Source organism: Oncorhynchus clarkii, chromosome 12 (genome assembly GCF_045791955.1).
Source record: "Oncorhynchus clarkii lewisi isolate Uvic-CL-2024 chromosome 12, UVic_Ocla_1.0, whole genome shotgun sequence".
In the NCBI taxonomy this organism is placed as follows: Eukaryota; Metazoa; Chordata; class Actinopteri; order Salmoniformes; family Salmonidae; genus Oncorhynchus; species Oncorhynchus clarkii.
Genome location: NC_092158.1, coordinates 27,768,763 through 27,824,125, shown reverse-complemented (window position 1 = coordinate 27,824,125; position 55,363 = coordinate 27,768,763). Strand labels below are relative to the sequence as shown.

Here is a 55,363-nt window from a genome sequence, read left to right as displayed (position 1 = left end):
AGCACCACGCATCAGGCCTACAGTGCGCCTCGCCTGTCCAGCGCTGCCGGAGCCTTCCTCCTCTCCAGCGCTGTCGGAGTCTCCCGCCTGTTTAGCGCTGTCAGAGCTTTCCGCCTCTACAGCGCTGCCGGAGTCTCCCGCCTGTTCAGAACTGCCAGTCTGCATGGAGCAGCCAGAGCCGCCAGTCTGCATGGAGCAGCCAGAGCCGCCAGTCTGCATGGAGCAGCCAGAGCCGCCAGTCTGCATGGAGCAGCCAGAGCCGCCAGTCTGCATGGAGCAGCCAGAGCCGCCAGTCTGCATGGAGCAGCCAGAGCCGCCAGTCTGCATGGAGCAGCCAGAGCCGCCAGTCTGCATGGAGCAGCCAGAGCCGCCAGTCTGCATGGAGCAGCCAGAGCCGCCAGTCTGCATGGAGCAGCCAGAGCCGCCAGTCAGCATGTAGCAGCCAGAGCTGCCAGTCAGCATGGAGCAGCCAGAGCAGCCAGTCAGCATGGAGCAGCCAGAATTGCCAGTCAGCCAGACTCTTCCAGATCTGCCAGACTCTTCCAGATCTGCCAGACTCTTCCAGATCTGCCAGTCAGCCAGACTCTTCCAGATCTGCCAGTCAGCCAGACACTTCCAGATCTGCCAGTCAACCAGGCTCTTCCAGATCTGCCAGTCAACCAGGCTCTTCCAGATCTGCCAGTCAACCAGGCTCTTCCAGATCTGCCAGTCAACCAGACTCTTCCAGATCTGCCAGTCAACCAGACTCTTCCAGATCTGCCAGTCAACCAGACTCTTCCAGATCTGCCAGTCAACCAGACTCTTCCAGATCTGCCAGTCAACCAGACTCTGCCAGATCTGCCAGTCAACCAGACTCTTCCAGATCTGCCAGTCAACCAGACTCTTCCAGATCTGCCAGTCAACCAGACTCTTCCAGATCCGCCAGTCAGCCAGGATCTGCCAGTCAGCCAGGATCTGCCAGCCAGCCAGGATCTGGTAGATTCATCAACCTGCCTGAGCTTCCTCTCACTCCCGAGCTTCCTCTCACTCCCGAGCTTCCTCTCACTCCCGAGCTTCCCCTCAGTCCCGAGCTGCCTCAGTCCCGATCTGCTCCTCAGTCCAGTGGGGTTCTGGGTGAGGACTACTAGGCCATGGTCGGCGGCGAGGGTGGACTATCCAGGGACGCGAGGGGACTAAGACATTGACTGAGTGGGGTCCACGTCCCGCGCCGGAGCCGCCACCATGGACGGGAGTCCGCACCTTAGGGGGGGGTTCTGTCACGCCCTGGTCTAAGTATTTTGTGTTTTTCTTCATGTATTGGGTCAGGCCAGGGTGTGGCATGGGTTTTTGTATGTGGTGTGTATGTATGGGGATTGTAGCTAGTGGGGTGTTCTAGCTAAGTCTATGGCTGTCTGAAGTGGTTCTCAGAGGCAGGTGTTTATTGTTGTCTCTGATTGGGAACCATATTTAGGCAGCCATATTCTTTGAGTTTGTCGTGGGTGATTGTCCTTAGTGTCTTGATGTCCTTATTCTGTGTTTGTTTACACAAGTATAGGCTGTTTTGGTTTTCGTTCATTACTTTCTTTTTGTTTTGTAGTGTTTGTGTTCATTCGTGTTTACGTTGTTCATTAAACATGGATCGCAATCTACACGCTGCATTTTGGTCCGACTCTCCTTCTCACCAAGAAAACCGTTACACTATGTATAGGTCCTCATTTCAACCCAATCTTATCTAAGTAAGACATTTCATGATTTTCATATTTAATATTCACATTGAAACACGTTTGACTGTCTAGTCTACTTGTATCAATAGGATATTTATATATACACTACCGTTCAAAATTTTGGGGTCACTTAGAAATGTCCTTGTTTTTGAAAGAAAAGCAAATTTTATGTCCATTAAAATAACATCAAATTTATCAGAAATACAGTGTAGACATTGTTAACGTTGTAAATGACATGACTATTGTAGCTGGAAACGGCTGATTTTTAATGGAATATCTACATAGGCATACAAAGGCAGCAACCATCACCCCTGTGTTCCAATGGCACGTTGTGTTAGCTAATCCAAGTTTATCACTTTAAAAGGCCAATTGATCATTAGAAAACCCTTTTGCAATTATGTTAGCAAAGCTGAAAACTGTTGTCCTGATTAAAGAAGCAATAAAACTGTCCTTTAGACTAGTTGAGTATCTGGAGCATCAGCATTTTTGGGTTCGGTTACAGGCTCAATGTCCAATAACAAAGAACTTTCTTCTGAAACTCGTCAGTCTATTCTTGAACTGAGAAATGACTGCAATTCCATGCGAGAAATTGCCAAGAAACTGAAGATCTCGTACATCGGTGTGTACTACTCCCTTCACAGAACAGCGCAAACTGGCCCTAACCAGAATAGAAAGAGTAGCGGGAGGCCTCAGTGCACAACTGAGCAAGAGGACAAGTACATTAGTGTCTAGTTTGAGAAACAGATGCCTCACAAGTCCTCAACTGGCAGCTTCATTAAATAGTACCCGCAAAACTACTTTGAAGAATCTAAAATATATTTTTATTTGTTTTAACAGTTTTTTGCTTACTACATGCTTCCATATGTGTTATTTCATAGTTTGATGTATTCAATATTACTATACAATGTAGAAAATAGTATAAAGAAAGAAAAACCCTGTAATGAGTAAGTGTGTCTAAACTTTTGACTGGTACTGTATATATACACATGTATTTTGAATTACGTTCTGTAGGCCAACTGGCCTTAATCCAAATATATTTATTTTGTCATTAAGGAATGCTGCCAAACTCACAGGCTGACGGCAAAAAGCGCTCAAGGACATTGGAAGATAACTTTGTCCCTGCGCAAACTTGCAGCAATCCAAACATTCTTAAAAAACAAGCATTAATTGCTGTTCTACCGGGGTGTGTTCAGTTGTCTGACGAGTTTTTTGGATGCATCACTCTTTTGTAGGCTTGCACCTTTATGGATATTAAACGTTAGCCTACTAGAGGAGTTTCATGATTGAAACAGGCACCGCTTCCCTCCGGTTACGCATTTGCCAGATTGGACACAGACAACAGGGAAAAATAGCCACGATTATAGTCCATCGACTTCAGAACATCACATTTCATTTTCGCCTTAATGGATGGTGAGAGCAAATCTGACAAGTAGGATACTTCTGTTGGCTTTATAATGTCAAAATGCATGCATAAACTTTTTTTTATATCTGAATCCGTAAGCGTTTTATGAAATAACGACATATTTGTTTTCAAAACATTTTTATATTAACTGGGCAAATCATTTTTGGTTTAGGCTAAATATTTCGGACCAAAAAAATCTATTAAATTACGCAATAAGCGTTTCCTCCTGTTTTTTTAAAGATAGGTCTAATTAGCTGACTCATTGTTTTGTTAAACGCCAATGGGCCGATGACTTTACATTCTTGTCAATGAACTTGGTCAATAAGCTTACGTTTTCACAAGCCTCATTTTTACAACTTTTACGACGTTTTTTTGGACTATGGAGATTCCGGTTGGATTAGGGGGAGTTTGTGACTCCACAAACCTAGTTTTTCGCGGACCTTTCCAAAACGTTTTCCACAACGTGCAAGCACTGCCGAGTAACACGACTGTCACTGAAAGCTTGGACTTTTGTAGTTCAAAGTTCAGTTTCTTGCAGAATAAACAACCCTGGGAGATGCGCCAAACGAGCCGGCAATCATCCCGAAAAGAAATATGGTCAGGAACGGCTCGCAATTCTGATATTGAAGTGAGGGAAGATGACAGCGTTTGTTTTTCCAGAACACTCGAATCAGTGGCATGTCGTATTCATTTTGCCAAAAGCTCAAAAGGGAACAAAGCCGGGTTTTCCTCTTTGAACGAATCAGACAATCCAAACGCGAATGAATATGGATCGTGTCGCTCTGGACAGCAAGTCTCCAACACGGAACAACAGTCCTGTCAACCCTCTGTGTCCCATCACGGAAATGAGTTAAATCATAACAGTGAGGCCTGTGTGGCTAGCAGTTGCTCCAGTTCTGCCTGCAGCACCATCTCAAAAACGGCGAGGGAGCTCTGCAACGCTGTCTCTGTGTCACTGGGATTGACCATGGACGCAAATGAGATGACTGACCTGGGACCTAATCACGCACCATCCAGCGTAAATCACCAAAGTCAAGGAAACTATTTGTTTGAGGTGCCTCTATTGAAATGTTCTGGAGCTGGAGAAAACGTCTCCATAACAGAATACACATGCCCCAGTGAGCGCAATGCCAAGCCACTACAAAGTGATAAACAACTAGTTGAGATGTTTCAACGTTCCCCTGCAAACAACCTTACAGAAAAAGTGGCGACCATACAGCACCTTAGCTCCGGACATCCATCCACAGATGAACAGGAGTTTAGACTGAATGAAAACAGGGATGACCCGACTTCAAAAGAAACAGATCATTTTCTGAATACAGGAGCTCGCTCAGCGTCTTATCATTTTGACCAACTGTTGCCAGCACACTTGGCACACTTCAGTCAAACCGAAACAGACAGAAACTCTTCTCATGTGTTCTACAAACCCCCAGCACATGTCGGTGAAACTGGAGAGACTATGGAGGACAAATATGCTGACTACTTACAACAACAGTACAGTGTCAAGATCAAATCTGAGGCCTTTAATAGGCATAATGAACCTGCCGGAACGTCATGGGACTTTCAGTACAGGTATAATGACAATGACAATACACAATATGGATTGAATTCATACATTGCGGGACCGGACACTGCGTTAATTTGTAACCCTCATGAATATGAGAGGGGTGGTGGACTCGTGCGCAGAGAGCGGCCAACTCCTGAGCAGTGGTACCCGGGCGAGATGCTAGGGAGGATGCCCTATCCCAACTCACCATGCATAAAGAATGAGGTTGGTGACAGTCTGGATGTCTCTTACACAGATGCCAGGTAAGAACTTTATTGACATGCACAAATGCACAAATACACAGAAACACTTTACATTACAGTGCCCTTATTATGGTGTAATTAACCTACATTTGTAAATTCAGTGTAACAAAGCAATCTGTCACCTGTCATATTTTACAATGTTATGGGCTGCATAATTCCAATTCTTAATTCCCTCTTCCTACTGTTATATTGATAATATGTATTTGATGAAAAAAATCAACTACCCCATTGCCAAATGGTAATATTGCAAATTATATAGTGTTGCGTTTATTTTATTATCTTTAATAAATGTAGCACTCTCAGTATTTCTCTATGCGGTGGTTACTGCAGTAGTAACATAGAATGAGAATGAATTCTGCATAGGTTAGGCCACTACTGATCCTGTAAAGGATAGCTGTGAATAGTGTTGAAGGAACAGAAAAAACATCAAATTTTAACAGTTCAGATTTGTACATCGTAGAGGAATTGCAAAGTTGCACCTCCATATCATTGTCATTACAGCAAATAAAGGTGTTATAAGCCTACTTTGTAGACTACTACTAGCATCTATAGTTCTAAGCTCTGAATAGTGTATATCCATAGTGCTTGTCTGTTTTTGCTTTTTTAAAGAAATGAGACCTTCTAGGCTTCATTAGAACTTATTTTATTATTATGTTGTCTGTATAACGTTTTCCTATAATTTGATTGGACACAGCCACATGCCGCATGATTTACATATCTGTTGTGTAGAGAGCCATGGAACATTTCTCGATCGCAAAATAAAAAATGTGTTGTTGAATTGATTAACAATGCTTTTCATAGGCTACTATGAATATGAACAGTTGTCCAACATAAATCCTGCTTGTGGAATGTGCAACTAATATCATATTTGTAGTGTCTGTATTACACTGAGTAGGTCTTTAATGTTTTACTCACAGTGATTTGGTGTTTGGTGTAGTAGGATGGATGGAATGACACAAAATAGAGCCCTTATTGGACCACACAGGGTATATGGTGTACATTATTTTCCTTCAAAGGTAGTCAAATCAATGTCTCAACCTTAAAGTGAACCTGTAATTTTTCAAGAGCTTGTCATGTAGCCTATATAATAAGAGAAATACATTATATATACAGACTACACTCTTAGAAAAAAAGAGTTCCAAAAGAGTTCTTCAGCTGTCCCCATAGGAGAACCCTTTTTGTTACAGGTATAATAACTATTTTGGGTTCCACGCAGAACCCTCTGTGGAAAGGGTTATACATGGAACCCAAAAGGATTTCAAAGGGTTCTCCTATGGGGACAACCAAAGAACCCTTTTTGGTTGTAGATAGCATCTTTTTTCCTAAGAGCAGGGTTCCCCAACTGGTAGACCGCCAGACACATTTTAGAACGTTTTCTTAGATTTTTTATAACCTAAAAAAATGCCAGCAAATCAGCTCCAAGTGCTATTAATTTAGAAAATCTGGTCCAAAGTATTTCCACACATAATAGAGAGACACGTGATTGTATACAAATGTAAGCAGGTGTGAAATGATTATGTTTTAGTCAAATGTATCTATTTGGGCTTCTTGCTGTCAATTTGCAGTCTACAAATTATTTGTAATTATTTTAAGGCCCCCTGAACAACCACTCAAGGAAAAATCAGCCCGCAGTCGACTCTAGTTGATGATCCCTGATGTACAGGCTCTGTGAAGGTAGGCGTTTGAGGGGCTGTAAGAATTCAATGAGCAGACTTTCTTATCTTACACACAAGACACTGCATACCCTAACACTGAGTGGAGGGAGAAGGTTGTTATCGGTCCAGTCACATTTTTTTTACTCCAAAAATGACTACTGAGTATCTCAATTCCCATATATTCAGAACAAGAAATGCTATAAAATCTTGTTTACAGTATAAACCATTTACTAACATGATCATATGAGACGTGGGCCCCTTCATTTAAATTTAGTTACAAGAGATTTATAAACAACATTCTTCCTTCCTGCCCATGAGAAAGCATTTTTGAATCTCAAACATGTTTGAATCTGTAGCTCAATTATTCCCAACCAGAAGACAAAGACTTAGACAATACGCATCTCCATAATATCTGTTACAGGGAGTAATATTTCTCCAACTCAAGATAATAGTGCATCATTGATGCCCTTACCTGTTGATTAATTTTGCCCTGTAGTTTTGAATTTTTGTATTTGCATTTACAAGATGTTTAAGATATTGAAGTGGTATGGCATTTATATCAAACAGTTGCATGTATTGTAATGGGTAGCAATAACGCTAGATTTGCATGCTTGTGTGTATGGTATTCCTCGTTTCCACATTGTCAGAAGTCTTTACATTTAGCACTACTTTGATTAATGTCATGAGATAGAGATCTAGTTTTACATGAGTTAACTGGTAATCTACTTTACTGCCCGTTTGACCGCAGCCCCACATTATTCATACACATGGCCATATTTTAGAATATCTTTCTCTGACTTGGAGAGCTCATCTATATACATTTTTAAATGGTCTGATAGGAACTCAAGCTAGGGCTCAGTTATAGTGGGCCTATGTGAATTTGATTGTTTATTCAATTACCCCGTAGACAAAGTAATATTGTCTTTGTCAGAAAATGTTTCACATTGTGGCATTAACACGTACATTGTTCTGATCTGCAATATAACAGCAGCAACTACAATTATACCAAACATAGACCTATTACATCACATTGAGTGCTTTTAAGATTTGTATTTTAGTCAACATAAACAGTAACCCCTCTGGTGTGTTCACAGTTCTAGAAGTATCCCAATAGCCAGTTTATAACTGCGAAGGGACATCCAGACCATGCCTTTTCAATTACACATGAGTGCTAATTGTTATAGCTTCCTTTATAGCCCTCAAACTCAACCCTGGACCTCGAAGCCAGTTCCACTGCATTCCCCTCTAATCGTAGACTGATTTAGACCAAGGACATTAATTTTTTTCCCTTTCAATTAAGACCTAGACAACCAGGTGAGGTTGAATACCCCTGCTCTATAGGATGCTTTTATAAGCAATGTATTATCCAATGGTGTATTTTTTTTACGAACTGGAACTATAACAAAGCATGTCTGATCAGGCTTCATCCAACTATGGAAGTAAATACAAACATCAGAGATAATTCACCAACCATGTGATGTTACGGTGTACTATGGATACATGTTACAATTGGTCAGTAATAATATATTATCTATAGAGAATATATACTGTGGCTCCAAAAAGCTCAGCACAGTGACTGAATGGAATATGGAAGTGTGGAAGAACAAGATAGGCCTATAAAAGGCTTGTTAGACAAAGGGTCAATTATGTTGTCAATTTCTGTTGCAGCAATTATGCTCTGTTTGGTGTGAAAATAGATTTTTGTCTTACTAAGCAGTCACTGGCACCTAACACTTCTTTTTGGACTGTTCCTTACCTTTAGCTGTCATCACCATGTCATGAGAGGCATATTTGCATATTTGTAACTATTAATGAAGATGATGTTCTATCGTTTCCACATTATAGCAGCCGGACGGATTTCCAACCAATATCACACAGGCAGTATAGTTCTTTACACTGTAAGTTTCAGTTAAAAAAAAACCAAAACTATTAGTTACCACCACATTGAGCATATTTACTTAACATTTCAGGGTGATGGTTTGAGTTTGTAGTTACATTGAAAAAAAAACAATAAAATGTATATTCCTGCATTCGCTATTCAAAACTATATAACATTTGCTTTAAAACTAACTCTATCCATGAAATGCTGGTGTTTTTAATGAGTTTTCTCTAGAGTATGTCAATTGCGATGCTGTTAGTGCATTCAGTGCATATTGTTTGCTCAGTACTGTTACTATATGTGTGTTTATTCCACCATCACTCCCAATAAGTGTAGGATTAATAATGCCTGTGGCATTTCATCAGAATTGTCTGGCTGTAAAGTTGAATCATCTTTGCCAGAGGTGGCTTCCACCACTCCCTCTCTCGGATCACTCTCACTCCCCACTGGACTAAGAGTGGGCTTCATGCCTCAGATCCCTCTCGTCCTATTTGATGTTGCTTCCTTGGCCCCATGGCTCATTATGGCATTGTTTTTATACACCCACAACACAAGCAGGTGGCAGCCTGCAATGCACTGGGCTTTATGACTGGGAAAGGTTGTTTTGAATTTGTTTCGTCATTTGAGGTGTATGTGTGTGGGGACGGGGGGGACGGGGGGGGGGGCAACGACACTTTTTGAGGACAAAGGGCTGGATGCACTAATGGTCAGCACTCCACTGCTGATTTTGTTGACCTAACCATCTGATCCACTCACTAAATGAGACAACGAATTTACCTGAGATTCTAAATTACTCTCCAAATTGCATTGCACCTCAAGCATGAAAGTGCTGTGCTAATGACAATTCGCATGTCAAAAAAATGTCAGTCTCTCGATGTGCAAAACTGATAGAGACATACCCCAAGCGACTTACAGCTGTAATCGCAGCAAAAAGTATTAACTTAAGGGGGCTGAATAATTTTGCACGCCCAATTTTTCAGTTTTTGATTTGTTAAAAAAGTTTGAAATATCCAATAAATGTCGTTCCACTTCATGATTGTGTCCCACTTGTTGTTGATTCTTCACAAAAAAATGCAGTTTTATATCTTTATGTTTGAAGCCTGAAATGTGGCAAAAGGTCGCAAAGTTCAAGGGGGCCGAATACTTTCGCAAGGCATTGTACATTAACCATAATTTTCTCATCTCACTTTAATGGGAATGTAGTAGGATATGTTTTTCACCATTTTCAATGACTGTTCATGCTTAGATCTACCAATCAGGTGCACTCCAGCTGTCCTTGTCATGCACACTCCTCGTGTCTTGATAGAATAAACATCTTAATTCTCTTTACAAACTGCAAACATATCATGCTTATCACATTTCCATGGCTTGACATAAGGTAATTGACCCCCAGATTCACAAAGATATATATTTTAACCACTAACCTGTCGATAAAAGCTTATGTGAGAAGCTGAGCCATCAAGTCAATTGATTAAGGCATAATTCTAATGATGTCATATACAATTTTCAAACATTCAGTCAGTCAGTCAGTTAATGTTTTACTAACATTATAAAAGCAATATGAACTAGAGGAGACAATGGCCTGTGCTTGAACGTTTATTTGATTTGATTAAAAGTCATTAGTTTACAGTGTGTTAGTGTCTTCCCAACCGTCTCCCCTGTAGCTTCTCCCAGGCTAACACCCAAGACTTGAAGCCTATGCTGTCATTTAGTCACTAGATGGGTTAAGAAAAGGACATATGTTTGGACCCTTAAATAACTCAACTCTACAACCAAAAAACACTTCCTGGTCCGTTTTTTACATACATCGCTCATAACCACTTTTTGTTGATAACTCTGCGAAACATGGTGGGACTAGGCTGTTTCTTTGCAGTGAGCTCATCCTCCACATTAGGAACGTGCTGACCCTTCTAGCTTCTGTGTTATCTGAGAAAATAGGCGTGTTACTTTCGCCACGTTGGTCCTGTCTCTCCCTGACAGAGGACATCATTCAGTGGTTACAAGTCTTTTTTGTGTGTTTTTTTAAAATATATATATATTTTTTATTTCTGTTGAATTTTTACCCCTTTTTCTCCCCAATTTCGTGGTATCCAATTGTTGTAGTAGCTACTATCTTGTCTCATTGCTACAACTCCCGTACGGGCTCGGGAGAGACGAAGGCTGAATGTCATGCGTTCTCCGATACACAACCCAACCAGAAGCTGTGCTTCTTAACACAGCGCGCATCCAACCCGGAAGCCAGCCGCACCAATGTGTCGGAGGCTACACCTTGGCTAGCGCGCACTGCGCCCGGCCCGCCACAGGAGTCGCTGGTGCGCGATGAGACAAAGAGATCCCTACCGACCAATCCCTCCCTAACCCGGACGACGCTAGGCCAATTATGCGTCGCCCCACGGACCTCCCGGTCGCAGCCGGTTACGACAGAGCCTGGGCGCAAACCCAGGGACTCTGATGGCACAGCCATCAGTACAGCGCCCTTAACCACTTCGCCACCCGGGAGGCCGCTTGGTTTGACAGTGAGGCTGAACGGTAATTTCAGAGGAGTAAGATTCTTTCCAATATAAAATTACGTACTTTTTTAATCCTTGATGATTTTAACAATACAATTTATAAGTGGAGATGTTTTGCCTAATAGAGTTTTATGAATAGTCAAAATGGTCAGAACCTGTCTGAAATACAATTATTCAGCTTTTCTGATCATTTCTGTTTACCCCTGCCTTGCCATGCATGCCTTCACATTAATACGCCATGTTGACATCCACAGGATATCTATTCCATCAACTTACACACTGTCCTGCAGTATTGCCACCTATCCTAAATGCACTTCTCATTTTGGAATTCCAAGAATTCTAACTATTTCCCTGAAATGTTTATTGCAAAAGTGGATAACGTCTACAATTTGTTTTCTGAGGTCTTTGCTGATTTCTTTTGATTTTCCCATGATGTCAAGCAAAGAGGCACTGAGTTTGAAGGTAGGCCTTGAAATACATCCACAGGTACACCTCCAATTAACTCAAATGATGTCAATTAGCCTATCAGAAGCTTCTAAAGCCATAATTTTCTGGAATTTTCCAAGCTGTTTAAAGGCACAGTCAACTTAGTGTATGTACACTTCTGACCCACTGGAATTGTGATACAGTGGAATATAAGTGAAATAATCTGTTTGTAAACAATTGTTGGAAAAATTACTTGTGCCATTCACAAAGTAGATGTCCTAACCGTCTTGCCAAAACTATAGTTTGTTAACAAGAAATTTGTGGAGTGGTTGAAAAGTGAGTTTTAATGACTCCAACCTAAGTGTATGTAAACTCCCGACTTCAACTGTATATAGTCATGTCAAATTAAATATTAAGCCACTGATAGCTGTTCAGAGGTAACTATTACAAAACTGAGCCTTGTGCTTTATTCCCTTACAGCTGACCTCTCTTACTCTAGATTCTGACCGAGTGGCCATTTAGCATTTAGCATACTGCAGATACTGTATAGATGACTGTTTTGGTGATTGGTTATAAGCTTTGTCCTTGCCTTTTTTATATAGAGCCTTGACATCTTACATTACGTGTCATTGAATTATAGTTATGTCTGTACACACTGTCCAATCTCTTCCTGTGCTCACGTCTGCAGTAGAGCACCCCTCTTGCCCCCCTGGCCCAGGCACTGCTGTTCTCACCTTTCCCACACTCTCATCACACCCTCTGTCCAGCTCTAATGGGAGATCAGACTAATTCTGATCTCACTTAGAAACTGTGAATTAGAGTGAGAAAAGTGAAAATGATTCAATAAATCTGGATCTGTTCATAAAATACAATTTTGTTTAAATGCATTTGATTTAAATCAGCATCCCTTTTGATTTAAACACAACTTTAATGTAAGAAGTGGTCAGAAAGGGAATGTTTGGACCTGAATGCCCAAACATTTAGGAGATAAAGTTGCTCAAAGTTGAGCCATTTTGATACTTTACCATACCATGAGACATCCATGTCTTCATCCCTGGAAAATAAGTTTGATATCATTTAAAAGCTCACACAGTGTTGTCAATCAATTGTATTATTTTAAAAATATATGTATATAAAGGAATACAAATTGTAATTTACAAACCTTTAACATAAATGATTGAAAACACGTAAACTCAGATTTGATTTTTCTCCATATTTGCATATGTTGTAGCTTACACTCTATTTCACATCAGCTGAGGTTTTGTGTTGTGCCCACCATCGGTTAAGACACGGCATGCTCTTGAATACAGATTGGGTGTCATTTCAATCATAGAAATATAATTCACATGTAACGGCTGTCGTTGGTGGAAGAAGGTGAGGACCAAGGTGCAGCGTGGTAAGTGTTCATGATGTTTAATAAAATAAACAGAACACTAAATGACCAAAAACAACAGCGCTTGAATGACACGAAACAGTTCTGTATGGTAAACACCGACACAGAAAACATCTACCCACAAAACATTGCGGCAAAACAGGCTACCTAAGTATGGTTCTCAATCAGAAACAAAGATCGACAGCTGCCTCTGATTGGGAACCATACCAGGCCAAACATAGAAATACAAAACATAGAACAAAAACATAGAATGCCCACCCCAACTCATGCCCTGACCACACTAAAACAGAGACATAAAAAAGGAACTAAGGTCAGGATGTGACATCATAGAATGGACCTATCTCTTCAGACCATTGCAATGTAGCTGGTACACTATTGACATTTAAATTTAATTGACATTGTAACAACTAATTAATTACTATACCACAGATCCACCCGTTGTATGTCAACTTAAATGGTCAAGTCTATTCTATTATCTATATTAGTATGATTTAAATAGGTTTCCTATGGAGGATTGACAATAACATTTAAAACAACAGATATATCCATTCAAGTCAATATTCTCTGATGTGTGGACCTCCAACCATCTTTGTGGTATCATTTGAAAGTTCACATTTTATTTGTATTCCCATTTTAGTACATTTATCAGCCAAAACATAGCACCCACCTTGTATTCAAGAGCATGTTATGTCAAAACCGATGGCAGGCACAACACAAAAACCTTAGATAATGTAAAGTAGGGTCTAAGCTACAACATGTGAATATGAATTTTATGTTTTTGTAGATAATTTAATTGTTAAAATGTAATTTAAAAAATAAATAAATACAATTCTCTAGAAATGATCTTATAGTTTGACAACCCTGTTTGTAAGCTTTTAAATTATATCAGTCTCAACCGTTTATCTTTTCCAGTGGTGAAGACATGGATGTTTCATGGTAGGGTGGGGTATGCTAAATGGGTCAACTTTGAGCACCTGAATCTCTTGAATGTTTTGGCATTCAGGTCCAAAAAGTCACTTTCTGGGCACTTCTACAATGGCAAGGTTTGTGGTCATATGCACATCCTTAAAAAACATAGGTGCTAATAAAGAATACTAGTAAATAACAAGGAGGTCTGCACACTCTTTAAGCTCCCAATTCACCACTGTATTGCCTATGTTTCCATTTGAAACTAATCTTCGCCAGGTCAAACAAGAAAAACTGAAGAAGATCGGTTTCCGATGGAAACGTAGTCAATAAAGCAGTGAATTGGGAGCTTAAAGAGTGTGCGGGCCTTCTTGTTCTTTACAACACCTCTACAATGGGCAAATATGTATGGAAGGTTTCGTTCAAGTCAAAAGGGGTGATTCAATTCAAATGGATTTACCCTTTTCACTATTTCTATAGAACCACACGACTAGGTGATGCACTTGATGGTAGTAGTATTGCACCTGAGGCCTCAATGTGAGGAGTCCTATAGAATGCCAGCCAGAGGCAATCACGTTTCATTTTGATCATGGACTATGGTCCAGATTGGCAGTCAGCTTCTGTGTGAGGTGTTGGTCATTTTTCCCCTTCTAAGTCAGTGGCTTATAGCTAACCATGTTTATTTTTAGCAGAAGATCAACTTGCTTATGTGACGTGCCTTGCATAATGTTAATTTCATCAGAGCAATTGCTCTGTGTTTGTCAATTATCATGTGGACAATGAAGCTCTGCAGTTATACTATGATAGTTTTGATGAATTTGAATATTTTAGACAAGTCCACTAGTCCTTTCTCAATGGTTTAACCCCTATAGAAAAAAATACAGGCCTCAAGCATTAGGTTCATAGTCACCTCATGGTCCTGTATGGCTCAGTTGGGAGAACATTGTGCTTGCACTGCCAGGGTTGTGGGTTTGATTCCCGTGCCCACCCACATGTAAAATGTATGCATGCATGACTGACTGACTGTAAGTCACTTTGGATGAAAGTGTTTGCTAAATAGCATATATTATATTACTTTTGTTAAAATGGCAGGAAACACCTTATCAGAGTGTATGTAGTGACAATAGAGAGAGGCAGAAGATAATAGGAACTCAGATACTTATTGAATGATGCTGTTGACTAATTCTGTACTGTTTGTGTATATGTTTTTGTTATTTTCTAAAAGCCTTTACTATATTCCTAAAGGTTTGAGGGTGGCAGAGACCACATGTACCCCATGGAGTTCTTCTTCCCGCCCCAGAGGACCTGTCTGATCTGTGCAGAAGAGGCATCCGGCTGCCACTATGGAGCACTCACCTGTGGCAGCTGCAAAGTGTTCTTCAAGAGAGCCGCAGAAGGTAAGACTTAATGAAGTAATATGCCATTGCACCTCTCCACACAGAAGACAGAGCAGAACATTAATGGTGGAAATGGGATCCATATGTCAGAGCCACCTCTCATGCTTTTTGGAAATAATGTCTTTATGTATTACACTGAACAAAAACATACAGTGCATTCAGAAAGTATTCAGATCCCTTTACTTTTTTCACATTTTGTTACGTTACAGTCTTATTCTAAAGTTGATTTTAAAAAATGTAAAAAATCATCAATCTACACACAATACCCCATAATGACAAAGCAAAAACAGGTTTAGAATATTTTGCAAATGTTTTATATATATATATGTAATTACGTTGTTTTTATATATATATATATAAAAAACGTAATTAAGTTTATTTTTTATAAAAGAGTATTTAGACTCTTTGATATGAGACTCAAAATTGAGCTCAGGTACATCCTGTTTCCATTGATCATCCTTGAGATTTTTCTACAACTTGATTGGAGTCCACCTGTGGTAAATGTAATTGATTGGACATGATTTGGAAAGGCACACACCTGTCTATATAAGGTCCCACATTTGACAGTGCATGTCAGAGCAAAAACAAAGTCATGAGGTCGAAAGAATTGTCCGTAGAGCTCAGAGACAGGATTTTTGTCAAGGCACAGATCTGAAGAAGGGTATCAAAACATTTCTGTGACATTGAAGGTCCCCAAGAACACAGTGGCCTCTGTCATTCTTAAAAGGAAGAAGTTTGGAACCGCCAAGACCCTTCCTAGAGCTGGCCGCCTGGCCAAACTGAGCAGTCAGGGGAGAAAGAACTTGGTCAGGTAGGTGACCAAGAACCCGATGGTCACACTGAAAGAGCTCCAGAGTTCCTCTGTGGAGATGGGAGAAACTTTCAGAAGGACAACCATCTCTGCAGCACTCCACCAATAAGGTCTCTATGGTAGGGTGGCCAGACAGAAGCCCCTCCTCAGTAAAAGGCACATGACAGCCCGCTTGGAGTTTGCCAAAAGGCACCTAAAGGACTCTCAGACCATGAGAAACAAGATTCTCTGGTCTGATGAAACCAAGATTGAACTCTTTGGCCTAGCGTCACGTCTGGAAGAAACCTGGCACCATCCCTACAGTGAAGCATGGTGGTGGCAGCATCATGCTGTGGGGATGTTTATCAGCGGCAGGGACTTTGAGACTAGTCAGGATCGAGGGAAAGATGAACAGAGCAAAGTGCAGAGAGATCCCTGATGAAAACCTGCTCCAGAGCGCTCAGGACCTCAGACTGGGGTTCCAACAGGACAACGACCTTAAGCACACAGCCAATACAATGCAGGAGTGGCTTCGGGACAAGTCCCTGAATGTCCTTCAGTGGCCTAGCCAGAGCCCAGACTTGAACCTGATCGGAGAGACCTGAAAATAGCTGTGCATCGACGCTCCTCACCCAACCTGACAGAGCTTGAGAGGATCTGCAGAGAAGAATTGGAGAAACTTTCCAAATACAGGTGTGCCAAGCTTGCAGCGTCATATCCAAGAAAACTTGAGGATGTAATCGCTGCCAAAGGTGTTTCAATTAAGTACTGAGTAAAGGGTCTGAATACTTAAGGTAAATGTAATATTTCAGTTAATTCCTTTTTTAAATACAAATAATGTCTAAAAACCAGTTTTTGCTTCTTCATTATGGGGTATTGTGTGTAGATTGATGAGGGAAAAAAATATTTAATCAATTTTAGAAAAAGGCTATAACGTAACAAAATGTGGAAAATGTCCAGGTGTCTGAATACTGTAAATGCAATATGAAACAATTTCAGCGATTTTACTGAGTTACAGTTCATATAAGGAAATCAATCAATTGAAATAAATAATTTGGCGCTAATCTATGGATTTCACATTACTGGGAAGGGGTGCAGCCATGAGTGGCCCTGGGTGGTCATAGGCCCACCCACTTGGGAGCCAGGCCCAGCCCATTAGAATCCGTTTTTCTCCACAAGGGCTTTATTATAGCCAGAAATAATCCTCAGTTTCATCAGCTATCCAGGTGGCTGGTTTTAGACGATCCGGCAAGTGAAGAAGCTGGATGTTGCAGTCCTGGGCTGGTGTGGTTACATGTGGTCGTTGGACGTACTGCCAAATTCTCTAAAACAACATTGGAGGCGGCTTATGGTAGAGAAATTAACATTCAATTCTCTAACAGCTCTGGTGGACATTCCTGCAGTCAGTATGCCAATTGTATGCTCCCCCAAAACTTGAGACGTCTGTGGCATTGTGTTGAGTGACAAAACTGCACATTTTAGAATTATCTTTTATTGTCCCCAGGACAAGGTCCACCTCTGTAATGATCATGCTGTTTAATCAGATTATTGATATGCCACATCTGTCAGGTGGATAGATTTACTTGGCAAAGGAGAAATGCTCACTAACAGGAATGTAAACAAATTTGTGCACCAAATTTGAGAGGAATAAGCTTTTTGTGCATGTGGAACATTTCTGGGATCTTTTCTTTCAGCTCATGAAATTTGAGACCAACACTTTTACATGTTGCGTTTATATTTTTGTTCAGTATAGATGTAAATTATGTCATAAGGAAAATTGTTAAATGTATTTCAAAGGAAAATTCCCATGGTCCATAGTATGGTTGATTTGGAATATGTCAACAGAAATCTATGTCATTTTTTTTACAAAATTACCTAAAGTTACATTCATCCTAGCCTACTCCTCTGGGAAATCATTTAAACACAAACATTCTGAGCTACCAAGGCAAGTTAATCAGGCTTTGACTGACAATTATATCTAATCCATTACTATTTCAGTATAATGGCAGTTTTGGATGCAAAATATTTTTGGATGCAATATAGTTTCTCTTTAATTGACCATGCTCTGCCATAAAAATAACAGAAAACACCAGCTAAAATGCTGCCTTCCAGCTCCTAGGTATTCATTTGTTTTGTTCAGTATTTTCCTTTCTTAATTGAACTGTGAGTGGAAGCCGCATAACTGCCATCAAACCATGCCTTGTAAAATTATAGATTTGATTATTTCAATGTGCTACTTATAGAGCATGTCAATGTACTCTTCAATAAAAGTGTGTACACTGAGGAGATTTTATTGTCTAAGCTCCTTCTTTTTATGATCATCACACTGGACATGATAAGCAAGAGAGCAAAATGTATAACTGTTCCTGCTGTAATCATTCATGATGTAACTAACAACCATGTTACAACTTACAACCATGACATACCTTTCTTAATCATTCAAAGTAGAATTTCGTATTCTAAATCTTATCTTTGTTTGCATCTTTGTTAGGGAAACAGAAATACCTGTGTGCCAGCAGAAATGACTGCACCATCGATAAGCTGAGAAGGAAGAACTGCCCATCATGTCGACTGCGGAGGTGTTTTGAAGCTGGGATGACCCTCGGAAGTAAATACAACTATTATGTCAATTTCTTAAGTCAATGAGAAATAATCAAAGTACTTAGCCATCCATCCATCCACCCACTGATCGATAATCATGGACAAAAGTTTGTGATATGTACAGTTACATACATTCACCAGCCAGTTTATTAGGTACACCACCCCGTTCACGAAAACATATCGCTCCTACAGACAGTGAGTCACATGGCTGTGGGTTGCTATATAAAGCAGGCAGACAGGCATTGAAGCATTCAGTTACTGTTCAATTGAACGTTAGAATGGGCATGTTGCGTGGTATCATTGTCGGTGCCGGGGGCGCCGGATCCAGTATATTAGAAACAGCCACCCTCCTAGGCTTTTAATGCCCGATAGTGTCTAGGGTTTACCGAGAACGGTGCGACAAACAAAAACATTCAGTCAATGAAAACAGCTTGTTGAGGTCAAAGGAGAATAGCAAGAATTGTGCAAGATAACAGGCGGGCTACAGACAGACAAATAATGGCGCAGTACAACACTGGTGTGCAGAACAGCATCTCAGAACACACAACTCGTCGATCCTTGTCACGGATGGGCTATTGCAGTAGACAACCACACCGGGTTCCTCTCCTATCAGCTAAAACCAAGAAGAAGCGGCTCCAATGCTAGACAATTGAGGAGTGGAAAAACATCGACTTGAACATTACAGCGAGTTCAGTTTACTTGTGTGGCCTGCACAGTCCACAGACCTCAACCCAATAGCATAGCTGCGGGAAGTAGGGGTGCTGAGGGAACTGAAAAAATACAATAAAAATAGTGCACTTGGCCTTTATTATTCCCCACTGCACCCCCACCCAGCGGCCATGCCCAATAGAGTATCTTTGGGATGAGATGGAACGGGCTGTTCGCAGCATGAATGTACCACTGTCCAATTAACAGCAACTGCGTGATGCCATCGCATCAGCATGGAACAACACACCTTGTAAAATGTCTCCAATTTTTCAAGCGGTTTTGGAGGCAAAGGGTGTCCGACCCGGTACTAGATGGCCCTACCTAATAAACTGGCCAGTGAGTGAATATGGGCCATTCTACAGAAGTGGTGCAAATTGGGGGTTGAAAAAAAGCTCATTTGTATCCTATTTTCCCCAAACTTTCAGCACATGTCTTCCAACATACAGTGCCTTCAGAAAGTATTCACACCCCTGCCTTTTTCCACATTTTGTTATAGCCTGAATTTAAAATTGATTAAATTGAGATGTTTGCCTCTGGCTTACACACAATACCCCATAATGTCAAAGTGGAATAACTTATTATTATTATTATTATTTTTAACAAATTCATTAAAAAAAGAAAAGCTGAAATGTCTTGAGTCAATAAGTATCCGAGTATTCCTTTGTTATGGCAAGCCTAAATAAGTTCAGGAGTAAAAATGTGCTTAAACCCTCTTGGTGTTAGGGGGCACTATTTTCATTTTTGGAAAAAAAACGTTCCCGTTTTAAACAGGATATTTTGTCAGGAAAAGATGCTAGAATATGCATATAATTGACAGCTTTGGATAGAAAACACTCTAACGTTTCCAAAACTGTAAAGATATTGTCTGTGAGTATAACAGAACTGATGTTGCAGGCGAAAGCCTGAGAAAAATCCAATCCGTAAGTGCCCCAGGTTTTGAAAGCGCTGCGTTCCAATGAGTCCCTATTCAGCTGTGAATGTACCATCAACGAGCTTACACTTTCTGTCTACAGCATTGTGACGTAGTTTTACGCATTTCTGTTGAAGAATAGCCGTAGGCGGCCACATTGCGTAAGTGGTCACATGGTGGCTCCGAGAGAGATTCTCGCGTAAAATACAGAGGTAGCCATTACTCCAATCGGTCCTAGTGAAAAACGAATTGTCCCGACGGATATATTATCGAATAGATATTAGAAAAACACCTTGAGGATGGATTCTAAACAACGTTTGCCATGTTTCTGTCGATATTATGGAGCTAATTTGGAATATTTTTCGGCGTTGTGGTGACCGCAATTTCCGGGCGATTTCTCAGCCAAACGTGAAGAACAAACGGAGCTATTTCGCCTACAAAAATAATATTTTGGGAAAAAATGAACTTTGGCTGTCTACCTGGGAGTCTCATGAGTGAAAACATCTGAAGTTCATCAAAGGTAAACGATTTAATTTGATTGCTTTTCGGATTTCCGTGACAAGGTTGCCTGCTGCTAGCAAGGCATAATGCTATGCTAGACTATGATAAACTTACACAAATGCTTGTCTAGCGTTGGCTGTAAAGCATATTTTGAAAATCTGAGATGACAGGGTGATTAACAAAAGGCTAAGCTGTGTTCCAATATATTTCACTTGTGATTTTCATGAATAGGAAGATTTTCTAGGAAGATTTATGTCCGTTGCGTTATGCTAATTAGTGTCAGATGAGATTGTGGATGAATCTGTGTTTGAAATATACTGCTCGACTGAGGGACCTTACAGATAATTGTATTTGTGGGGTACAGAGATGAGGTACTCATTAAAAAAATCATGTTAAAATGTACTATTGCACACAAAGTGAGTCCGTACCACTTATTATGTGACTTGTTAACCTGTAGTGACACCCCATCCCGTGAACGGGACCGTTGTCATCACTATGGATGGTGTATCAATACACCCAGTCACTACAAAGGTACAGGCATCCTTCTTAAGGTGTACAGAATACAAATATCGCAAAACATGCATCCTGTTTGCAACAAGGCACTAAAGTAATACTGCAAAAAAAATGTGGCAAAGCAATTAACATTTTGTCCTGAATACAAAGTGTTATGTTTGGGGCAAATCCAACACAACACCTTACTGAGTACCACTCTCCATATTATCAAGCATAGTGGTGGTTGCATCATCTTATGAGTATGCTTGTAATCGTTAAGGACTGGGGAGTTTTTCATGATAACAAATAAACGGATTGGAGCTAAGCACAGGCAAAAAAGCAGAGGAAAACCTGGTTCAGTCTACTTTCCACCAGACACTGGGAGATGACTCTACCTTTCTGCATATTTTAAATATTTACCTGAATTCCTTACCACTCCACTAAATTTGTTCCATACTGGAACATAGTAAAAAAGTTGCAATAAAGGGAGAACCAGTAGGGATCATTGTGATTAACCTTTTATTACAGATACTTTGAATTTTCATACAAAATTGACAAAATAGTAAAAACATTTTTTTTAACCGATTTTCAAAACCTAGAGAAATATAATCTCTATTGTTCTCTGTAAAATGTTTAATGTTGATTGTATGAATCTGAAACTTGTTTATCGATTGAATTAGTTATGCATCTAATTAATTATATTATTAGACATTTAATTATTCCTTTACCTATGTTTATTTTGGCAAAATAAGAGGTGTTTCGGTATGAAGTGTCAATCACATAAATAAATACATCTAGGACTCTAGATGGATGTAACTTGTTTTAGTATAGACATTGCCAAGACCAAGACCACTAGATCAAGAGTCCGTGGGCCCTTTCTTCAATTGTAAGATACTCAAGTAGAGTAAACTCGAGTACAGTACAGTAGAGTAGAGCACAGAGTGCAGGAGAGCACAGCACATTAGAGTGCAGTAGAGTATGGTACAGTACAGTAGAGTAGGGTACAGTACAATATAGTACAGCACAATACAATACAGTAGAGTACAGTGAATTACAGTACAGTATAACACATTATAGACATCCACATTTTGGCCGGGCCTCCAGCCCGGAGCCTCCAGAGACGGCCTCCAGCCCAGAGCCTCCAGAGACGGCCTCCAGCCCGGAGCCTCCAGGGACGGCCTCCAGCCCGGAGCCTCCAGAGACGGCCTCCAGCCCGGAGCTTCCAGCGACGCCCTCTAGCCCGGACCTTCCAGCGACGCCCTCCAGCCCGGAGCCTCCAGCGTCGCCCTCCAGCCCGGAGCCTCCAGCGTCGGCCTCCTTCAGTCCGGAGCCACCAGCGACGCTCTCCAGTCCGGAGCCTCCAGCGTCGGCGGCCTCCAGTCCGGAGCCTCCAGAGACGGCGGCCTCCAGTCCGGAGCCCTCAGCGGCGACGGGTGCCAGTCCGGAGCCCGCAGCGACGACGGTCGCCAGTCCGGGGCCCTCAGCGACGACGGTCACCAGTCCGGGGTCCGCAGCTACGACGGTCGCCAGTCTGGGGCCCGCTACGAGGGTCCCCAGTCCGGGGCCTGCTACGAGGGTCCCTGCACCAGAAGTGCCACCAAAGTGGGGTGAGCCAGCGGTGTAGCGGGGTCTGTGTTCCGCACCTGAGCCGCCGCCGCGGATAGATGCCCACCCAGACCCTTCCCTATAGGTTTAGGTTTTGCGGCCGGATACCGCACCTTTGGGGGGGGGGGGGGGGGGGGGTCTTTTTTTGTGTCTCTATTTTGGTTTGGTCAGGGCGTGAGTTGGGTGGGCATTCTATGTTTTGTGTTTCTATGATTTTCTGTTTTGGCCGGGTATGGTTCTCAATCAGGGACAGCTGTCGTTGATCGTTGTCCCTGATTGGGAACCATACTTAGGTACCCTTTTTCCCACCTGTGTTTGTGGGAAGTTAACTTTGTTTGATGGCACATAGCCTTAAGCTTCACGGTTTGTTTTGTATGGTTTATGGTTTTGTCGGCGTCATTTAAAAAAATAAAGATAATGTACGCTCACCACGCTGCGCCTTGGTCCTCATCCTTCAACAGCCGTGACAACGGGAAAAATGTGGCCTTTTTATAAACAAATGTTATGCAATTCTACTACACTTTATATGACTGGAGACATTAACAGAATCTTGTTTAATATGACAAGTTGCAAGGGAGCCTACTCTACTCACTGACAAACAGATAGATGAAAACAACGTTGTCCATATAATAGGCCTACGAGAAGGGGAGACACAAATAGAATATGACGTCCAAAAATTTGGCACTGACCCAATGATAAAATGTGAATATGCGCAGTGCGCACTCACCAGGGATATGGCCAATGCTCTTCACTGGTGCCAATAAGATAGGCTATAGTGTTGTTCACACAATTAAATTGAGAATTTTGATAACTAAAAGCCGGATTAGAGTATTTTCATTGTATTCTCTTTACAGCAATAGCCATTTGCTTTCCAAACTATGTCATCCCGTGATTGTATTTTTAAATATTGCGTTATGCCTGGCTGGGCCTCTACTTTTCACTGACAGTCGCAACTCAACAATAATCTAGTTGTTATTTGCCGTGTAAACTGCACAAATTGGTTACGCTGCCCTTCCTTCCAACTGTAGGCAATGCAATTTAATGCAATTTCTTTTAAAGAAGCTAATGAACCTCCGAGGCCAAATCATGCTTTAGTAGCCTATTTTGATAGGTTTTATTTCTGTATAGACAGGAGTAGGCTAATTAGGCTATATATTTTTTTGTCAATTTAATTCAATTACTTTAGGGAAAGCTTTCCCTAGCCTTATGGATGAGCCGCCTATGTGTAGGGAGGTAACTTGATATCATGAGGGAATTGCTCAGACCACACTTACCGGTAGGACTAGTTATCTCACGAGCTCTGACAGAGAAGTAGCCTATATGACCTCTTTAAAAGTATCCTAAACGTTCAGTTAAACTATCCATCACCAATAAATGAAGGAACTTCAGAGATACTAGGCTGGTTTATGCTGAGATCAACATGCTTTTATTAGCCTACTAGAATCTCCTACAAAAATTGTTTTGTGATAGGCCTTCAATTAAAACCCTAGACCCATTCCAATTCTCACACCGCCCCAACAGATCCACAGATGACACGATCTCAATTGCACTCCACACTGCCCTTTTCCACTTGGAAAAAAGGAACACTCCACAAATTTCTTGTTAACAAACTATAGTTTTGGCAAGTCGGTTAGGACATCTACTTTGTGCATGACACAAGGCGTTTTTCCAACAATTGTTTACAGAGATTATTTAACTTATAATTCACTGTATCACAATTCCAGTGGATCAGAAGTTTACATACATTAAGCTGACTGTGCCTTTAAACAGCTTGGAAAATTCCAGAAAATGATGTCATGGCTTTAGAAGCTTCTGATAGGCTAATTGACATAATTTGAGTCAATTGGAGGTGTACCTGTGGATGTATTTCAAGGCCTACCTTCAAACTCAGTGCCTCTTTGCTTGACATCATGGGAACATCAAAATAAATCAGCCAAGACCTCAGCAATTCTTTCTTAGATCTCCACAAGTCTGGTTCATCCTTGGGAGCAATTTCCAAACGCCTAAAGTTACCACGTTACTAACAATAGTACGCAAGTATAAACACTATGGGACAATTGCAGCTGTCTCCTAGAGATGAACGTACTTTGGTACGAAAAGTGCAAATCAATCCCAGAACAACAGCAAAGGACCTTGTGAAGATGCTGGAGGAAACAGGTACAAAAGTATCTATATCCACAGTAAAACGAGTCCTATATTGACATAACCTGAAAGGCCACTCAGCAAGGAAGAAGCCACTGCTCCAAAACCACCATAAAAAAGCCAGACTACGGTTTGCAACTGCACATGGGGACAAAGATGGTACTTTTTGGAGAAATGTCCTCTGGTCTGATGAAACAAAAATAAGAACTGTTTGGTCATAATGACCATTGTTATGTTTGGAGGAAAAGGGGGAGGCTTGCAAGCCGAAGAACACCATCCCAACCGTAAAGCATGGGGGTGGCTGCATCATGTCGTTGGGGTGCTTTGCTGCAGGAGGGACTGGTACACTTCACAAAATAGATGGCATAATGAGGTAGGAAAATTATGTGGATATATTAAAGAAACATCTCAAGACATCAGTCAGGAAGTTAATGCTTGGTCGCAAATGGGTCTTCCAAATGGACAATTACCCCAAGCAGACTTCCAAAGTTGTGTGGCAAAATGGCTTAAGGACAACAAAGTCAAGGTATTAGACTGCATCCAGTTTGTTGAGTAGAGTGTTGGAGGCTATTTTATAGATGACATCACCGAAGTCGAGGATTGGTAGGATGGTCAGTTTTACGAGGGTATGTTTGGCAGCATGAGTGAAGGATGTGCTCTTCACAGATGAAAGCAGGTTCACACTGAGCACGTGACAGACGTGACAGTCTGGAGACGCCGTGGAGAACGTTCTGCTGCCTGCAACATCCTCCAGCATGACCAGTTTGGCGGTGGGTCAGTCATGGTGTGGGGTGGCATCTCTTTAGGGGGCCGCACAGCCCTCCATGTGCTCGCCAGAGGTAGCCTGACTGCCATTAGGTACCGAGAGGAGATCCTCAGAGCCCTTGTGAGACCATATGCTGGTGCAGTTGGCCCTGGGTTCCTCCTAATGCAAGACAATGCTAGACCTCATGTGGCTGGAGTGTGTCAGCAGTTCCTGCAAGAGTAAGGCATTGATGCTATGGACTGGCCCGCCCGTTCCCCAGACCTGAATCCAATTGAGCACATCTGGGACATCATGTCTCCCTCCATCCACCAACGCCACGTTGCACCACAGACTGTCCAGGAGTTGGCGGATGCTTTAGTCCAGGTCTGGGAGGAGATCCCTCAGGAGACCATCCGCCACCTCATCAGGAGCATGCCCAGGCGTTGTAGGGAGGTCATACAGGCACGTGGAGGCCACACACACTACTGAGCCTCATTTTGACTTGTTTTAAGGACATTACATCAAAGTTGGATCAGCCTGTAGTGTGGTTTTCCACTTTAATTTTGAGTGTGACTCCAAATCCAGACCTCCATGGGTTGATAAATTTGATTTTCATTGAAAATTTTTGTGTGATTTTGTTGTCAGAACATTCAACTATGTAAAGAAAAAAGTATTTAATAAGAATATTTCATTCATTCAGATCTAGGATGTGTTATTTTAGTGTTCCCTTTATTTTTTTGAGCAGTGTATATCAATAGCCACTTTAAACAATGCTACTTAATATAATGTTTACATACCCTACATTACTCATCTCATATATTACTAGCCTGTTCAACCTCTCTTTCGTAACGTCTGAGATTCCCAAAGATTGGAAAGCTGCCGCGGTCATCCCCTTCTTCAAAGGGGGTGACACTCTAGACCCAAACTGCTACAGACCCATATTTATCCTACCCTGTCTTTCTAAGGTCTTCGAAAGCCAAGTTAACAAACAGATTACTGACCATTTCAAATCCCACCATACCTTCTCCGCTATGCAATCTGGTTTCAGAGCTGGTCATGGGTGCACCTCAGCCACGCTCAAGGTTATAAACAACCACATAACCGCCATCGATAAGAGACATTACTGTGCAGCCGTATTCATCGACCTGGCCAAGGCTTTCGACTCTGTCAATCACAACATTCTTATTGGCAGACTCGACAGCCCTGGTTTCTCAAATGATTGCCTCGCCTGGTTTACCAACTACTTCTCTGATAGAGTTCAGTGTGTCAAATCGGAGGGACTGTTGTCCAGTCCTCTGACAGTCTCTATGGGTGTGCCACAGGGTTCAATTCTCGGACCGACTCTCTTTCCTGTATACATCAATGATGTTGCTCTTGCTGCTGGTGATTCTCTGATCCACCTCTACGCAGATGACACCATTCTGTATACTTCTGGCCCCTCCTTGGACACTGTGTTAACTAACCTTCAGACGAGCTTCAATGCCATACAACTCTCCTTCCGTGGCCTCCAACTGCTATCAAACGCAAATGAAACTAAATGCATACTATTCAATCGATCACTGCCCGCACCTGCCTGCCCGTCCCGCAACACTACTCTGGACGGCTCTAACTTAGAATACGTGGACAACTACAAATACTGTACCTAGGTGTCTGGTTAGACTGTAAACTCTCCTTCCAGACTCACATTAAGCATCTCCAATCCAAAATTAAATCTAGAATCGGCTTCCTATATCGCAAAAAAGTATCCTTCACTCATGCTGCCAAACATACCCTCGTAAAACTGACCATCCTACCGATCCTCGACTTCGGTGATGTCATCTATAAAATAGCCTCCAACACTCTACTCAACAAACTGGATGCAGTCTATCACAGTGCCATCCGTTTTGTCACCAAAGCCCCATACACTACCCACCATTGCGACCTGTATGCTCTCGTTGGTTGGCCCTCGCTTCATACTCGTCGCCAAATCCACTGGCTACAGGTTATCTACAAGTCTTTGTTAGGTAAAGCCCCGCCTTATCTGAGCTCACTGGTCACCATAGCAGCACCCACTCGTAGAACGCGCTCCAGCAGATATATATCACTGGTCACCCCCAAAGCCAATTCCTCATTTGGTTGTCTTTCCTTCCAGTTCTCTGCTGCCCATGGCTGGAACAAATTGCAAAAATCTCTGAAGCTGGAGACTCACATCTCCCTCACTAGCTTTAAGCACCAGCTGTCAGAGCAGTTTACAGATCACTGCACCTGTACATAGCCCATCTGTAAACAGCCCATCTATCTATCTACCTCATCCCCATACTGGTATTTATTTATTTATTTTGCTCCTTTGCACCCCAGTATCTCTACCTGCACATTCATCTTCTGCCAATCAACCTTTAAGTGTTTGATTGCTATATTGAAATTACTTCGCCACCATAGCCTATTTATTTCCTTAATTTACCTAATTTGCACTCACTGTATATAGACTTTTTGTTTTATTTTGTTCTACTGTATTATTGACTGTATGTTTTGTTTATTCCATGTGTAACTCTGTGTTGTTGTATGTGTCGAATTGCTACGCTTTATCTTGGCCAGGTCGCAGTTGCAAATGAGAACGTTCTCAACTAGCCTACCTGGTTAAATAAAGGTGAAATAATTTTTTAAAAATAAAATAAATATGTATATACTGTACTCTATATCATCTACTGCATCTTTATGCAAAACATGTATCACTAGCCACTTTAAACTATGCCACTTTGTTTACATACCCTACATTACTCATCTCATATTTATATACTGTACTCGATACCATCTACTGCATCTTGCCTATGCCGTTCTGTACCATCACTCATTCATATATCTTTATGTACATATTCGTTATCCCTTTACACTTGTGTGTATAAGGTAGTAGTTTTGGAATTGTTAGGTTAGTTTACTCGTTGGTTATTACTGCATTGTCGGAACTAGAAGCACAAGCATTTCGCTACACTCACATTAACATCTGCTAACCATGTGTATGTGACAAATAAATTTGATTTGATTTGAAAAAATGTAAACAACAGCTGGTGCACAATATCTAAGGAAGTCTAAGTTTTTCTCGCCAGAGGCAGATTATCTCATGATAAACTGTAGACCACACTATCTACCTACAGAGTTTTCATCTGTATTTTTCGTAGCTGTCTTCATACCACCACAGACCGATGCTCGCACTAAGACCACACTCAATGAGCTCTATTCCGCCATAAGCAAACAGGAAACATTCATCCAGAGGCGGTGCTCCTAGTTGCCGGGGACTTTAATGCATGGAAACTTAAATCTGTTTTACCAGATTTCTATCAGCATGTTAAATTTGCAACCAGAGGGAGAAAAAAAACTCTAGACCACCTTTACTCCACACTCGGAGACGAGTATAAAGCTCTCCCTCGCCCTCCATTTGGTAAATTTGACCATAATTCTATCCTCCTGATTCCTGCTTACAAGCAAAAATGTAAGCATGAAGCACCAGTGACTTGGTGAATAAAAAGTGGTCAGATGAAGCAGATGCTAAGCTACAGGACTGTTTTGCTAGCACAGACTGGAATATGTTCCGGGATTCTACCTATGGCATTGAGTAGTACACCACATCAGTCATTGGCTTCATCAATAAGTGCATCGATGACTTTGTCCCCACAGTGACCGTACGTACATACCCCAACCAGAAGCCATGGATTACAGGCAACACCCGCACTGAGCTAAAGGGTAGAGCTGCCACTTTCAAGGAGCGGGACTCTAACCCGGAAACGTATAATAAATCCTGCTATGCCCTCCGATGAACCATCAAATAGGAAAAGTGTTTCGACTAAGATCGAATCGTACTAGACCGGCTCCGACGCTCGTCGGATGTGACAGGGCTTGCAAACCATTACAGACTACAAAGTGAAGCACAGCCGAAATCTGCCCAGTGACACGAGCCTACCAGACGAGCTAAACTACTTCTACAGTGGCTTGCGAAAGTATTCACCCCTCCTATTTTGTTGCCTTACAACCTAGAATTAAAATATTTTTTTTGGGGGGGGTTGTATAGTTTGATTTACACAACATGCCTACCAATTTGAAGATGCAAAATATTTTTTCTTATGAAACAAACAAGAAATAAGACAGAAAAACAGAACTTGAGCGTGCATAACTATTCAGCCCCCCAAAGTCAATACCTTGTAGAGCCACCTTTTGCAGCAATTACAGCTACAAGTCTCTTGGGGTATGTCTCTATAAGCTTGGCACACCACTGGAATTTTTGCCCGTTCTTCAAGGCAAAACTGCTCCAGCTCCTTCAAGTTGGATGGGTTCCGCTGGTGTACAGCAATCTTTAAGTCATTCCACAGATTCTCAATAAGATTGAGGTCTGGACATTGACTAGGCCATTTCAAGACATTTAAATGTTTCCCCTTAAACCAGTCAAGTGTTGCTTTAACAGTATGCTTAGGGTAATTTTCCTGCTGGAAGGTGAACCTCCATCCCAGTCTCAAATCTCTGGAAGACTGAAACAGGTTTCCCTCAAGAATTTCCCTGTATTTAGCGCCATACATCATTCTTTCAATTCTGACCAGTTTCCCAGTCCCTACCGATGAAAAACATCGGCAAGGACTGGGGATGTTGTTCTCGGGGTGATGAGAGGTGTTGGGTTTGCGTCAGACATAGTGTTTTTCTTAATGTCCAATTTGACAATTGTTACTCATCAGATTATTGTTAATTTAATCTTGTCTATAGGCTTTCAATGGGCCGGCTGTGCAGGCTGACTGACATTGTTCGTTTCCCGCTCATCAAGTTGCAGCTGTTTCTCAATCTAGACACTCTAATGTACTTGTCCTCTTGCTCAGTTGTGCACCGGGGCCTCTCACTCCTTTTTCTATTCTGGTTAGAGCCAGTTTGCGCTGTTCTGTGAAGGTAGTAGTACACAGCGTTGTACGAGATCTTCAGTTTCTTGGCAATTTCTCGCATGGAATAGCCTTCATTTCTCAGAACAAGAATAGACTGATGAGTTTCAGAAGGAAGTACTTTGTTTCTGTCCATTTTGAGCTTGTAATCAAACCTACAAATGCTGACGCTCCAGATACTCAACTATTCTGAAGGAAGTGTTATTGGTTCTTTAAGCAGAACAACAGTTTTCAGCTGTGCTAACATAATTGCAAAAGGGTTTTCTAATGATCAATTTAAAATGATAAACTTGAATTAGCCAACACAACGTGCCATTGGAACACAGGAGTGATGGTTGCTGATAATGGGCCTCTGTATGTAATGGTCTTCTTCCTCCTCTAACGAGGAGTAGTAGGAAGGATCAGAGGACCAAAATGCAGCGTGGTATGTATCCATAATGTGATTTAATGGAAAATTTATACAAAATACAAAAGAACAAGAGAATCAAAATGAAAACCGAAACAGTCCCGAATGGTGCAAATCACCCACAACTCAAGGGTGAAAACAGGCTACCTAAGTATGGTTCTCAATCAGGGACAATGATTGACAGCTGCCTCTGATTGAGAACCATATCAGGCCAAACACAGAAATCCCACATCATAGAAAAAAGAACATAGACTGCCCAGCCCAACTCACGCCCTAACCATACTAAAACTAAGACAAAATAAAGGAACTAAGGTCAGAACGTGACACTGTACGCCTATGTAGATATTCCATTAAAAAATCTGCCGTTTCCACCTACAATAGTAATTTACAACATTAACAATTTCTACACTGTATTTCTGATCAATTTGAAGTTATTTTAATGTAGAAAAAATAGCTTTTCTTTCAAAAACAAGGACATTTCTAAGTGATCCCAACATTTTGAACAGTAGTGTTCTAACAAAATACACAAGTGACATCATTTAGGAGATTAAGGTTGTGAGCATACTGTTTCTAATCAGATCGACAAATATCTTCTAATGTATGTGTGTCTACGATGCCATCTTTAGAGCACAGCATTTTCTGCTCGGTTTCCAGTGCTTTGAAAGAGAGAAATGGAATAGTCTACTACAGAGGTCTGATGATGCTTCTGTTAGTAAAAGGCGTATTGTGGTGGGTCGGGTGATGTGCCATCACCTGGTGATATTGGTTGACTTATGACGCATTCATTCTACACTCTTTTAGTGTGTGTATTTCGGTAGTGACATCAAAAGGTGGGACAGCATTTAAAAAAAAAGATGTTTAACAATAAACAAAACTACTAATTAGATCAGTATATTTCAGTGTAATAATATAACAATTCAAGATGTTCTACTTAAATAGCAGTGTTTAAGTGTTAAGTGTTAAGGAGTGTAGGAGTGTTAAGGAGTTTAGGAGTTTGGGACAGCCACCTTTCAATACAAATAGGTGTATAAACAATTACTTTTGACTATATTAATTTAAAAATATGGTTGTTATTTCCTTGGATTAAATTTGAACATATCATGATGTAAATAAATGCCCTGTTTGGAGACTTAACAGTTTTTAAAAAATAGTTTTTTGGGGGATGGGACTGCAATTTGCCTCAGTTCTGTAGAATCCCCCATATACAGCATAAGACCCTCAGCACATTTCCAATTTTAGGGAATAGAACTGAACTTTAGAGTTAAACTCAGCATGGATTATTTTTCAGAAATGGTCTCCTTTAGAATAAGTACCTGATTTTTTGTGAATGTTGCAACCCGTACTACACATCTTAGCCAGCTTTGTTGAATCGCTGCATCACAAAGGAGAATACTACTGCTAATCAAGCCGCTGGCTGTGCCACCAGGCAATTTAGACCTATTTCATTCACTTTTCCTTAGCTGTTTGTCGTATGAGGTCTCAAAGATGGACATGTTCTGGACTAATTTTAGTTCTTGTGTTAAATTTTCACTCCCTTCCATTTTCTCATTCTGTTAATGGTGACAACTGCACAGAGAAGCACAAAGTAGACATGAGACACGTGAATTAAAGGAGCAGAAATGCTGGTAATTTAGCCACCAGATGCTGACAAGCCCATGGGGGGAAAATGTGATGTGATGCTGTGATTGTCAGGGAAAAGGTACCTCCATTCCGGATGTAGTTAGAAAGAGCCTTCCTTCCCCTCAGATGCTTCTCTCATGGATTTTTATTGTGCACTGTGTACTTTCTCACAGGTAAGTTTGGGACTGTAATTTGAAAGCTCAGACGAGAGCTTCAAATGTGAAAGATTCTTCTTTCATTACGGAATAATGCATTGTTGAATTTGCTACTACTGAAAAATGGAAGAGACCAGTCAAGTATCATTGCTTGGAGGTTTTCATTTGGAATGCTGAATTCCATATTACGTTATTACTCTCAGAACTGTAATTACTTTCCATAATAGAACATTTGATATGGCAGTTCATTTTACAGATCCACTTAAGCTATTTCATTTAGCAGAGGTTCATTGAAAGAGAAAAAACCTTGAAAATATAATCTAATAACCTGGGCGACCTTTTCTTGCTCCTAACCTTCTCATTAGCATATAAAAAGAGACATGTCATATGGTTACAGGATAGACTTTCTTTGTTGGCTGAGGCCTAGTAATCAACCCTGGGATTAAATATGTTGTGTCTAGAAGGGTATAGTAACAGTTGAAGGTAATTACACCAACTGCCAATACCCACCCTACCTCTTCATGCTTAAAAAAATAATTATGACTTGAATTTGAGACTTGGACCTTTTCCCATTATACAACGGATCATTAAATGTTCCTCTCTGCATTTGCCTTGGTGAAGAGCAATTTAAATACCATGATGAATTCAATGTTTTTTAAGAGTATGTAAAAAAAAAGCCAGACTACGGTTTGCAACTGCACATGGGGACAAAGATCGTACCTTTTGGAGAAATGTCCTCTGGTCTGATAAAACAAAAATAGAACTCTTTGGCCATAATGACCATCGTTATGTTTGGAGGAAAAATGGGGAGGCTTGCAAGCCGAAAAACACCCTTCCAACCGTGAAGCACGGGGGTGGCAGCATCATGTTGTGGGGGGTGCACTTCACAAAATAGCTGGCATCAAGAGTAAGGAAAATGATGTGGATATAATGAAGGAACATCTCAAGACATCAGTCAAGAAGTTAAAGCTGGGTTGCAAATGGGTCTTCCAAATGGACAATGACCCCAAGCATACTTCCAAAGTTGTGGCAAAAAAAGGTATTGGAGTGGCCATCACAAAGCCCTGACCTCAATCCCATAGAAAATGTGTGGGCAGAACTGAAAAAGCGTGTGCGAGCATGGAGGCTCACAAACCTGACTCAGTTACCCCAGCTCTGTCAGGAGGAATGGGACAAAATTCACCCAACTTATTGTGGGAAGCTTGTGGAAGTTTACCCAAAATGTTTGACCCAAGTTAAACCATTTAAAGGCAATGCTACCAAATACTAATCGAGTGTATGTAAACTTCTGACCCACTGGGAATGTGATGAAAGAAATAAAAGCTGAAATAAGTCATTCTCTCTACTATTGTTCTGACATTTCACATTCTTAAAATAAAGTGGTGATCCTAACTGACCTAAAACAGGGACTTTTTACTAGGATTAAATGTCCGGAATTGTGAAACTGAGTATTTAAATGTTTTTGGCTAAAGTGTATATAAACTTCTGACATCAACTGTAGACTAACCAGGTGAATCAAGGTAAAAGCTATGATCCCTTATTGATGTCACTTATTAAATCAGTGTAGATGAAGGGGAGGAGACCGGTTAAAGAAGGATTTTTAAGCCGTGAGACAATTGAGACATGAATTGTGTATGTGTGCCATTCAAAGGGTGAATGGGCAAGACAAAATATTTAAACGGGGTATGATAGTTGGTGCTGTGCGCACAGGTTTGAGTGTGTCAAGAACTGCAATGTACGGTGAACAGTTTCCCATGTGTATCAAGCATGTTCCACCACCCAAAGGACATCCAGCCAACTTGACACAACTGTGGGAAGCATTGTAGTCAACATGGGCCAGCATCCTTCTGGAATGCTTTCGACACCTTGTATAGTCCATGTAGAGTGCAACTCAATATTAGGAAGTGTAATGCTTTGTACACTCAGTGGCGCTCAAGTATTAATTCATTTTCAGCTTGACATTGTTTAGCTATACCTACAAATCTGAAATAATACCAAATGCCATGTGTACCTCTTAATTAATAGATCTCCTCTACTCGTCTGAGCCATTCCGTAAAGAATGTGGAAATCTGTATATTGCATATGTTTAGATTTCCTCTAAATTGGGTGAGTTACAGAGAAAACTCATGTCTTGGCTGCCTTTGTTTGGGTTGGCATCAGTTTGATGGAGGCGTAAATCTTAACCTGACCTATATACTATGTGTTATGCAAAGATCAGTGCCAAGATAAGATACTAAAATTGTTAATATATTTGGGAATCCTTGGAGGAATGTTTTAATTATTTTCTTTCTCTAAATTACATGAAGGGTTATTTATTACATCTGAAATAGAAATGTCATGATTTACCAGCTTATTACTGATTCAGCTACTGAGGCACTTTTCATTACGCAGATTGAAAAAATAAATGAACAATAATACTGGGATCCAAGGGTGCACCGATGGTTCACTCTACATTTCCTTAAAGGGGCAATCTGCAGTTGCTTCATCCATTTTTGGACAGTGTTTGGTTTTTGACAGACATAAAGGGAATCATGTCGTCCAACAAGTTTGGGGCATCTACCCATATAACATTATTCCAAAAGACTTGCCCAGTCTTGACAGGTGCGTTTTGGCAAACTCGAGCCGACTTTTTAACGACATGAGTCTCGTTATGTTTGGCAAAAACCAAACACTGCATTCCATGGTAAGAACCTCATACCAATGGTCAAGCATGGTGATGGTTTGGGGATACTTTGCTGCCTCAGGACCTGGATGACTTGCTATCATTGAAAGAACCATGAAATCTGGTCTGTATCAGAGAGTTCTAAAGGAGAATGTCAGGCCATCCCTCCATGAGCTGAAGCTTAAGTGCAGCTGGGACATGCAGCAAGACAATGATCCAAAACACACAAGCAAATCTACATCAGCATGGCTGAAAAGCAAGAAATATAACATTTTGGAATGGCCTAACCAAAGTCCAGACCTAAACCCAATGTTATAGCAGGACCTGAAACGAGCAGTTCATGCTCAAAACCCCACAAATGTTGCTTAGTTAAAGCAGTTCTGCATGGAAGAGTGGGCCAAAATTCCCCCACAGCCATGTGAGAGACTGATCAACAACCACAATAAAGTGTTTTGTTGCAGTCATTGCAGCTAAAGGTGGCACAACCAGTTATTGAGTTTAAGTAGGCAATAATCTTTTCCCACAGGGGCATTGGGTGTTGTATAACTTTGCTAATTAAATAAATTAAATAAGTATACAAATGTGTTATTTGTTCACTCAGGTTTCCTTTATCTAATATTAGGTTTTGGTTGAAGATCTGATAGCATTCAGTGTAAAAAACATGTAAATATAGAAAAAACAGAAAGTGGGCAAATACTTTTTCACGGCACTGTACCCCTGGTAGACACTTATAGAAAAACAGCATAACACATTACAAAGTACACTAATCCCAACGTTAAAATATGGAAATTCAATTCTCAAACATGTGTGACACTAAATGCATGACCATGTGTCATCCCTTGCCCTGGTGTATTTATATTTTATGCATTTGGAACAATTATGGTAATATTCAAGATAATATTTTTCCTTTCCTGTGGCTGGGTTTCTATGGATGGCTTAGCTCAATAAAGTTTTGGTAGTACATGATACGTTTTGGGGATTAATATGCAATGATTTCGCCACCATTATCTTTACAATTGCTTACAAACATGTATTTCACATGAATAGGCTCGGAGAGGGTTAAAACAGGTGTTCACGTGTACAGTATACTGTATAAGAACTGGACAGGTCTATTCTGGGCCTGTGCTCATAAAGCGATATGCCAAGCTAGAATTGAAATAGTTCTCAGAGCCATGACCTAGTGCCTTTGAGGATGGTAGTGGTAGTGGGGGCCAAGCCTGTTGAGGCCAAGCCTGTTGAGGCACACACTGAGCAAATTCATAATGATTATATTAATAATTTGTTTAATAATACAATATTACAAAGCATGTTTTAAGCATAACTCCCTTCCTTAATGGCACAAACACAAAGACTGAGAAGATGAAGTCTCAAGTTCCCATGATTGCATCCAGGTTAGAGCTACTATGCATGCACCACATGTTGAGGGACATCAACAGTCAATGATTCAGGGGCTTCTTAAGCCTGGGATAAACAGGCAAGCAGACTGAAGATCCCATATAAGCAAATCCCTTATCCTCTAGATTCCATTTCGTGTCCCACTGTGATGAACTAAACTACTGACTTGAGAAATAACTATGCACAGGAAAACCTTAGACTTCAACAAAACTTTGTAAAAGCAGTGAGGATGTCTCTTATCAATTTTAGCCATACCATTTAGTTAGAGTATTTGAAATGCCTATTAGGTTATTGATCCGATAGTTGGGAAGCGACAATTAGTATTTCTCTGTCACTCACACTCCCACGCAAGTGCCAAGCATGGGGCGGCAGGTAGCCTAGTGGTTAGAGCATTGGACTAGTAACCGAAAGGTTGCAAGATCGAATCCCCAAGCTGACAAGTTAAAAATCAGTCATCCTGCCCTTGAACAAGGCAGTTATAACCCACTGTTCCTAGGCTGTCATTGAAAATAAGAATTTGTTCTTAACTGACCTGCCTAATTCAATAAATAAAATAAATATAGAGGCAGCTGAAATATCAGTGTAAACCTAGAGCTCAGCAACTCCACAGTGTTATCTGGCAGAAATAATTATATTGAGTGAATGGTGGGATATATACAGTTGAAGTTGGAAGTTTACATACTACATAAAGTAGATGTCCTAACCGACTTGACAAAATTATAGGTTGTTGACAAGAAATTTGTTGAGTGGTTGAAAAACGAGTTGTAATGACTCCAACCTACTCTGGAGTCATTACAACTCGTTTTTCAACCACTCCACAAATTTATTGTCAATGACTCCAACCTACTCTGGAGTCATTACAACTTGTTTTTCAACCACTCCACAAATGTCTTGTCAACAAACTATAATTTTGTTAAGTCGGTTAGGACATGTACTTTGTGCAGTACACAAGTAATATTTCCAACAACTGTTTACAGACAGACTATTTAATTATAATTCACTGTATCACAATTCCAGTGGGTCAGAAGTTTACATACACTAAGTTGACTGTGCCTTTAAACAGCTTGGAAAATTCCAGAAAATTATGTCATGGCTTTAGAAGCTTCTGATAAGCTACTTGACAGTCATTTTAGTCAATTGGTGGTGTACCTGTGGATGTATTTCAAGGCCTACCTTCAAATTCAGTGCCTCTAAGCTTGACGTCATGGGAAAATCAAAAGAAATCAGACAAAATGTTGTAGACCTCCACAAGTCTAGTACATCCTTGGGAACAATTTCCAAACGCTTGAAAGTACCACGTTCATCTATACAAACAATAGTACGCAATGGGACACCATGGGACCACGCCGCCGTCATAATGCTCGCGTCATAATAGATGCGTTCTGTCTCCTAGAGAGGAAAGTACTTTGGTGCGAAAAATGCAAATCAATCACAGAACAACAGCAAAGGACCTTGTGAAGATGCTGGAGGAAACAGGTACAAAAGTATCTATATCCACAGTAAAACGCGTCCTATATCAACATAACCTGAAAGGCCGCACATGGGGACAAAGATCGTACTTTTTGGAGAAATGTCCTCTGGTCTGATGAAACAAAAATAGAACTGTTTGGCCATATTGACCATCATTATCTTAGGAGGAAAAAGGCGGAACCTTGCAAGCCAAAGAACACCATCCCAACCGTGAAGCACGGGGGTGGCAGCATCATGTTGTTGGGGTGCTTTGCTGCAGGAGGGACTGGTGCACTTCACAAAATAGATGGCATAATGAGGTAGGAAAATTATGTGGAGATATTGAAGAAACATCTCAAGGCATCAGTCAGGAAGTTAAAGCTTGGTCGCAAATGGGTCTTCCAAATGGACAATGACCCCAAGCATACTGGCTTAAGGACAACAAAGTCAGGGTATTGGAGTGGCCATCACAGAGCCCTGACCTCAAACCTATAGATCATGTGTGGGCAGAACTGAAATAGCGTCTGCGAGCAAGGAGGCCTACAAACCTGACTCAGTTACACCAGCTCTGTCAGGAGGAAGGGGCCAAAATGTACCTAACTTACAGGCTTGGGAATTTTAACTAGGATTAAATGTCAGGAATTGTGAAAAACTGAGTTTAAATGTATTTGACTAAGGTGTATGTAAACTTACGACTTCAACTGTATCCGTCTACCACACTTAGATGGTGTGGGTAGGCCACAGGTGTGTTTTATTTCTAAAATTTCCTCGAGTTCCGGTAATTTAGTGCTAGCAAAGAAGAATGCCGAATGGGTTGACGGTGAGACGTCATTAGTAGAACCTCTTACCGTAGTGTAAATTATCCTATATTATGCTTGAAAGAGTACAAAGTAGGATTAGCTTGCACGAGATGCTAAAGGTAACAAAGGGAGAGTAGCCATTTTTGTTTTTCCTGTGTTACGTTGAAATTCCTCCGTCTTGGGCGACGGAAGTCCCACCCATCTGTACTTCCTTTTGATTTCAGCTTTCTGCGATCGTGACCCCTGGGGGAGTTGAATCGGCAGTAAAAAAAATAAAAATAAGATTCATTATTTTTTGTGTCACCAAACGTGTATCACATTTATGTCAAGTGGTTACTTATGATATCCAGCCAATCGTAACTGATTTGGATATCATTGTCTCATTCAATTTAACTAAGAGGTAAAATTGCCAGACTACCTTTTCCAAATGGACATTTTAAATAATATCCAAATTGATTGGTTTCTACAAATGAGACAATTTAAACTTGTCCACATTAATCTTGGTACAGCTATGCTTTCAGGTTAATTAAAGTTTAATTCCCAAATAGCCTGTACAGGTTTGAATTATCATTAACATTGATTAATCAGTCAAATTTGCTTTTGCAAAGGTCATTGATTATAACTACCCAGTACTGACAGAAGTCTCGCTTTTGCGGGAATCCCATGTGGCTTCGACCTTAGGTTATGTGAACCTGGTGGTGAATGCACCCTAACATTTAAACTACTGGTTACACTTATGATAATCCAGCCAATCTCAATTGATTGGATTTAAAAAATATATTTTAAAAAATGATTTTTTTTAAAGTTTTTTTTTTGGATTGGATTTCATCATCTCATTTAATAAATGAAATTGTTGAACATACCTTTTCAGGTTCTTCCAATCAAATGAGACATTTTAAACTTTTCCATATTAACCTAGATGAAGAAAAGCTCTCAGGTTAATTACATTTTAATTCCCAAATAGCCAATACCGTTTGATTTATCATTAACATTGATTAATCAATTCAATTTGTTTTTGCAAATTCATTCACATCCACCTCCAACATTACTGATACAGTACTGATGGTTCATTAACGTCTATAAATAGATTAAAATCGTCTTTGTCACCTCCAACGAATTCCAAATCCAAACTTTGGAAAAATAGGGGAAAAAAATTCAACCCTCTCAACTGTTTTAATAATGTGCAAGCTATCAGACGGGGTGGTCCCCACTCCCCCGCCAATTAGTGAACACCTCACACATAAAATTATTGATCTCTGACCTCAGCAGCGATACCAATCCTAACTATGCCATTAGCAGATAAACAGTAGAAATCGCGACAAACACTCTCCAAAATCCACCATCGGGCGCAGGCCTTGTAAAGGTTCTCTCCAGTTTAGCCCTGATGTCTTGCCATCTTAGATTGGCATTGGTCCAATACTGCAGTGCTCAGCTGAAGCACGGGCAGGAAACGGTAGACATAAAGGGACAGGCGGAGAGAACCGGGAAACTAATGACAAACGCAGAAAAGTGAAAAATACTACTAGCTATGGAACCGCGTTTGAAAATTGAATAATTAAAAGTTATCGCAAAAACTTATGACGACGAACGAGCACAAACTCTTCAACAAAATCGTCTTCTGCAGGAACAACATTGTCTTCTACAGGAACAACTCGATTTAGCCAAAACTAGATATGACGATGTCCACGCCAAACTAGATAAATCTGATGAGTTGTCTACAAACAAGAGCGCGCAACTTGATAACATGCATGAAGTTTTGTTGAACGTTACTCAAAGTAACAATGTTCTACTCCAAATGCTGCAGACCAATGACAATCAGTTAATGAACACAATGACTAAGTTGGATGACAAATCAGCAGAACTCATTGAAGTTGCTGCCCTAATGAATGAACTCAGATGATGAAGATGGAAATATTGATTTCTAAGCAAGTGGAGGAAATCCCATCACTGAATATTCACTCAAGTACTCAAGACCTCTATCTGCAAACCATGACAGATAAGTTTGAGCCCGAATGGAGCAAGTGCGACACTCAGGTGTGCAAAATCAGTCTGTCACGCCGCTATAGCCCCGCGGCTACACCCTCGGATCCCGAGACCGTAATTCCCACCTCGTGTCTGGCGACGGCACTCAGGTGGGGAATAGGGAAGCATGTCCGTGAGGTGCAGCATCATTTGTGCCTGACGCTTTCCGCTCCTCGTTTCTGGAGTGGGCCCACTCCTTCAGGCTTTCCTGCCACCCAGGCTCCCGTCGGACCCTGGCCTTTGTGTGGCAACACTTTTGGTGGCCTACCAACGGTCCCGGACGTCTCCGCCTGCACGGTGTGCAGAACATGTGTCCTCTGCAAGCTCCGGCTGGTCTCCTTGTATTAGCTATGCCTGTCTCTCACTGTCCCTGGTCTCACATATCCCTTTACTTTGTCACAGGTCTTCCCCCGTCTGATGGCAACACCGCCATCCTGACAGTAGTGGACTGGTTTTCCAAAGCCGCTCACTTTATTCCTCTCCCCAAGCTACCCTCTGCCATAGAGACGGCCCAGCAAGTCTTCCGGATCCATGGACTCTCGGTGGACATGGTTTCCGACCAGGGTCCTCAGTTCTCGTCCCTGTTCTGGAAGGCATTCTGCACGTTCATTGGGTCGTCGGCCAGCCTATTCTCCGGGTTCCACCCCCAGTCCAACAGCCAGTCGGAGCGAGCCAATCAAGACCTGGAGATGACTCTTCGCAACCTTGTCTCCGTCAACCTCACCACCTGGAGCTAGCAACTCGTGTGGGTTTAATATGCCCACAACAACCTCCCCTGCTCTGCCTTTGGGCTCTCGCCTTTCGAGTGTTCCCTGAGGTATCAGTACCTGCTCTTCCTGGAGCAAGAGGAAGAGGTCGGCATACCCTCAGCCCAAATGTTTGCCCGCCGCTGTCGCCGTACCTGGAAGAGAGCCCAGTCGGCTCTTCTCAAGATCACCTCCAGGTATCGACGACAAGCCGAACAACACCGGACCTCGGCTCCCCGGTATCATCTCAGGCAGAGGGCATGGCTGTACACTCGTGACCTGCCCCTCAGGTAGGAATACCGCAAACATTCCCCACAGCTTTATCGGCCCTTTCCCCATCTCCAAGATTATTAGTCCCTCTGCTGTTCATCTTGTGTTGCCCCGTACCCTCCGTATACATCCCACTTTTCATGTGACTAGGATTAAACCTATGTCTCACAGCCCTTTGTCTCCTGTGCCTCTAGCTGTCTGCATCTGGGTCTTATCCTGAGTTCTGATATGAGATGTTTCTAAAACTTGATTGCAGTCCATCTGTGGTAAATTAAATTGACTGGACATGATTTTGAAAGGCACACACCTGTCTATATAAGGTCCACAGTTGACAGTGCATGTCAGAACAAAAATCAAGCCATTAGGTTGAAGGAATTGTCCGTTGCGCTCCGAGACATGATTGTGTCAAGGCACAGATCTGGGGAAGGGTACCAAATATTTCTGCAGCATTGAAGGTCCCCAAGAACACAGTGGCGCCATCATTCATAAATGGAATAAGTTCTGTCATCACTAAGACTTTTCCTAGAGCTGGTCACCCGGTCAAACTGATCAATACGGGGAGAAGGGTCTTGGTCAGGGACGTGACCAAAAACCCAATGGTCACTCTGACAGAGCTCTAAAGTTCCTCTGTGGAGATGGCAGACCCTGATCGAACATTTCTGGAGAGACCTGAAAAGCTGTGCAGCAACGCTCCCCATCCAACCTGACAGCAGTAGATATATTGCAGTGGGCTATGTTAAGAATCCAGTTTATAAATACATGTGGTTTATATAAACATTGTAACAAAAATGCAATGTACAGTAGTGGATATATTAGAATGAGCTATGTGAACAATACAGTATATAAATACACAGTTTGAAAAACAGTATAAAGGAAACGTGTCCAGTCTCAATATACAGTACATGGGACAGCATCGTTGGCTGTGTGTGTTTGAGTGTATGTGTACAGTGCCTTCGGAAAGTATTCAGACCCCTTGACTTTTTCCACATTTTTGTTATGTTACAGCCTTATTCTAAAATGGATTAAATTGTTTTTTTCCCCTTATCAATTGATAAGGGGAATAATGACAAATTAAAAACAGGTTTTTAGAATTGTTTGCTAATTTATATAAAAAATAAATAAAAAATATCACATTTACATAAGTATTTAGACCCTTTAACCTTTGGCAGCAATCACAGCATCAAGTCTTCTTGGGTATGACGCTACAAGTTTGGCAGATCCTCTCGAGCTCTGTCAGGTTGGATGGGGAGTGTCACTGCACAGTTATTTTCAGGTCTCTCCAGAGATGTTAGATCGGGTTCAAGTCCGGGCTCTGGCGGGGCCACTCAAGGACGTTCAGAGACTTGCCCCAAAGCCACTCCTGCGTTGTCTTGGCTGGGTGTTTAGGGTCGTTGTCCTGTTGGAAGGTGAATCTTGACCAGAGAGTCTTTAGCTGCCCTTTGGCAGCGGAATGTCATGTGCCTTTTACTGAGGAGAGGCTTCCATCTGGCCACTCTACCATAAAGGTTTGATTGGTGGGCTGCTGCAGAGATGGTTATCCTTCTGGAAGGTTCTCCCATCTCCACAGAGGAACTCTCAAGCTCTGTCAGAGTGACCATCGGGTTCTTGGTCACCTCTCTGACCAAGGCTCTTCTCCCCCGATTGCTCAGTTTGGCCGGGTGGCCAGCTCTAGGAAGAGCCTTGTTGGTTCCTAACTTATTCCATTTATAAATAATGGAGGCCACTGTGTTCTTGGGGACCTTCAATGCTGCCAACATTTTTTGATACCCTTCCCCAGATATGTGCCTTGACACAATCCTGTCTCGGAGCTCTACGGACAATTCCTTCAACCTCATGGCTTGGTTTTTGCTCTGACATGCACTGTCAACTGTGGGACCTTTCCAAACAAATCATGTCCAATCAATTACATTTACCACAGGTGGACTCCAATCAAGTTGTAGAAACATCAAGGATGCTCAAAAGAAACAGGATTCACCTGAACTCAATTTTGAGTCTCATAGCAAAGGGTCTGAATATTTATGTAAATAAGGTATGTTTTCTTATACATTTGCAAACATTTACAAAAACTGTTTTTGCTTTGTCATTATGGGGTATTGTGTGTAGATGGCTGAAAAAATATATATCTTTAATCCATTTTAGAATAAGGCTGTAACATAACTAAATGTGGAAAAAGTCAAGGGGCCTGAATACTTTCTGAAGGCACTGTATCGGCCCCCTTGAACCCCTTGAACCCCTTGAATAATTTTGCACGCCCAATTTTTCAGTTTTTGATTTGTTAAAAAAGTTTGAAATATCCAATAAATGTCGTTCCACTTCATGATTGTGTCCCACTTGTTGTTGATTCTTCACAAAAAAATGCAGTTTTATATCTTTATGTTTGAAGCCTGAAATGTGGCAAAAGGTCGCAAAGTTCAAGGGGGCCGAATACTTTCGCAAGGCACTGTAAGTGTGTTTGTGAGTATGGGCGTATGCATGTGTGTGAGTGTATATGTGAGTACAAGAGTCTGCTTGTGTATGACGTGTGTCTGTGTGTTTGTGTGTGTGTGTGTGTGTGTGTTAAGAACACTTTTTTCTGTTGATTATTCCATATATACAATGGGTGGGTCTAACCCTGAATACTGATTTGTTAAAATTGCATTCCAGCCGGTGTCTATTGCACAAGTTGCCACCGGGTAAATCTATGACATTATAATGCCTATTTACTCTGTTCCTTCTGACTGCGCAATCCACTATCTCATCAGCCCAGCCAGGCAACTTATAAACTTGATATCCACTATAAAAAGCATCTATCTAGACCTTATCTCACATTTCTTTTAGACTAACATTTTGTTTTCAACAGCGGAGATTTGTATAAACTTTGCTGTCTGTCTCTCCGACATTTGCAACATTATATATAATTGATCATTAGAAAACCCTTTTGCTATTATGTTAGCACACCTGAAAACGGTTGTCCTGATTACAGAAGCAATAAAACTAGCCTTCTTTAGAATAGTTGAGTATCTGGAGCATCAGCATTTGTGGGTTTGATTACAGGCTCAAAATGTCCAGAAACAAATAACTTTCTTCTGAAAGTTGTCAGTATATTAGCTATTCCATGCGAGAAATTGCCAAGAAACTGAAGATCTCGACTCCTCACAAGTCCTCAACTGGCAGCTTCATTAAATAGTACCCGCAAAACAGCAGTCTCAACGTCAACAGTGAAGAGGCGACTCCGGGATGCTGGCCTTCTAGGCAGAGTTGCAAAGAATAAGACATATCTCAGACTGGCCAATAAAAAGAAAAGATTAAGAACACAGACACTGGACAGAGGAACTCTGCCTAGAAGGCCAGCATTCTGGAGTCGCCTATTCACTGTTGATGTTGAGACTGGTGTTTTGCGGGTGCTGTTTAATGAGGCTTCCAGTTGAGGACTCTGTGAAGCATTTATTTGGGCTCCAATTTCTGAGGCTGGTAACTCAAATAAACGTGTCCTCTGCAGCAGAGGTAACTCTGGGTCTTCCTTTACTGTGGCGGTCCTCATGAGAGCCAGTTTGATCAAAGCTCCTGATAGTTTTTGCGACTGCACTTTTCCAGATTGACTGACCTTCATGTCCTAAAGTAATGATGGACTGTCGTTTCTCTTTGCTTATTTGAGCTGTTCTTAACATAATATGGACTTGGTCTTTTACCAAATAGGGCTAGCTTCTGTGTCACAACACAACTGATTGGCTCAAACACATTAAGAAGGAAAGAAATCCCATAAATTAACAAGGCACACATGTTCATTGAAATGCATTCCAGGTGACTACCTCATGAAGCTGGTTGAGAGACTTCCAAGAGTGTTCAAAGCTATCATTAAGGCGTGGCTGCTTTGAAGAATCTCAAATATACAGGTGAAGTCGGAAGTTTACATACACATTAGCCAAGTACATTTAAACTTAGTTTTTCACAATTCCTGACATTTAATCCTAGTAAGAATTCCCTGTTTTAGGTCAGTTAGGATCACCACTTTATTTTAAGAATGTGAAATGTCAGAATAATAGTCGAGAGTGACTTATTTCAGCTTATATTTCTTTCAACACATTCCCTGTGGGTCAGAAGTTTACATACACTCAATTAGTATTTGGCAAACTCCAAGCGGGCTGTCATGCGCTTTTTACTGAGGAGTGGCTTCCGTCTGACCACTACCATAAACGCCTGATTCGTGGAGTGCTGCAGAGATGGTTGTCCTTCTGGAAGGTTCTCCCATCTCCACAGAGGAAGGATTGCTCAGTTTGGTCGGGAGGCCAGCTCTAGGAAGAGTCTTGGTGGTTCCAAACTTCTTCCATTTAAGAATGATGGAGGCCACTGTGTTCTTAGGGACATTCAATGCTGCCGAAATGTTTTGGTACTCTTCCCCAGATCTGTGCCTCAACACAATCCTGTCTTGGAGCTCTACGGACAATTCCTTCAACCTCATGGCTTGATTTCTGCTCCAACATGCGCTGTCAACTGTGGAACCTTATATAGGTGTGTGCCTTTCCAAATCATGTCCAATCAATTGAATTTACCACAGGTGGAATGAAACCAAGTTGTAGAAACAGCTTAAGGATTTGTAATGGAAACAGGATGCACCTGAGCTCAATTTCTAGTCTTTAAGCAAAGGGTCTGAATACTTATGTAAATAAGATATTTCAGTTTTTTTAAATAATTTAAAAAATACATTCCTCAAATACAAGTGTGCCAAGCTTGTAGCGTCATTCCCAATAAGACTTGGTGCTGTAATTGTTGCCAAAGGTGCTTCAACAAAGTACTGAGTTAAAGGGTCTGCATACTTATGTAAATGTAATCAATCAATTCATTTATTTTTATATAAAAATGAGCAAACAATTCTAAAAACCTGTTTTTACTTTGTCATTATGGCGTATTGTGTGTAGATTTATGTGGAAACATTTTATTTAATCAATTTTAGAATAAGGCTGTAACGTAACAAAATGTGGAAAAAGTAAAGGAGTCTGAATACTTTCCGAATGCACTGTATATAATAATTTAACTTTGAATGTGATATTATTTGAAACAAGTTGGCTTTTCACTATAGCTTACAGTGTGACATATCTTCTTACAGTCTCACCTGTAAAGAGTATGCGCTCCCTTGGTACGTCCTTCTCTGTTGTTCTTTTGTTATATTTAAACGTTCATTCCTCTCACGTTTTCCTTTCCTCTGATTTGGCAATTGTTAACAGTGTTGTGGAAATTCATGAAAACTGAGAGAGACTTTGTAATTTCTTCAAACAATCATCTATATTTAATATTGATTAATTATTGCAATAATGAAGCTGGTCTACCGCACACTCTCAGGTGTGATGCTGAGAGTTTAACCTTTAATGAAAAAACAGAGATCTTCTATAGGAGACCTAAAAATGCTTAGTCAGGGCTGGTTCCACCTCTCCAATGCTGATCGGGGGGCATCATAAGCCACCTTGGGTTAATCTCCTGTGGTCATCTGCACCCGGTGCCATTTCCCAGATGCAATAATGATTAGAAGCAATAAGGGATTGTTCTACTCCTCCAGGCTGTCTCTATCTCGGGTCACACACACCACATCTTATCTATGGAATGCCAGCTGTAGGTTATTATCACCAAGTCAGCTCAAGCTCCAGAGGCCCAACTCAGTCCCATAGACACAGATGAGAGAATACTCATCAAAGCTATTAGAGATGCATAAACAGTATTATAACGATCTTGTAATTTTTCTCTCACAACAGCTGCACCAAATATTACACTATTCTTCTACCATTACTCATCCGTGTCCGATTTCTTGACCTTATGTAGCACGTAAACTAAAGAAGATTGTACAGCTGAAGAGTCCGGAGGAGGATCTTCCCACCCAAGGCCCCACTGATACCATCCAGGGAGTCTCTCCCCAATCCGGCCTGAGCTTCCATTCCCAGCTGGTGTTCCTTAACATCTTGGAATCCATTGAGCCAGAGGTGGTACATGCGGGACATGACCAATGCCAGCCTGACTCAGCTGCAGCGCTGCTCACCAGCCTCAACGAACTCGGGGAGCGCCAACTTGTCAAAGTGGTCAAGTGGGCCAAAGGCTTGCCAGGTACAGTACTGGAATAGAAGAAATGTATTTCCATGTTGTTCTTGATTAATTGTTTAGAAGATTACATTTTATTTACAACAAGTTTGCAATGGCATTGCAGCACATTGGAGGTCGTGAAGGCATGTATCATATTTTGATAATTATATTGTAATCAATGATTGTTATCCATTTCCATGTGGTTATTAATTTTCTTCTCAGGTTTTCGGAATCTGCATGTGGATGACCAGATGACAGTCATCCAGCATTCATGGATGGGGGTGATGGTGTTCGGCTTGGGATGGAGGTCCTACAAGAATGCCAACGGCAGAATGCTCTATTTCGCCCCGGACCTTGTTTTCAATGAGTATGTGATACGATGTGAAAGTGAATTCAATTATATCCGCTAAATGACCTTATTTCCACCAGGTCCACCAACTCAGTGTTGTCCCCATTATGTTGGTGGAGATTTCCTCCAGTGAGTTGGCTGTAATAAGTATGGCAGATACCAATTATTTTTTTTGTCCATCTCTTTCTGTCCCTGTCTCTTTTTTCTCTCTCTCTCTTCCCCCTCTCTACCTCCTGCTCACTCTCGGTCCATCTTTCTCACCGATACATCTAGAATTACATGTGCACAAGGGCTTACAAACCTGGCTTTCAGTAACATTTATATTTAATTTCCTTGTTCGGTGTTCTTTAGTCACATGGAAAGTCCTGAGGAATATTCATTTTTTTTTTGCCTTCAATCATAGTGTCTTCAGAAAGTATCCATACCCCTAGAATTATTCCAAATGTATTTGTCTTACAGCCTGGATTAATATATATTTTCTCTCTCACCCATCTACACACAATACCCAATAATGACAAAGTGAAAACATGTTTTTAGATTTTTTTGCAAATTTATTTTAAATGAAATACAGAAATATCAAATTTACATATGTATTCACACCAGAGTCAATACATGTTATAATCATCTTTGGCAGTGATTACAGCGGTGAGTCTTGCTGGTTGTTGATCATTGCTAGACAACCATTTTCAAGTCTTGCCATAGATTTTCAAGCATATTTAAGTCAAAACTGTAACTCGGCCACTCCGGAACATTCACTGTCTTCTTGGTAAGCAACTCCTGTGTAGATTTGGCTTGGTGTTATAGGTTATTGTTCTGCTGAAAGGTGCATTCATTTCCCAGTGTCTGGTAGAAACAGGTTTTCCTCTATGATTTTGGCTGTGCTTAGCACCATTTCGTTTTTATCCTGAAAAGCTCCCCAGTCGTTAATGATTACAAGCATAGCCATAACATGATACAGCCACCACTATGCTTGAAATCAACAACTACAATGTTGTTAATCCATCCTCAGGTTTCTTCTATCAAAGGCATTAAATTGTAACTGTTTTAAAGTCACCATTGACCTCATGGTGAAATCCCTGAGCGGTTTCCTTCCTCTCCGGCAAATGAGTTAGGAAGGATCCTGTGTCTTCGTAGTGCATTAATAACTTCACCATGCTCAAAGTGATATTCAATTTCTGCTTTATTTTTTTATTTTACCCATCTACCAATAGGTGCCCTTCTTTGCGAGGCATTGGAAAACCTTCCTGGTCTTTGTGTTTGAAATTCACTGCTCGACTGAGGGACCTTACAGATAATTGTATGTGTGGGGTACAGAGATGAGGTAGTCATTCAAAAACATGCTAAACACTATTATTTCACACAGAGTGAGTCCATGCAACTTATTATGTATCTTGTCAAGCACATTTTTACTCCTGAACTTATTTAGACTTAACATAACAAAAGGGGTTGAATACTTATTGACTCAAGACACTTCAGCTTTTCATTGGTAATTCATTAGTAAACATTTCTAAAAATATAATTCCACTTGGACACTGTGGGGTATATGTTCCAACATTTACTTGAAAGCCTTCCCAGAAGAGTGGAGGCTGTCATAGCAGCAAAGGGGGGACCAACCCCATATGAATGCCCATGAGTTTGGAATGAGATGTTCGATGTGGAGGTGTCCTCATACTTTTGGTCATGTAGTGTATATTACCTATAATGAATGCATTATTAATTGGTAATATAAATGTTGGAACTAGAGTACCCTTATTAGCATTGATCCATGTAGCTAAGTAATATAGAGAATATAACCTTTTAACATGTACTATAAGCAGTGTTGGAGAAGATTATATAGTTTACCAAGCTACCACACAGGAAGAAGTTAAGCTACACTAAAGCTACCCTTGAGTAAAATATAGTTTACTTAAAGTTACTTTGAAGAAAATTGTTCAATATTTCCAAACTACTTTGTAATATTTATCATATCTAGATCTGAAATGTCAGACTACAAATTGCAAGAACAGATCACTTTTAAGTCAAATGTAAACAGAATGTGTAATTTAGCCTATGAAACACAAAAACTATGATTCAAGTGAGAATTAGGTAGGTCTGATGCCGAGAAAGGAAATTCTTTACTACTTCTTTATGCAAAAAATGTGTGTGAGCTTCCAGTAGCTACATCTCCACATGACATTTAGTTTTTTTATTAACTACGAAAAAGAAAAAAATAATATTCAGTAACAATCACTGCAATCCTGTATTCAGATGGTATACCCTGCGGGCACAACTGGTTGAGATGACATCATTACAACCAGATTTGCCCGCATAGCAGTAGGTCAAAGGTCACATAACTATCGTCAAAAAGAGGGAGGATGCCAATTTTGTAATCATTGCAAAAGTTTCACATACTGGTCTCGCCATCTTATCCTCTCATCTATTTGCCCCCTCTATACATAATCTCTCATAGCAACAGATGATCCCTTTCTTAATATATTCCCCATAGGCTACCCCCCCCCGTCTTTTTATTGGCTCATTCTCAATATACTGTATCTCACCCTGTTCCTCCTCTCTTTTCTCATGTCCCCAGCCATCGGATGCACATCTCCAGCATGTTCGATCACTGCATACGGATGAGACAACTCTCCCAGGAGTTTGTCCTGCTGCAAGTCACTCAGGAAGAGTTCCTCTGCATGAAGGCCCTGCTCCTCTTCAGCATCAGTGAGTGTTGTTGCCCAATCAAAGGCTGAGAGGTCCATTGACAGACTATAGAAAGCATCACATTGTGTATTTCTTCTTTCATGAAATTGACTTGCAAGCAATTTCCTCTAGGCCATTTTCATAATGCTGTGGAAATGGAATACAATTTGAGGTACACTACATGACAAAGTATGTGCACACCTGCTCGTTGAACATCTTATTCCAAAATCATGGGCATTAATATGGAGTTGGTACCCCCTTTGCTGCTATAACAGTCTCCACTCTTCTGGAAAGCCTTTCCATTAGATGTTGGAACATTGCTGCAGGGCCTTGCTTCCATTCAGCCACAAGAGTATTAGTGAGGTCTGGTACTGATGTTGGGTGATTAGGCCTGACTCGCAGTCGGCATTCCAATTCATCCCAAAGGTGCTCAATGGGGATAAGGTCAGGGCTCTGTGCAGGCCAGTCAAGTTCTTCCACACCGATTGACAAACCATTTCTGCATGGACCTCACTTTGTGCATGGGGGCATTGTAATGCTGAAACAGGAAAGGGCATTCCCCAAACTGTTGCCACAAGTTGGAAGCACAGAATCGTCTAGAATGTTCTGGTATGCTGTAGCATTAAGGTTTCCCTTCACTGGAACTAAGGGGCCTGGCCCGAAACATGAAAAACAGCCCCAGACCATTATTCCCCCTCCACCAAACTTTATAGTTGGCACTATGCATTGAGGCAGGTAGTGTTCTCCTAGCATCCGCCAAACCCAGATTAGTCTGTCGGACTGCCAGATGGTAAAGCGGGATTGGTTCATCACTCCAGAGAACGCGTTTCCACTGCTCCAATGTCCAATGGCGGCAAGCTTTACACCACTCCAGCAGATGCTCGTCATTGCGCTATGGTGGTTTTAGGCTTGTGTGCAGCTGCTTGGCCATGGAATACCATTTCATGAAGCTCCCGACGAACAGTTCCTGTGCTGATGCTGCTTCCAGAAGCAGTTTGGAATTCTGTAGTGAGTGTTGCAACCGAGTACAGGCAATTTTTACACGCTACGCGCTTCAGCACTCGGCGGTCCTGTTCTGTGAGCTTGCATGGCCTACCACTTCACGGCTGAGCCGTTGTTGCTCCTAGAAGTTTCCACTTCACAATAACAGCACTTACAGTTGACCAGGGCAGCTCTAGCAGGGCAGAAATTGGACTTACTGACTTGTTGAAAAGGTGGCATCCTATGACGGTGCCGCATTGAAAATCACTGAGCTCTTCAGTAAGGCCATTCTACTGCCAATGTTTGTCTATGGAAATTGCATGGCTGTGTGTACGATTTTATACACCTGTCAGCAGCAGGTTTGGCTGAAATAGCCAAATCCACTAATTTGAAGGGATGTCCACATACTTTAGTATATACAGTATAGTGTAGCTTCCATTGAAACCAATCAGTGCATTTTTTATAGTTTAACAGAGATTCAATATTGCGGACAAACCAACTACATGCTGTCTCATTTGCAGTTCCAGTGGACGGTCTTAAGAGTCAGAAGTACTTTGATGAGTTGCGGCTGACCTATATCAATGAACTTGGTCGCGTCATTAACTATGGAAGGAAGTCCAACTGCTCTCAGAGGTTGTATCAACTCACCCGTCTCATGGATTCCCTCCAACCGGTGAGAAACAATGTGCATCCTCAATAACTGTATTTGATTTATTCTGTTGTCATAGAATGTATGATAAAAATCTGCTAAGTTATGAATTTCTTACTTTGTTTTCCAAAGCAAAATCGTAGAATGTCACAGAATTGTAACTTTGTCTCGTCTCTGTCCATCTTTCCAACCCCCAGGTTGTGAGGAAACTCCAGCAGTTTACATTTGATCTGTTTGTCCAGGCCCAGTCTCTGCCCACCAAGGTCAACTTTCCAGAGATGATTGCAGAGATAATCTCAGTACATTTGCCAAAGATCCTGGCAGGCTTGGCCAAACCAATCCTGTTCCACAAGTAGCAGGATTTGCCATCATACTGAGAAAAATCCAATCCAAGCTGCCTATATACTTCAGCCAAGGCTCTGTAGTGTTTCCCTTGTAATGTTCTCTCTCTCCCTTTTTTTATATCTAATAGCTCAATGTTCCATTTCTGAAATCATTGTATCATTACAGTAGTTTAGCCGCTTATCAGACATAATTGAGATAATTTTCTCAGAAGGGCAGCAAGGTTTTAGCATTTATTTCAAGTTGCAAGGTGTCACCTTGTTGACAGCCCAATCTGTCCTGTATTTCAAGAAAAAAAATACACAAGACTAGTAGTTTTATGTCAAATGTAAGAAACAGAAGAATGTCATCCATTGACTGGATGAAGACAAAACTAAACAAAATGCAGAAACAGTTAAACATAGCTATGCATATCTCTACTTTAGGAACTTTCATGAGATTGTGCTATGCAAAAAAAAAACTATTGCCAAAAGGAATGTGAAACAGTCGTTTGCAGTATACTCTTACATACAGTCTCTGTATTTACTAGCTAACTACTCAACGGTTGTATCTGACTGACTACGTTGTACTAGAATGCTATTTTCAATATACATATACAATGCATAAGTCACTACATGTATTGTACAGTATTTAAATCTTTCTTGCTAGTTATTTAGGTAGTGAACAAACGGTGACTAACTAATTCCAGACATAAAGCGAGACAATTGGAATTAATAACTTTCCAGAATATTTTCAGTGGCAGTGAATCTCTATTGAGTTATTTAAAAGTAAATCATAGTATGAAAACTTCTACAACTTGCTGCCCATTTAGTCTGCATGTAGTTTCAGATGACTCCTTTGCGTCACACATGACAGTACTGTGCCAAAGTTAGTTGGTCAAACTGAACATACTTATAATCTATTCATGCTGAAAATCCTCTAAGGTTTAACGCAGCCTGAATATGTGCATTCTTTAGTTCATCAGAACATACAAAGGTGCATGCGCCATGTGTTTGTAGATGTTAGAATGATTTCATCTTTATTGAAAAAAAAGGGGCGGAACTTTGGTTTTAGAAGTGGGGGGACATAGCGTGCCAAATTCATGTGGTCATTTATAACCAACAATTTGCTCTATCACGAACTGGTCCGTTTGTTACAACTTGGGGAAGATCATGGGAGATGGTGTGGCTACATTACCATAACACAGTTTATATAATAGCCTCAGATATGAGGTTTACATCTAATTGTTGTATAAGATGAATGAGCGTGTATGATACTGTTTGTAAAATAGTTTAATATGATTTCGGACTGTTTAATGAAGGAAAATACAATTCCCTTTTGATTTGAACTAAATCAGAGGACCGCCCCTGAGCCCAGTTAGGGTCAGGCATCCTGAGACAGCCCCTTTTCTGCAATTCCGAATAAAATCCAACATTGGGAAATGATCACCAGACCATGTTTTTCTCCATTAGGAGAGGACGAAGGTTGTAGACCATTGCGGAATCTTTTAACCATACCATGTGGTTAAACTCTTAGACTATCGATACAGACAGAATAAGAACAAGTCTTTGATATTAATTACTAGTCTGCAGCTAGGAATTCGGTGTCATTTAACGCAAAGAACGACAACCGCCGAAACATCCAATCTATAACAACTGAATGAATGTCACTCTGAACTATCCCCTCTAACCAAGACAGAGAGAGATGTACAAAACTCTCCAACAGAAACAAACTTTTCAACAAAGATCCCAACGACACACTGAGCGTAAATATATATATTGATTGCAATTGTTCCCGAATGAGTGAGCGTTCATGTGCAACGGATTAGCATTTCAATTGTTATAACTATCAACTTTGTAGTGTCATCTGTTGACCCCCACTTCCCCTTTTGTCTAACAAGCCGCGATGCCGGTTTAGCCCACTAGGGCACATTCCCCTATCATTTCTTGTAACCACATTTACCTTGTTTGTTTGTTTATGCATTTCTGTGAATTACTTAGTAATAAATAAATGATTTAAGACAATTGATGTTTGGATGACTCATAGTGAAGACTGGGTTCGTGCAGATAACCAGCAATTTACGAAGTTTGGAATGAGACTAACGTGAGGTAAAGTAAATAATTAATTAATCAGAAGACTATGGATCAGATATGAAAATATCTGAAAAATTATATTAGGAAATTATAACCTTTTCATCTGAATATTTTTCCTTGGTGCCGACTTCCTAGTTAATTACAGTTACATGATTAATCAGTTGATCACGTAATACTAACTACAGAGAATCTTTGATAAAAACTATAAGTCTTCAATTTAATGATAGTAAAGACACGACACTGCACATGTTATGT

General features: G+C 41.0%; 1 protein-coding gene across 2 annotated transcripts; it reads left to right on the top strand.

Moving 5' to 3' along the window:
- The first annotated feature begins 2,779 nt into the window (after window positions 1-2,779).
- LOC139422959 (androgen receptor-like) lies at window positions 2,780-55,039 on the top strand. Of its 2 annotated transcripts, none has more exons than XM_071174479.1 (8): window positions 2,780-4,914; window positions 14,929-15,080; window positions 18,362-18,478; window positions 47,782-48,060; window positions 48,259-48,403; window positions 50,955-51,085; window positions 52,567-52,718; window positions 52,892-53,335. In XM_071174479.1, the coding sequence occupies exons 1-8, from the start codon at window positions 3,485-3,487 to the stop codon at window positions 53,048-53,050; spliced, it is 2,565 nt and encodes an 854-aa protein (XP_071030580.1). In that variant the 5' UTR covers window positions 2,780-3,484; the 3' UTR covers window positions 53,051-53,335. The 2 variants fall into 2 exon arrangements, with proteins under 2 accessions (XP_071030580.1, XP_071030581.1); XM_071174480.1 differs by having other exon boundaries at window positions 2,842-3,113; window positions 52,892-55,039.
- The last annotated feature ends 324 nt before the right edge of the window (window positions 55,040-55,363 follow it).

Excerpts from the sequence above, each read along its gene's own strand:
- LOC139422959 (XM_071174479.1), top strand. The coding sequence starts at position 3,485 with ATGGAGATTCCGGTTGGATTAGGGGGAGTTTGTGACTCCACAAACCTA. Across the intron at positions 48,061-48,258 it reads GTGGGCCAAAGGCTTGCCAG|GTTTTCGGAATCTGCATGTG; the intron begins GTACAGTACTGG and ends TTTTCTTCTCAG. Across the intron at positions 51,086-52,566 it reads CCTGCTCCTCTTCAGCATCA|TTCCAGTGGACGGTCTTAAG; the intron begins GTGAGTGTTGTT and ends TCTCATTTGCAG.